The 72,089-nt window shown below is 36.8% G+C and overlaps 3 protein-coding genes, 1 long non-coding RNA gene and 1 other non-coding gene across 5 annotated transcripts in view; 4 read left to right on the forward strand and 1 right to left on the reverse strand.

Annotated features, from left to right (window-relative positions):
* The window catches only part of LOC131328895 (probable pectin methyltransferase QUA2), a 13,564-nt gene extending 4,789 nt beyond the window's left edge, over positions 1–8,775 (forward strand). The window contains exons 5-9 of the mRNA XM_058361859.1: positions 4,961–5,186; positions 5,337–5,512; positions 5,869–6,172; positions 7,271–7,409; positions 8,245–8,775. Of these exons, the coding sequence (XP_058217842.1) occupies positions 4,961–5,186; positions 5,337–5,512; positions 5,869–6,172; positions 7,271–7,409; positions 8,245–8,403 (1,004 nt within the window). The 3' untranslated portion in view covers positions 8,404–8,775. The remainder of the gene's footprint in view (positions 1–4,960; positions 5,187–5,336; positions 5,513–5,868; positions 6,173–7,270; positions 7,410–8,244) is intronic.
* Positions 8,776–19,294: 10,519 nt separating this feature from the next.
* Positions 19,295–19,388, forward strand: TRNAY-GUA (transfer RNA tyrosine (anticodon GUA)). The gene is made up of 2 exons: positions 19,295–19,331; positions 19,353–19,388. It is a non-coding gene; the product is annotated as a tRNA-Tyr (tRNA).
* Positions 19,381–25,704, forward strand: LOC131328896 (protein WHAT'S THIS FACTOR 1 homolog, chloroplastic). The gene is made up of 2 exons (XM_058361860.1): positions 19,381–19,920; positions 24,185–25,704. The coding sequence occupies exons 1-2, from the start codon at positions 19,546–19,548 to the stop codon at positions 25,031–25,033; spliced, it is 1,224 nt and encodes a 407-aa protein (XP_058217843.1). The 5' UTR covers positions 19,381–19,545; the 3' UTR covers positions 25,034–25,704.
* A 699-nt stretch (positions 25,705–26,403) lies between these two features.
* Positions 26,404–29,389, reverse strand: LOC131328897 (uncharacterized). Its single transcript, XM_058361861.1, has 4 exons — positions 29,250–29,389; positions 27,882–29,151; positions 27,644–27,790; positions 26,404–27,173 (listed from the first exon to the last, which is right to left on the reverse strand). The coding sequence occupies exons 1-4, from the start codon at positions 29,298–29,300 to the stop codon at positions 26,644–26,646; spliced, it is 1,998 nt and encodes a 665-aa protein (XP_058217844.1). The 5' UTR covers positions 29,301–29,389; the 3' UTR covers positions 26,404–26,643.
* A 104-nt stretch (positions 29,390–29,493) lies between these two features.
* On the forward strand, positions 29,494–30,140 carry LOC131328899 (uncharacterized). Its single transcript, XR_009200570.1, has 2 exons — positions 29,494–29,632; positions 29,964–30,140. It is a non-coding gene; the product is annotated as an uncharacterized LOC131328899 (long non-coding RNA).
* The last annotated feature ends 41,949 nt before the right edge of the window (positions 30,141–72,089 follow it).

Genomic DNA, 72,089 nt, shown 5'->3' on the forward strand with positions numbered 1-72,089 from the left:
GTCGGCACTGTTCACCGATACTGTTCATCGTCGGCACTGTTCACCGATACTGTTCACCGTCGTACTGTTCATCGCGCACTGTTCATCATTGTTGGGTATTATTCCGTTACTCTTATGCACTGATTGTTCTAGTAATTTTGGATTTTTTGGTCAATCTACAGTTTATCCTCTCCAATAGATGGTAGTTTGGGTATGTTGAAGTCTGATTTCAATTGTTAGATTGTGTTGAGTTATTTGGTCTATGTTGGCATATGAGCTCTTGGTTGTTGCTTGATATTGGGATTATGTTGTTCGGTGGCTACTTTGGTTTTGTTGGATGCATGCGGTGTCGTGCTCTTGGTCGTTAGCCGGTCAATCAGTTCCTTATTTCTTGTTTATTGGCCGTTTGTTAGTGGAGTATTTGGTTGGTTGATCTATCGGTAGTTGACTAGTTGCCTCTCATTGTACGGTGATATGTTTGCAATGAAATCTGGTTCTGATTTTACTTCCGCTGATTCTGGTGATTTTGGTTCTTCATTTAGCCGTGATTATGGGTACAGTGGTCGTTTTGACCGCGTTTCTGGTGGTCATGGTTTTGGTCGTTGTGGATTTAGTCGTACAGGTCACATGTCAAGGAGAGGTGGCCATAGTCGAGGCCATGGTTATAGACTTTGTACTTATTGTGGGGGAACTAATCATACGGTGGACCACTGCTATGACCTACATGGTTTTTCTCAGGCTCATCGGGTTACTTCTCCCAAGGATATTAGGCAAGCTGCACGCTCCACTGCTATGGTGACTATTTCTATGGAGGAGTACCAACGCCTTGTGTCACTTCAGACAAGTTCCTCCATTGCTACGCTATCTCAGACAGGTTCTTCTAGTGCTTGTATTGCAACTTCTCATTTTTCTGTTCCTTGGGTTATTGATTCTGGTGCATCTGATCATATGACTGGTAATTCTACTATTCTTTCTGGCCATCAGTCTATTGATAAACCATCTCGTGTTACCTTAGCAGATGGTTCTACCACTGATATTACTGGTTTGGGTTCGGTTTCTGTTACTTCTTCTTTGACTTTGGATTCAGTATTGCACGTTCCTCGTTTTCCATTAAATCTTATGTCTGTTAGTAAACTTACTAAATCTTTAAATTGCTCTGTCACATTTCTTCCTCATGGTTGTGTGTTTCAGGATCTCAAGACGGGGCGAAAAATTGGTGGTGGTACTGAGCGTGGTGGTTTATATTACTTTACTGACAATGTTCACCCTAGTTCTGTTGCCTTTCAGTCTTCTGTGTCACCCTATCAACATCATTGTCGACTTGGTCATCCATCCCTTCAGAATCTTAAACGGCTGGTACCTTCATGTAGCCGTGTTGATGCTTTGCCTTGTGAAGTCTGTGAGTTTAGTAAACATCATAGAGTGTCTTTTTATCCTAGGGTTGAGAGTCGCGTAACCCGTCCTTTTCACTTAGTTCATTCTGATATTTGGGGTCCAATGCGTGTTCCTAATGTTTTTGGCTTTCAGTATTATGCTATTTTTGTCGATGATTATTCTCGTGTTACGTATCTTTATCTCATGAAAGAGCGGTCAGAGTTGTCTTCTATCTTTAAGTCATTTTATATGGAAATCAAAACTCAATTTGATACTTGCATTCGTATATTTCGTTCTGACAATGCAGGTGAATATTTTCATAATTCTCTTTCTAAGTTTTTTGATGACCATGGTATAATTCACCAATCTTCTTGCGCTCGAACTCCACAACAAAATGGAGTTGCCGAACGCAAGATTAGGCATTTATCAGAGGTTATGCGTGCTCTATTATTTCAAATGCAAGTTCCTAAGTCTTACTGGAGTTATGCTATTCTTACAGCATGTTACTTGATCAATCGTATGCCATCTAGCGTTCTAGGTGGTCAGATACCCCATACCGTTTTATTTCCTGGTCGCCCTCTCCACTCATTACCCTTACGAGTGTTCGGGTGCACCTGTTATGTTCATGCTCTGGATCCTGACCGGAACAAACTTGATCCACGGTCAATTCGGTGTATTTTTCTGGGGTACTCACGCACTCAGAAAGGGTATAAATGTTACTCACCATCTCTTCGTCGTCATTTTGTTTGTGCTGATGTCACATTTAATGAGTCATTGCCCTTTTACTCGGGTCACAGTACTCCAGTTGACCTTCCTGAGTCTGAGTCTGTGTTTCCTATTTGTGTACCATCTGGTCCTCCCTTGCAGGTGTATGTTCGTCGGCAACAAGTATTAACAGCCCCACAAGTACCAGCCACCACGCCTCCTCCGTCCCAAGATCCGGTTGCACCTTCACCTCCACCTCCACCCTCACCTCCACCTCCACCTCCGCCATCACCTAGTCTTCCTATAGCTCTTCGCAAAGGTATTCGGTCTTGCACATCTCATCCTATTGTTCAGTTTGTTTCCTATGATCATCTGTCTCCGTCCCTTGGTGCTTTTACTACTTCTATTTCGTCCATTTTTGTTCCTAACACTGTTCAGGAGGCCTTATCTGTTTCTGAGTGGCGGACAGCTATGGAGACTGAGATGTCTGCTCTTCATGACAATGGCACTTGGGAGTTGGTTTCTCTTCCACCAGGAATGTCTACTATTGGATGTCGATGGGTATTTACCGTCAAGTATAATCCAGATGGCACAGTAGAACGGTACAAGGCCCGTCTTGTGGCCAAAGGCTATACCCAGACGTATGGCGTTGATTATGCTGAGACTTTCTCTCCGGTGGCCAAGATTAACTCTATTCGCATTCTTATTTCTATGGCTGCCAATCTTGGTTGGCCCTTGTTTCAGTTGGACGTTAAGAATGCATTTCTACATGGTGACCTGCTCGAGGAGGTTTATATGGAGCAACCTCCTGGGTTTGTTGCTCAGGGGGAGCGTTCTCAGGTGTGTCGCCTTCGCAAAGCCCTCTATGGTCTTAAGCAGTCCCCTCGAGCTTGGTTTGGCAGGTTTAGTGATGCTGTGTTGCAGTTTGGTATGCGTCGCTCTCATTCTGATCATTCTGTCTTCTCTATTCAGTCAGATCGGGGAAGAGTAGTGTTGATTGTGTATGTGGATGATATCATTATTACTGGGGATGATCAGAAAGGTATTGATGAGCTGAAACAGTTCTTACAGCGTCAGTTTCACACCAAAGATTTGGGTAAGCTACGATATTTCTTGGGTATTGAGGTAGCAAGATCCAAGGAAGGAATCAGTTTATCTCAAAGAAAGTATACGCTAGATATTCTAGAGGAGACTGGTTTATTAGGAGCAAAGCCTGCGGAGACTCCTATGGATCCAAACGTCAAATTGTGTATTGATCAGGGGGAGATATTTCCTCATCCAGACCGTTATCGTCGCTTGGTAGGCAAGCTGAATTATCTCACCAATACACGGCCTGATATCTCATTTGCTGTCAGTATGGTAAGTCAGTTCATGTCAGCTCCTCGTTTTCCACATTGGGACGCTTGTCTTCGTATTGTGAAGTATCTCAAGGCTCATCCTGGACGTGGCTTGTTTTATCGTTCAAATGGTCATTTGCGTGTCGAAGCCTTTACTGACGCTGATTGGGCAGGATCACCATCTGATAGACGGTCCACAACTGGGTACTGTACTTTTGTTGGTGGAAATTTAGTTACCTGGAAGAGCAAGAAACAAACTGTGGTTGCTCGTTCCAGTGCTGAAGCAGAGTATCGTGCCATGGCTCATACTACATGCGAGATTGTATGGTTGAGAGCTTTGCTCGAGGAGTTGGGGCTTGGTGTACAGTTACCTATTCCTATGTATTGTGATAATCAGGCAGCAATACATATCGCTTCGAATCCGGTATTTCATGAGAGAACCAAACACATCGAGGTAGATTGTCATATTGTTCGGGAGAAGATAGATAGTGGCCTGTTGGCTACCCCTTTCGTGTCTACAGGAGCTCAGTTGGCAGATATCTTCACCAAGTCTCTAGTTAAACCACGTTTAGAGTTGTTACGTAACAAGCTGGGATTTTGTGATATTTATTCTCCAGCTTGAGGGGGAGTGTTAGAATAGAGTTGGACTTAGTCCCACATTGGTTGCTTATGTTATGTAACTAGTCGCCACATAATATAAATAAAGCTCACATGTGTTAGGGTTAGTTAACACCCTATACACTTTTCCTTTCTTTCTCTCACAACAATTTTCTCTTGGTTGAACTTTGGTCCTGAGCTATGTAGCACCAAAGGGCGTCGTGTCCACGTATTGGACACGGGGACACGTATTGGACACGCCACGTGGCGTGTCAAATAATTTTTATTATTGTTTGATAGGGTACACTGCTGGGGACACGCCTGGGGGTCAAAATGTAATATTTTTTAAATTTTTGGGGTTAATATGAAATTATTCAAAACATTTGGGTTAAACTATAATTATGCCTTTGAAATTTTTTTATACAATTTGTGAAATTATTTTCATATACAATGATTCATAATTTTTTTTTATATATATGTACATATTTATTTATTTATTTATACACGTGGTGTGTCCCCCACTGTGTCCGTATCCCCATTTTTTTAGAATTGCCGTGTTCCGTGTTCCGTATCCGTGTCCGTGTCCGTGTTACATAGGTCTTGAGAAATTCATACGTTCACCGTCCTAGATGTTGTAGATATAGAGATTAAAGGCAAATACAATGGTATTTTGTCATCATTGTGCATGAGTAAGAGCTGCAAGTTCTCTGGGCTATAATTTCGTCAATAAGTCTAGAAATTTAAACATATTTTCTAAAGCTTATACCATCATTCTCGTTCTTATTTTATCGGGACCCCTCATTTAAGTGTTTCTTATTTATGCAACTATCATGGTTCATGTGTTGCTTTGGTTTGCTGTGAGCTTCATGTTTTAATTGTTCTGGAGTATTAAGTATAGAAGATTTAGTTGGTTTCTTGGCGCTTGGTCAGGAAGTTAAATTTTAGATACTTTTTTCCATGTTGTGCAGAGGGTAATCTTTTGATTGAAGCAGATCGAGTATTGAGGCCTGGTGGATACTTTGTGTGGACTTCACCACTTACCAATTTGCAGGGTTCCCTTCGCAAGAAAGAGAATCAGAAAAGATGGAATTTTGTGCGCACTTTTGCAGAAAGTCTCTGCTGGGATATGTTGCCACAGCAAGATGAGACTGTCGTGTGGAAGAAGACAAGTAAAAAGGCTTGTTATGGTTCCAGGTTAGGTGACTGATCAATTGTTCATTTATTTTCATTTTACATCTAAGGTAACAAATATTTTAAAAAATTGACATGTTTCTACTTATCTCGAAAATTTGGATCTAATCCCGTAAAGGCTTAAAATATACTGATGTGTTTCTATATTTCTAGGAATTCTGGATCAAAGCCCTCCCTCTGCAGTAAGGCACATGATGTTGAGACTCCGTATTATCGACCACTCCAATCCTGCATAGGAGGAACTCAAAGTCGTCGATGGATTCCTATTGAAAAAAGGCCGACCTGGCCTTCTAGGTCTAAATTGAACTCTGATGAACTTGCAATCTATGGTAATTTCTTTGTTGAGTATAACGTTTCCCCCCTGAGAATCCTATTTAAAACAGCATGGAGGACATAAAAGGAATTTTGTTACATCAGCAGTAAGTAGGGCCGGCTATCTAGCAAAGACGCAAAAGTTTTTGCTTCAGACCTCATTTTGGAAGGCCCTAATTGCGTAAAAAAACAAATTTCAGATAAGAGATACTATAAAAACTTTAGCAGAAGTGAAAAGCCCATTTTAGATAGTGTCAATGATTGCCCATTTTAGATAGTTTTTGCTTTTGATAAAAAATTTCACCCTCGTTAATGCTTAATATCTTCACCCTCATATTCTGCTTAATTGTGTCAATGATTTCCTCACTTATAGGTGTGTCTCCTGAAGACTTTGCTGAGGATACCCAGAACTGGAACTCAGCTGTTCGTAACTATTGGTCTCTTCTGTCTCCGCTTATATTCTCGGATCATCCAAAGAGACCAGGTGATGAGGATCCTTCTCCGCCTTATAACATGCTCAGAAATGTGCTGGACATGAATGCCCGCTTTGGTGGCTTCAATTCTGCGTTGTTGGAAGCTGGGAAATCTGTTTGGGTAATGAATGTGGTCCCTACAAGTGGGCCCAACTCTCTTCCGTTAATACTTGACAGGGGCTTCGTTGGAGTATTACATGATTGGTAAGTTCTACCTTTCTACATCCAAGAATTCTACGTTTTGTGACCTATGGAAACTGCTACTGCATCAAATTTATTGCTTGCCGAACAACAACTTATTTGTAGCAGTCGAAATATGAAATAACACCAGATGGCTACTTTAGACTAATTGATGGACTCTGCTGTTAGAGTTTTTTTTTCTAAAGGGACCAAGTTGTCTCCTGATCATCTTGATAGAACTCCTAAACTTTTTATCATTGAGAGGACTTTGGCCTGGTGTTCTTGTTCTTGAATTTACACCGCTGTAATTGGTAAATGTCTTAATAGAAAAGAGTGTGGAGTTCATCTACCTTGTCCTTGTGGTACATCATACATGCATTCCAATTCTTTAGTTTAGTGGAAATAACACCTTGCTGTGTTTCGTTTGGGTTTTGAGGGTAATGGGTGGAGAGGGTGAGAGAAATGAGAGTAATAATTTGAGAGAACTTATTGGGGACCGTGTGCAAAGAGAGGGGGTGGGTCTAGTCTAGAGACCCAAAGCAAACACATTCGTAGCTTTATGACATGGATAAAGTAAAACGGAAACCACGAACAGAGAAAGATTAGGGAAGGAATATGAAGGGGAAAAGAGAAACATATTATCAAGTTGAAGTAAGAATTTTCAGAACATTTGGTAGTCTTCTTGTGAGTCTTATTATTCACCAATGAAATATTTGTCTGTAACTGAAATTGTAGCGGTGGATCTCCTTTGTTTAATTAAAATTTCAATGGTATACATTTTTTCCTCGTATATTGTTCGATACATGTTACCTAGTCAAAGTGTTTGAATTATTCCAGTTAGTAATTGTTGTGTATTGAGATATTTGGCTGCATCTAAAAGTGTTTACAAAAATGTGTCACCCCTTCTTATTGGAAATGTCAGTGCTATACAACCGCGACTCATATATTGGTGGAACTGTGTTGGATTTGTTACCCACTGTGTATTAAAAACCTCAGGTCTGGCTAATTTATTAACTGTGCGTGTTTGGTATTCTGGATCTATTCGTTGTTCCATCTGATAAACCTGTATGGTCCTTTTATATTTCTGTTTCTTTTGCGTCATTCAAATTTCTTATCTTGTAGGTGTGAAGCATTTCCAACCTACCCTAGAACATACGATATGGTGCATGCTGAAGGGCTTTTATCACTTGTAACTGTTCAGCAGCGCCGGTGCACCTTGTTGGATCTATTCTCTGAGATAGATCGGTTACTTCGTCCAGAGGTACAGTAATCTTTTGTTCCTATTTCTTGTTACTCAGGTGATAGACATGCATTGGTCTCCTCATTTTTACAATCAGTCGAAAGTTGAAAACGATGGCATTAACTTACAAAGGATACGACATAAAAAGGACAACAAAAATCAGACCGTTCACTTGAATGCTTACTAAGGTGATAAGGTTAGTTGGATATATGACGGTGTCCAGTGGTTTCTTACCCCTCAATTTTCCTTCGGATGGCTGAGATTGACAAAGAGTGGTAGTACTCTTTAGCAGAGAAAATGATGTAGGACATTTTAGCTTGGTTGAACGCTGAACACATTTTTTTCCTGCACTTTTTAAATAAAGTGCAGAGCAACTAGTTTTGTGAGTTTGCTTTGTTAATATTCTTTAAGTTTTTTGCTTCAGATCCATCATAGAGGGTAAAAAGTTAAGCTTTTTCTTGTGGGACTTTTACAACGAATCCATCGTGGTTTGGTTGCATTAGCTATTTGAGATCACTACGAAACCATGTTTTCCATTTTAAGCCATGGGGATGTGAGTATTTTCAATCCTCAGTTATCGTTTGTTTTAAGGTCTTTAAAGTGTGAAAGGGCCAAATCATTTGGGATGGATTTCGTAGTTTTTGAACCTCAATTTGGTCCGAAGGCAAACTTGATAACCTCCAACAATAATTTCAACCTTACCTCTATTTTACAAGAACTTTTACGTGTCATTCTTTCTATTGTTTCTGCATTTGTTGCAAGGCTCTCCTGGTTTCCATTTCACTGAGTTGTTAAATTAACTCTACTTTTCACCTCATGCCCTTTCTTACATTTCGCTAATCTCGGTGCTGTGCAGGGTTGGGTGATATTCCGCGACTCAGCCTCTCTCATCGAAATAGCAAGAGCTCTAGCGACAAGATTGAAATGGGATGCACGAGTCGTAGAAATCGAGAGCAACAGCAATGAGAGACTACTCATATGCCAGAAACCTTTCTTCAAGAAACAACCGAACTAAATACGAACATTCTGTGAGGGAAGCCTCTGAATAGGTAGATCATTAAATTCATATATTCATTTTGTGGATCTAAATTAAGCGTCATAATGTTTGTCCACCATCGGAGATGGCGGAATGAGAAGTTTTGGACAAAAGAGGGAAAATGAAGAGAGAGCATAAGGAAACAAGTGGTCACAACTCCTGTGGAGCCGTAAGGCGTTCATAGGGCCCCTGTAATTAAACAATTTGAAAGGTGCAGAGAGGGGGAAAAAAAAGTATAGGGTTGTATTTAATTTACGTTGTTTTATGTCTTTTTTGAACTATACACCCACACAATGAGTTAGATGTGGTGAAGATGATTTTATACAATAAGGCTTATCCCATTTTATTTTATTTCGCACTCGTTGGCTATTTCATTTGATTTTAGTACTATGTGCTACATAAAATCCTTGGCTCCTGCGATCGTTTATCTTGTAACACTATGTTTGGGTCTTGTATCTGCAAAAGGAAAAAAAAAGAGAGAATTCGTAGGGAAAAAGAAGAGTGCAATTTTTCTCTTTTGGATGACTCAGGAAGTCCGCTTGTTATTCTATTGATGGTGTGACCAGAAAATGGAAATCAGAGTGAACAAGCGATTGAGCTTTTTAATTTTAGTTTCTTTTTTTATATAAAAAATTAGCCTAGGGTCCACTATAGCATGTTTTTAACTCACTAGGTCTACTGATCAAGTTTTTAACCCACTAAGTCCACTAATATGTATTTGGTAAGGCATAAAGTCTACTACATTTAAAAAGAGAATTATTGCCTGACAGAATTACCCTTCCATTCAAATCTCATCAATTTAGCCCATTATCCTCCCATTATCCCTTCTAGTTTTGCAAATCATGCCAATCACGGGTATATCTCTCTCTCGTCTCTCTCTATTTGGAATGTTGATCACGCCAATCACGGATCTACTGATCTTGATATAGTTTCGTATGTAACGTTGTTGTACTTATATAACGTTATATAACAGTCGAAGATTCTCCTTTTCTGATACACTATATATAACGTTATTGTACATATATAACGTTATATATTCTCCTTTTTAAGAGTTACATATATCTGTGTAACATTGTACAAATTTTGATATATGACCATGTATTTCGATTATTTGATTTTTTTATTACTGAATAAAAATATAAGGTTATAATTCTGCTTTTCATCAATCATTTATTGATTTGGTCCGCGTAGCGGCCTCTCTGACTTGCTTCTGATATATTTGGAATTTTCTGAATAAATATATAAGGTTATATAACCTGTATCATCATATAACCATATTAAAAAGCATACCACGTAGAACCATCTATTCACACACAGTTTAACCAACATTGATATATACTGTCAATCGACATTGATATAACCATATATACTATCAATCGAATTCCTAACTTAATTCAACCATACCATACACCAACCTATCAAATATATATAACCATATATACCCAGCGTTCACTTTTAGTTTTCTAAGAAACATATAGAATGGATCGAATCAAACGGAGGAGATTGACGGCAATGGGGATGAACCGAAGGGTTTCGACAGCGACGAGGATGCAGAATGACGGAGATGAATCGAACGAAATCGGAGATTGATCGACGGCGACGAGGATGTGAAACAAAGGTGAACAACTACGACGAGAATTTGACGACGATGGAGAAACAAAGCCGAACAACTGCGACGAGTGCGACGGCGTCCGACCGAAACGAAGGGCAACAACGGCGACTATTGGTGAACAAGATCGATTGTTGGTGGACGACAGAGATTGTCTGAAGACGACGACAAAGAACGCCGACAACAACAGACGATGGAACGGAGGAGCACACCGTCTCCATTTTTTTTCCTCTCAGCCTGGTTTATTTTGGAAACGGGGGGAGGGGGGGGAGGGGGGAGGGGTTTTATAATGGGAACTGAAATTTTCGGATAGAAATTTTTTGAAATGGCTAAAAAAATGGGGCAAAACGTTTTTGAAAGCAGGTGTATATTAGACTAACCAGGGTTATTATATCTTTACTAATATGTTAGTGGACTTAGGAGGTTATAGAATTTAGAAGTGGACTTATGGGGTTTGGAAAGTGGTATAGTGGACTTATGAAAAATTCTCCCTTATTTATATCCTCGGTAAATTTGATAACTGTAAGTACTACTACTACTACCTCTGTCCCAAGATAAATGCTTGGTCCGTAAAATGATGACTTAAAAATAATACGTTTTCTACAAGAAAAAATTCAATTTTTTTTTCATAAATTAAAAGAATTCATGAATATCTAAAAAATTATTGAAAAAAGTTTGAATTGTATTATTAATAGGCTACTGAATTTGCCACTCTTTTTTTTGTTAACGCCACTCCTCTGCAAGTGTATTTTTGGTGCAAAAATACACTTGTAGGGGAGTATAAAATAGGGAGTGACAAAATCATTTTCCTATTTTTAAGTTCTCATCTAGTCATTTTGCAAACTGGACGTTAATTTTGGGACAGAGCTGGGACCTAACCTTGGTTACTACTCCTACCTTTTAGAGCATCAGCAGTGGAATAAGCAAATGTGAATAATTAAAACATGCCACATCAGATTTTGATTATCCATTTAGAGGTTGCTAAAGTTAACAATATCAAATCTCACATTGGTTATTTTTTGCCCATAATCAAAACCAATGAGTTCTCCAAACTTTTTTCCTTTATTTTACGCATATTTAAAAAAATAGTTTTTGAAGGAAAAAAAACAGTTTATGTTAGAAATAGTTCAAAAAAAATAGTTTTTCAAAACAAAAAATATTTTTTCAAAAAACACACACTTTGTTCACTTAAAAACTGTAAATACAACACAAATAGTTTTGAAATTTTAAAAACAACAGTATAAATACAGTTTTTAAAAAACAGATTTTGTGTAAAAAAGCAATTTTCTATAAAAGAGTTTTGAAATTTCAAAAACAATTTTTTGAAAAATACACTTTATTTACTTACAGTTTTTAAAAATTTTGAAAAAATTGTTTTTTGTAAAAAAAAAGTTTCTAAAAAAAACAAAAAAAAAATTGAAAGTTGCAGTTTTTTTTTTAAAAAAATTGAAAATATTATTTTGAGAGAGAGAGAGAGAGAGAATGAAAGAGTAAAGGTTTTTGGGTAATATTGGTTTAGTTGATTGAGAGATGAAATTTGGTTATTGACAAAATATTGCTAACTTTGATTATTGAAGAGCCAAAATTTGATGAGTTGTTAAGAGGTTGTTAGGTTTGGTTATTCTAACGTCAGCATTTTTTGATCCAATATTGCTAACTTTAACAATTTTTTGTTTTGTTTATTCTACTGTAGATGCTCTTACTAGTTTGAGTTTTATATCTAAGAGCAAGTTTATCAGTAATTAGGTAAAAAAAACTTGTGAACAGTGCACATTTTTTATTTTATCTACTCATATTTCTTTCAACACTACACCAACACTATCTATTTAACCTATCATCTATTAAAACATACTTCTTTCTTTCTCAAACAGTGCAACAAAGTACAGTTTTAAAAAAAAGAGAGAGAGAGGGACGGAGAGAGGAGAGAGAAAATAATGTTACATATTACACACGTGATGAACAATTGCTAGGTAAAAGTGCTGAAGCACCGTTCACAAATTCATTTTAGTTCTTTGTTTACTTAATCTGGTGTAAAATTACTTTTCCTCTTTTGATGAATTAAAATGACTATAAAATTAATTTAACTTTACTGGTAAAGTTGCTCTAAAGGTGGTTGGGATTCTCCTTTAGTAATTTAAAAGCAAAGGACAAGAGCAACAGAGGTAAGAGGTAGGGCAGGGAAACCAGAAAGGACTGGGATTATTTGACTCCTCAGTAAACATGGCTTCTGAATTTCCCAGAATAGGAGAGCCATTAAAAATCACCTGCGGAAGGAAATGGGAGCTAGACTGGCTCAGGTCGTACATGGCCAAAGCCTCAGGGGCGGCAATTCGGGCCCACTGTAGTGCTGTTTTTTGTGTCCCTTGTTTAAACGAGGCTGAACTACCTTTCAGAAAAATTGAAAAATGAGGCTGAGAGCACCCTTTTGCCAAATAGTAGTACTCCGTATCTACTGGCCATTGCATCTTATTACTACTTGGTCCACAAAAATTATACGAAATTCAATCCATGAAAAAAAATGAATGGTCTCACTTTCATAAATTGAGTTTCATGTATTGTACCAATTCTCTTTGATTAATTTGTATGGAATCTTGATGTATATCACCTATGAAATGGCTTGAACACCATGAGTGATCACAAATAGAGACGGATCCACACTACGGCGTACGGGGACCACGGCCCCTGCGGGGTTTCGAATTTTTATAATTTTTTTTTGTTTAAATATCAAAATTATACATAGTGGCCTCCGAGTGAATAAAAATAGTGGATAGAAAGAATATTTTCAACTAGAAATATTGTTAGAACACATGCTTCGGATGGAGGATGGGTTTTTCTCACAAATGCTTTGGTTATATTGTGTTTTGTAATAGGTATTATTTTGTCATTCAGATATTTTATATCCTTGAACATTGAAATTTTAAAATTTTGTAGTTCATGTTGTGATTGGCTCTCTCATATAAAAAATCCTAATTCCGTTCCTGATCACAAATATAGTGGCAGTTAACCTCGAGTTTAGCTTTTCAACACGAGGACAACCATTTTCTGAATACAATTTTATATTAGTGGAGTTTTATGTTTCTCTTTGTGTCTTACATAGTGCGTCACTTATACTAATACTCCTTCCGTCTCAAAACGGATGACAATTTTTGAAACTCGTGTCATTTTTCGTCGCTTATATCTTTCAATCTATAATGTTTTTCATGAGTTTGAAAACTTTGTATAATAGAACTAATCGAGATCTATCAAACAAGATCCATATTGCATATTTTTTTAAACTATATTGAAAGATATAAGAAATTGAAATTGGCACGAATATCAAAAATTGACATCCAACTTGGGACGAAGGGAGTACTGTGAAGTACTGTAATGAACTAGCTACAATTTGATACATAGTAGTACAGTACTATATTGTTGGCTATTATTTGTACAGATAAACGAATAAGTTCGACACACATCTGCCCCGCTCAATCCAAATTTTAGGACCCTTACTTTTTGATAGCGTTAGTCACTTCACATTGGTTGGGTATTGACACAACATTGCCTATCGATAGATCCACCCAATTTAACCCCAAAAACTTATCCCCTCCTTCCTTATTTGTTTGTTAAATTTTGACATACGTGTCCTTCATTGAGGGTACATATGATACACCCAAATAAGAGGTATGTATTATAGAACTTCCCCTTGGAGAATTATATCAATGTACGCTTTTGAGAATCCATCAACGTTTTACGAATGAGATCCCTCTTTTTCTGTTTATGTTTTGTGGATCCCTCTTGTTCATGTTTAGTCCCCATGCTGCTTCTTTTTTTCCTTTTTTGGTTACAAAGCCCCCATGCTTTTCTTTTCGAAGGTCTTTCTATTTCAACTTCTCTCTACTTCTTTCTACTTCAATGGTATATATAGTGACATATGATGTGCCTTGTCCTATCCGTTGGCATGCCATGGCATGTCTAGACTCAATTTTAGGTGAATTACATTTACCCCCCTCAAAGATGCCTTCTTCTTTTTTAATTTTTAATTTTGCCTCCTTAATGTTTAAAACTCAACACTCAATCTCCTTCAACAATATGAAAAAACAATAAGGTCGACACCGTTAACAGAAATAATCAGATTACACTGTTGCCCTTCTTTGACTAGTATCTTCCTGAAATCAATTCAGTTCTTATTAGTGGAGGTGGGGGCAGGTGAAGACAAGTCCATTGCAGTGGCAATGGTTTTCAGCGTTGATGGCTAGTGGTAGAGACAGTAGGAGATGCATTGATAAATTTGTCCGCCATTTTACCGGGTATTAAGATTGTTTGAATAATGGAAACACTAAATTTAGGGCATTTTTATCCTTAAAGTTATACTATTAAACATGTCATATGCTTGTCAGGCGATTTGTTCATCCTAAATCCTAGTGGATGGTTCATGGAAGGTGTAAAGTTTCAAATCTCAGGTACTTTAAAGAGGTTAAGTGTCTGAGTAAATCATTAGGCGTGCAACTCATAAATAGTTCATAGTTTAGGGGGTTAAATATAACACTTCTTTTTTTTTTTATGCTTGTTTGTAGTAGGTTTTGGATAGCAGATTGTCTTGACAATATAGTAAGCGCAAGTCATCAGCTCAAATTAGCTACGTCCTTGCCCTTTTATACAACCACTTATCCGTTGCATCTAGTATTTGTTTAATGGTACGATGTATTGTTTTAGATCGCTGGCAAAGTGATACCATTAGATTTTTTTTTCTGTTGTTTAGCAAGAAGTGACGACATTTTGCCTAAATAGTAGGCATATATATAAGGGAATGCTAAAGATTGGTAACATAAGTTTTTTCAATCGGGATCAACTCCTCTCCATATTCCATCTCTCCATACTTCCAAACTTTTCTTCTGTTGGTCAATTTCGGGCCCACAACTATGATATGAATAATTCCCCTTGCAGAACATGTAAAATAGAATACTTTTGCGAAAAATTAGTTTAACTGATATCGATAAATATGTAAAGAAATTGGATCCTGTTCTACAAATTGTAAGCTTTAAGTGTAAAATACATTTGCCATTCATTTTAAGTTATAAAATGCAACATATTCACGTATCTATTCAAGGATGGAGCCACAGGGAACAAGTGGCGGCGGCCGCTACCACAACGATTTCAAAAAAGTACTATTACTTCATTGGAAAAAAATATTTTATTCCCAAACTATATAGACCCGCCCCCACCAGATTTTTTTTTTAATTTTTTGTTATATAAAAAGTCTTTAATCCTCTACTTTTTTTTTCTAGAAATTGAAGGAGGCCAACAAAAATAATCCAAAAACAAATTCAATGAGCCAAGTGAAATATTATGAAACATGAGGTCTAAATTAAGGAAAATCAAACTTCACACTGTGTTTTTATGCAAACTCTGTGGAAAAAGACAAACAAGAAAAACACCTAAGAGCAAACAGAAATAAAGGAAGCAATGTATCCAGGGCTATGATTGAACGGCGTCGAAATTCACAGAGAAACTTTCTTCAAAGTCAAGAAGGTCTCACACATTGAGGACATTGCTGAAAGTTTTGATGTCGATTCTATCAACGATACTTTTAATGACATGAAAGAGCATCACAATTCAAGATACCACACTGGAATAGATAGATTAAATTAAAATTACTCTTTCTTGGTACTGTACATGCATACGACTCGTTAATTGTAATGTTCGATATGCTATTTAAATATTTTCTGAAGTCTATGAATATGCATATTATGGTCCGTCTTTTTATTTTTTTTAGTGTAATGTTTGCCACCACTAAGGTAAAATCCTGACTTCGTCCCTATATCTATTGATCTTCGATTAAAACTAAATTTTCGCAGATATGTTCTTTTCCATGCATGTATTCTATAAGATGAACGATTTGGATCATAGTTGTAAACTCGAAATGGTCTCTCATTATAACAGCATAGAGAGGGGTATGAAGAGGAGCTCATCCCTTTGTAACCCAAACCGGCTGACCCCATGTGCCTATCAGGTTTAGTCCAACGAACTTCGGATCCTAGGGAAGATCTTGAATATAGTAGTTCTGTTAATTCCATGTTTTTTTAATTATTATTAATATAAAAGGAGTTTACCATTCCAGCCATGGTAATATGAGTTCAACTAATTTCATGAAGAAAATCTGGCCAATTAATTAACCAACTAACAACTCTACTTATTAGAAATAATCTCTTGTTATTGCATCGAAACATATAAATATTAATGATTAATCTAGCTAGCTAGAGTTGAATTTGGGAAAAGGAATGGTTGATTTGTTGAAACCTATAATCATTCAGGAATTTCCATTCAATGTTGAGCCTAGCTAGCTACGAATTGTATTTGTGATCGATAGTAGGAATTAACTAGAGGATATATACTAAAAATTCATTATTGAAAATGTAAGTGGTGACAGTAGTAGTACACTTGACTTGGTGCGCTCTCCATAATCGCAAAACGCACACACACATATATATATATATATAAGACTAATTTTGAATTGGATTTAAATACTTTACATGATACTAGTGCGGGAGCCACCACAATTATTGAAAATGTAAGTGGTGACAGTAGTAGTACACTTGACTTGGTGCGCTCTCCATAATCGCAAAACGCACACACATATATATATATAAGACTAATTTTGAATTGGATTTAAATACTTTACATGATACTAGTGCGGGAGCCACCACAATTCGCACCGAAAAAAAATAATGTAACCCATACAGATAAACCTAACAAAAAAAAAAAACCTACATGTGGTGGATTTTTTTTTACCAACGGACTCTTTTTGTTTTCAACAGAAGAAGTATATCCATTTAAAAAAGTCATATGGTATCTACATTTTTTATCATTGGAATACAGATCAGGCCATACGACATTTAAAGATTTCCATCAGAATACAGAGATATAGAGGCACAACCAAACCCTAATGATATACAGGAAAAGTAAAGAGACGAAGCAGATATCTAGCGCTTAAGCAAGTGCTATCGCTCATTCCACACCGTTATCAACAAGGATCGGCTTACGTGGAGCTAGTACCTAGACACCAGACGCCTCGGGATGGCGGAGCTCCATATCAAAGACAATATCAAAAATTGATGGAAATCAACAACCCACCAGACTAAATCTGAATTGAAACCGGCCTAAATCCAAACAAAAATCGGACTAAAACCGAACAAAAACCGGACTAAGTTCAGACAAAAACAAAATAAAACAAAACACACACTCTCCTCTGTCATTGAGTTGCCCTTCTCTTGCCTAGCTACTATCGATCAAAGCTCCCAAGCCGGTGACTCAAGAAGCCACTGGCGACCACTCAGTTGCAAACCTAAAAGTGGTGCGACGACGAATGGTAAGTGGTTTTTGGTGGAGAAGGGGAAAGGGAAACCAGATCTGAAGGCAAAGATTGATTCCTCCCCTCCCGCCACCCAAAGTTGGGTATAAACCCAAAGGAGAGGGAGGAAAAGGAGAACAAGAAGCGTGACGGTTGTTTTAGGGTTAGAGAGCGGTGCTCCTATTTTTTTTCTTTTTGGGATGGAGGCTCAGATACCCTTTTGAACTAGTTCCTGAGAAATATGATATCTACCCTTCAGAAATTCGAGGTTATTGGAGATTTTACCAACGGACTTGGGCTCCGTTCCAGAACACCTTCTTAAAAAATAAGTACTTATTTCACATTTTCAAATTAAAAAATAATGTAAATAAAAAATAATTTTTTAATTTTTTTTGCACCATATTAAAGATCTCAATGAGATCTATCAAACAATATCCATATTGATAGGAAAATAATTTGCGTAAGCAAATGATTTTTAAGTTTGAAATTGCCTTCTTAAAAAATAAGTACTTATTTTCCTTTCCGGAACAGCGCTTTGATGGATTCAAAAGCTTGCGAGGGACAATCTTAGTCCTTAGAGCATCCCTAGTAGACTAAGCCCGTTCCAGAAACGAAATAAGAACTTATTTTTTGTGTAATAAGAAGGCTTGTTCCTGAAAATAAGAAGGCTGCTACTTATTTTGAAAGAATTTATATAGGTACCGACTGGCCGGGGAGGAAAATCGTACCGGCAACCTTGCTCGGCCGTCTCTGGCCATCGGACGGCCGATCCGAGCCATCCAAAAATTCTATAAAAAAAAAATGAGGGGGCCAGTGTGGAAATCAACGGCATCCGAGGTGTGTAGTGTGCTTGATCCGAGCACCCCTTTTCCGTGTATATATGATCAAGCACCCTACACGGAAAAGGGGTACTCGGATCAAGCACCCTACACACCTCGGATGCCGTTGATTCCCGCAAAGGCCCCCTCGTTTTTTTTTTTTAGAATTTTTGGACGGCTCGGATCGGCCGTCCGGTGGCCGGATATGGCCCGGCGTGGCCGCCGGTACGATTTCCCTCTGCCGGCGCCCATTATCATAGCAACAGTCTTATTTTTTATATAAGGCAACTTCAAACTCAAAAATTATGTGTTTACGCAAATAATTTTCTTACCACTATGGATCTTATTTGATAGATCTCATTGAGATCTTTAATACGGTGCAAAAAAAATTGAACTTTTTTTTTCATTTGCATTATTTTTGAGTTTGAAAATGTGAAAGGAACTTTTTATTTGAATTTTGTGGAATGACCCTTCTTATTTTTGAATGAGAAGTGGCAAAATAAGTACTTATTTTTTAAGAAGATTTCCGGAACGGAAATCAAAATCCAAATGTTGCTAAGGTTAGAAATGTTTGCTCCAAAAAGTTTTCACATTAGAATAATCAAATTTAGCAATTTTTTAACAATTTATCAAATTTTGGTTCTTGAATAATCAAAATTAGCAACCTTTTGCTAATAACCAAATTTAGTGAATCTTGCATCTTTGCAATCAAGTACACTTATCATTACATAAAAATCTTATCTCTCCTCCATTTTCACTCTCTCTCTTTCTTTTTCTACCATATTGTCAAAAAAAATACTTTTAAAAGCAGTTTTTTTTAATTTTTTTTTTTTCAAAAACTGTTTTTTTTTTTGAGAACCTTTTTTTTTTTGGAAACAAGAATTTTCCTTAATAAAAGAAAACTTTTTTTTTTTTCCAAAAAATGGTTTTGTACCTCTAATAACAATTTTTATTAGTTTGAAAACTATTAAAAATACGTTTTCTATATTAATAGTTTTTAACTTTTGTAGTTTGAAAATTTAATGGGGCAAGTTTTTGGTTTTCCTTCTTTCCACTTCTTTCCCACAAGTTTCAAAGATAGAATAATTTTTTTATTTCCTTGACTGATAAACAAAACCGACCTTAGCTCAGTTGGTAGAGCGGAGGACTGTAGTTGGACAAAATCCAAATAGCCATCCTTAGGTCGCTGGTTCGAATCCGGCAGGTCGGATACGTTTTTCTCCCTTTTTTTCCTTTTTCCCCTCACTCCATTTCTCTGGATTTCAACCGCCCCATTTTTACCTCTCTTTAAGTTTCTCTCCTCTACAGCCCATTGATCGAACGATTCATTTCCCCATTAATAAAAAATTCGCCCACCCCCCCCCCCCATGGCTTCAGCTTGGCGACGACTCACCACCACCGCCATCACAACTCTCGCCCACATTCTAAACCCTAATAAATCCCAACCCCATTCCTCTCTCTCCTCCCTCCTCACCTCCACCAACTTCTCCACCTCTTTCCTCGTCACCAAAACCCCACAAAAGTACAAGAAGAAGAAACGCAAAAAGGACAGCCCCCGAACAAATCCCGTCCAGCACGACTCGCAGCGGCGCCCCCACTTGGAGGCCATCCTCCAGCGAGACGCCGCCTTTCGGTTCCTCACGAGAACCAAAGAGTACCTGTACAAGCAGCCGGATCACGTCCTCCGCCTCGACGACGCCGGCAAACTCCACCGCGAGCTAGGCTTCCCCCGCGGCCGCAAGGTCCTGTTGTTTACAAACATACTAGCCCTTATATATTCCTTTTTGCTATTGGTTATATTAGGCATTTTGGTATTCGACCATTGCATTGTTATTAATTTTTTTAACTGACCATTGCATTATTCATGTGCCATTTGTTGTACACAATTACTTTGTTCATTCAACGACTACGTATTTTAATTATTGCAGGGTGTCATTCAGCATAGTTTAGTGTGCTGAAAATAGAATTTGTTCTTACTTTTTAATTACTAGCAGTTGGGTACACACGTTGTGGGGTTCCGAAATGCCTGGTTCAGTCCCTCTGAGCTTCTGGTTAGGATGGATGGTTCACCTGACCTGCACAAGGAGGCACGACTAAAAGGCCGCACCGGAGGGACTCCGGAATGGTCCTCCGGCGTGAGAGTGAGAAAGTGCAGAGCAAGTAGGAATGGACTAGGGTTTAGTGGGGATTCGGGGAAGATCACTTGTCCCCCTTTAGGGCTTCATTCTTTGGTATTTATAGAGATCCCTTTGCTTGCTCTCCAAGTACGTCGGCTGACGTCACATGTAGGGTTTGATAACCGTTTTGAGCGTGAGTTGGCACCCCCACGTGCGCTCATCGTTATCCTTTGGCATAACTGCCTGGTCGTGACGTTAGACATGTCACCTCGGGCCAAGGCGGTTCTACTCGCACATGGTCATGCTGGCCCACCATGTATGACCGGAGCCTAAGAGCTCGGCTCTGGGCGAGCAACGTGGGTTCTGTAGTTTGTGGATCAAGGAGCACCCTTCGCCCGAGCTCGGCCATAGCCGAACCTAAGAGTTGAATGGGCATTCGAGTCCTACGGTGGTCTCGAGGAAACGACCCCTGAACGTCAGCACTTAACACGCTGGCCTAGGCGCGGGCTGAGCCTAAAAGCTTCGTCTGCAGCCAAACCGGTCTTGGTGGTCCGAGCTGTAATGTTCGGCCCACTACACACGTGTGTTCAGTTGAATAGGTGTGAGGCGTGGGTAGTTGGGTTAATAATTTAACACTTTGTCCTAACAATTAATTCATGTTACATTTAAGGAAGCTGTAAAAACAGTTTTTCGTTAGGGAAAGGGTGAAAATCATTTTTGTGATGCAGTTTGGGCTGTTTACGAGTTTACCCATAGCAGCCTCAGAGTCAATATTCAGATTCCCTAGTTCCTCTCGAAGTCAGGAAGGCGATAATGTGCCTGGGGAACGAATCTAGAAGAAGGGAGACTAATCAACAAAGAGAGATCGTTAACTAAACTGGTTCCAACATTCTATCATGATCCACAACATTCCAGCATCCAATGTCTATTTCGGATTCTATGCTCTTGACTTTGAGGCTGAAACGCTCAGGAGGAAAAGACCTAAGAATCTTTCTCATAATTCTCTCATAACTGACCCACTCACCCAGTCTAGTCATAGAGGACACAATAGTATTAAGCCTAAGATAGAACTTATATATCATTTCAGACTCTTCCATCATACATAGCTTCCAACATCTGCAGTTTCAAATATTTCACAGTAGGAGTGTCGTCGTAGGCATCTATGAGGATATCCAAAGCCTCCTTGGCTGTCTCACACTCTGACATCCTCCACCAGTCAGTGTCAGTGACACCCTTAGATATGGCATTCAATGCCAGAGAGTTGATGAGCATTTCACTAAGTTCAGTATGATCAAATTCTTCCTGGGGTTTCAATCTTGTTTCATTAGTCTCCACCTTAGTGACTGTGGGAGGTTCATATCCATCTTCTACAGACTTCCAAAGACGTATATCCATGAACCTTAGGAACTGTTTCATGCGAGCTTCCCAGTAGTTGAAATAAATGTCATCGAGTAGAAGACATCTTGGACTATCATTGTGTTCTGGCAAATCTGGCTTCATAGAGAATCCAAACAGACCTAATTGACCAATAGCGTATGCTCAACTGTATTCTATAAACACCTCAGATTTATTGAATCAGATTACTGTCAATGATACCTTATTGAGATCTGCCATGACACTTGAGGTATCACGGCTGCTGCGTTGTGACTCTGCTAAAGAAACATTCGCAGCGAGTGAGGCTTATCACAAACAATTAGGGTTTTATAACAATCAGTCAGCCCAATAGTGAAGCCCAGGCCCACCCTCTCCCGCATGTAGTACAGTGTCTCTCTTCTTCTTTTTTGGTGTATGCATAGAAATTTTTTTAGAATTAAATAAATTACAATTAAGTAAAATCAGTGGCAGAGTTATTGTGGTGCTAGCGGGGCCCGGTCCCACCCAGTTTATATTTTGGTACTGTTTGCATAATTTTGGATAGCTAAAAGAAATTATGATATGAAATTTCAACCATCTATATCTATATATAGAGATTAGAGGGGCTACCCTCTTTTGGTGTGAACACTTTTGTGAAGCTCCATCACAAAAATGATTTTCACCATTACCCTGATGAAAAACTATTTTTACATCTACCTTAAATGTAACATGAATTAATTGTTAGGACGAAGTGGTAAATTATTAATCCAACTACTCAAACCTATTCAACTGCACACGTGTGTGTGCCCAACTGTTAGTAATTAAAAAGTAAGAACAATTTTTATTTTGAGCACATTAAACTATGGTGAAATACCATGCGATAATTATATGTAGGGATGATAGGGAGAAATACTCAATATATATTTGTACATTTTCTCTATCTAGGATTTCAAGACAGTGAATGAATACAAGGCACAATCTCGCAAACTAGTTTTTACTGAAAGCTTCAGTTGCTATAAGACGTAGATTTGAGCAAAAACGTCATCAGTTGTATATTTGTTAATTTAGAAGACACGTAAGGCAGTCTTAAAAATTTTGATTAATGATTTGAACAAAAAGTTCGATGGAAACTCAAGTGATATGGGCAAAGAAGCACGGACGCCTAAAACAAGGTGACATCATCACTCGGACGCTCTCGGACACGCATACGATACTCTTTTTTTTTTTCGTGTCCGTAATTAGAAAATAAAAATCTTAATTCGGATAAGTGTGCAACAATCTTTCTGCCACATGTCCGACACTTCTTTGGCGTTTATGACAGAAATAATTATGCAATCGACACTTCTTGGACACTTGCTAACATGCGACTATTGAAGACATTGCAATTTTTATTTGGCATATCATTATGATACACAAAGTTGGGACCATAGTGTTTTTTCCAATTTATCATATTATATTCATTTGGAATCTTGTAAGGATTTCGATTCTTGAGTCCCATGTCAACTAGATTCTTCATAACTTATTGTATCTTGTGTGTTATATAATTTGGAAACCTATACTTATGGTGATATATGTGCATAACAATACATTTGCATAAATGTATAAATGAACATACCCTCAACGTGTCTGTGTTCTACATTTTAGAGAAATAACATATTCACGTGTCTATGTCTTAGTAGCATGGAGCTTCTAAAGTGGTGTCACTCCCACCTTAGGACCATGCTCCTGCACTCCTGACCAAGGACCTTGACAGGAGCATGCTCCTTACGAAGATGGGGGAGCTTTTGTATAATCCTTAAAATCGAAAAATAGAAATTTGTCACTTGGCTTTGTTAATTGGTCTTTGATGAACTCATACATCTAGTCCAAGTCATGACATCTTGAAAAGAAAATCTTTTTTTGTAACAGTAGCCCATTTCTTACACTTAATTTTACTCCCTAGAATGATTGTAGTATTAAAGTGTATATTATATGCTACATTTTTTTCATCATATATGTGCACGTTCCTTTCACGCTTCCAACCTTGGGAGCTTCTATATTCCCCCGCCCTTGCTTTGTGCAACTAAGGTCTATGTCTTGTGGTATCAGTGTCTTGTGTCCAATGTTCTAAAAGTCGCTAGGCGTTAGTCGGGCGGTCGGCCACCTTCGAGCGATTAATCGGCAATTAATTGGTGCATATTAATTAGTAATCGACAATTAATCGTTAGTCGGACCTAATTGGGTAGGCCCCGCCAGTGATTAATCAGCTATTAATTGCCAATTAATTCCTTGTTTTAGAACACTGCTTGTGTCCGTATCCGTGCTTCTTAAGATATGGGTATGAGAAGGGACGGAGGGAGTTTCAAGCACTTTCTCACTCAAATTTCAGTTTGACTGACGTTTGAGTATGGAATCCAGTTGCTCCTGCATATTATGGTTTGGTTTCTGATATTTGTAGGAATGCAGATTAGATGTTTGATCAGATTTTGAATGCAGATTAGATGTTTGATCAGATTTTGAATGCAGATTAGATGTTTGATCAGTTTTTTTCTAACAGGTCCTTCGCTCCATCCAGCGGCACCCCCTCCTGATAGAGACCTACCGCCATGATGACGGCAAGCTGTGGTTCGGATTCACCGACTTCATGGAGTCGTTACTCCAAGAAGAGAAAGAAATAATGAATGCTATGGAGGAAGACAGAGTCACAGTTATCCGGAAACTATTAATGATGTCATCAACGAAACGAATTCCTTTGAGCAAATTGTACCATAAACGGCTTTTATTTGGCATTCCCGAAGATTTCAGGGATCAGGTTGCAAAATACCCAAACTACTTCAAAGTTACGGTCGAAGAGGATGGGAAAAGAGTGCTTGAGCTCGTGAACTGGGATCCCTTACTGGCAGTGAGTGCATTGGAGAGAGAATTCATGGTAGACGAGGACAGGGTGAAGAAAGCATTCAAGTTTCCTTTAAAACACGGGAAATCCTTGGATTTGGAAGAAGATGATATGAGAAAGGTGAATCTGCTGAACACGCTTCCATTGGTTTCACCATATTCAAATGGTTCTAAGTTTGAGCTTTGGACTTTGGAAGCGGAGAAGTACAGAGTTGGAGTTTTGCACGAGTTCTTGAGCTTGACTTTGGAGAAGAGGGCTTCAATACACCACATTGTGGAGTTCAAGGAGGAGTTGTGTCTTACCAAGCATACTTATCAGATGCTTTTGAAGCAGCCTCGAACTTTTTATTTGGCGGGTACGGAGATGAATTGGGTTGTGTTTTTGAAAGATGCTTACGGTGAAGATGGGGTTTTGATTAATAAGGATCCACAAGTGTTTTTCAATGAGAAGTTGTATAGATACGCGCAGATGCTAGAGATGGAACCACGTTCTGATATCGTTGGGAAATAATCTTTGGAACTTGTTAATTTCTCATCTGTGCAATGTCTTAGTTTTTTAAATGATTAAGATAAAACATTGATTCCTTATCATAACTCAATCTTCAATTTGCTGGAACACTCAACTGAAGGAAAAATCCCTATCAAGATAGACTGAACCGACAACCTATACTTCAACTAAAGGCACAAAAAATCCGAGGGTTCAAGAGCTTTTGCAAACACGTCATAGGGCTGGCCCCCTAGATAAAGCCCAGAGGCACTAATGAAGGTTGTAGATGACAATGTAAAAAAGAGTGATTCCTTCCTCATAGATAGAGGACTTAGTTGGTGCGATGTAGCCTTGCCGAGGGGCTTCTTTCTTGCTCTTGTTCTGTGCAAAGGATTCAATGGGTACATCTTTCGCAGGTTGTTATAAATTGAGCAGAGCTCTAACTCTTGCACAACAGGGTCAATGCTGTATTCTGAAGGAATAAGGTATCTTACATTGATCCTAGACATTGTTTTTGCATTGATCAATTGAGTCATTTGTAGTCTATTCCAGTGGCCTTTTTTGGTAATGGCTCTTGAATTCATTTTCATGGTTTGGAAATGAGAAGAAATGTAAAGCTAGGTAACATCCATGTTCCTGAGAGTGTTGAGATATATCTGAACAAATGAGTTGATTATGAAGATATCTTTGTGTAATTTCTCTGTTGTCTTGTTGGTTTTTGAATGCCCTTGATTTGCTAATTGAAGCCCATGATTCTTACTTGGCTCTGAATGTCCTGTTGATAATTTTCTCAAGGTTCGGTTTGTTTATTGTGTCACAACTGGCAACACGTTGGTTGTCAAGCGAGTTGAATTGGAAGTAACCATTAGTAAAGACCTCTCCAGCTGGTGGCAGAATACTCTCTGATGTTAGATTCAACCAAAATGCTGTATGTAATTGGAACACCATTGTCTCGTTCTCATGTTAGATCAAGACTTGGTCGTTTAGGGTGTCGTTATGGTCGCATAACCGATGACTGATTAGGAAGCTAAATTGTAAAATAGACGAGGCAAGCATTGTCCTCTTGTGGTTCGGGTTATGCACATCTGTGTCCAAGATAATATCAAGACATATTCGTTTAGGGTGTCGTTACATCTAGCTATCTAATACTTTCCCTCGCCTGAAACTCCAGCTTGCATGTGAAGATTTAAATATTCATAAGTAGGCGAACTGAACGTGAAGGGAAAAATGATAATGCAAACAGTGAACACATGCAAACGAAGAGAATTGAACTCAAGACCTCTCCCAGGCTATGCTATGATACCATGTTAAGTTATCAACTACTCTCCTTAAGCAGTTAAAAAATAGCCCCAATTATCAAGCTATCTAATACCACAATCCAAAGAAATTATCAGTAAGCACAAGAATCCACTGAACACATTCTCATAATCACAGAGTTGTTATGTTTGTGAATTTAGAGAAAACCTAGACAAATCTGAACGGAAGTGCACTTTATCCAAATTCAAATTGAAACCACCAAAGCCAGCATATATCTAGCTTGTGGAGAAACCCAATTTGGAGAAAAAAAACAAAAGCAGAAGCAACACTAACCACTTGTAAAGCAAAAAGGAAAAAAACAGAAATTGAAATCCTATCTACCGGGAAGATGAAGCTAGCTCAGCAGACTTCATCTTCAGGTCCGAGTGATGGCGGCTTCGGCTTTTTGTTTTGTGCTTGGTTTTCTGCCCCAAATTCGCATTGGCCCCTCCCCTGTGCAAACTGGAGGAGACTGATCCTCCTTGGCTTACTCTCTTCACTGTTTTTCTATGGGTTCCCCTACTGCTATTCCCAAGGGCAGCTTTTGCAATGCTTTCTGTTGCCACCTCGCGTGCCTTCTGAGGATTAATCGGCTGTTTATTCAGGTAGGCCAGCTTTGGGAGAAGACTACAAGCCGCTTTCCGCAGTTGTTCGTCGCTGATATTGCTCTGGATTGGATTCCCCAACAGATTCAGAGCTAGAAGGGAGTTGTAGTTGGCCACGAGCTGGCCAAGTCCTTTTGCTGTGGTTATCTTGTTGAAGCTCAAGTCCAGAACAGTCAGCTTCAAGGGTCTGTGCAGCCCCTCAACTTCACTGATCTTGTTTCCAGCAAGGTAAAGCTCCTTAATCAGTGTACAGTTTGACAAACCTGATTTCATGTGAATACAGATTAAGTCATATGGTCAAACAGTTATATTAGATCAAAAAAATTTAAAAAATCTAGCACTTATATGTATGATGTTTGGCAGTGATATTTGGATGGATATGCATTTTGGATTAAGAAGCTTAGTTTGGACTGCTTTGCAAGTATTTACTGAGAGGTGTTCTCAAATTCTTTTTATATAGGCTACAATCCAAAAACTCTTCATTTCTGATTATAGATTGAACATCTTCTCATTTCGGAACAAGACCGCCTTTTCTCCTATGTTGTATAAGCTACTATTCAAATAGCTTCCCTGACATGTTTTAGTTTATGATTAAAATCCAAAATCTACAATCAATATTCTAATATGTTACTAAAAATCGCTCCCAAACACCCTCGCTTGATTAACAGGGAGTTGATTTTCAAGATCTTTTGTTTTAGGGAAGTCCCGTACGCAGGCTACTGAGGATACATACCTTGCCCAATCCGAGAGATCCGGTTGTAACTGAGATCCAGTACGCGCAATCGGGTTAACTCTCTGAAGCCTTCGATTGTGCTGATTTTATTTCTGGACAAGTTGAGAGTGTGGAGACCTTTTGGCAGAGACCCTGAAGTAATATGAACTGCGAAACCAAACCAAACCAAAATAGTTTGAGCAATCTATTTTCAAACATCTCAAATGATACTTTAACAGTTACTAATTCCGTCACTCACCAATCGAGTTGCCTGATAAGTTGACAGACCGAAGACTGGTGAACTGAGCAAGAGTTGGAATAACTTTTAATCCAATTCCCGTCATGTGAGCCACTGTTGAGGAGGAATTCAGAGACCGGATAACATTATTTGCATGTAAAATCTCCTCTGGAAGATTCAAATTCGGACGCCGAGTCAATTGAGATGTATTTCTTGCTAGCGATTTTCCATTTTCTGGAGATGGCGGGAAATCCACTCCACTTTCATTGTCTCTCTCTTCAGCATCGTTTACAGGGAGTACAGGTTGGGTTGCTTGTTCTTTCACCCACTCATCCACTCTAGTTAATGGCGACTCAGTGGAAAAAGCAACCCACTGGTTCTGTGGCATAAACCCAGAAACCCCTCCGTGAAAACCATTCCAGTTCTGGTTATCCTCATTCTTGGGTGATTCCATTGCGCCAACCTCCAAGGCCCTGTTTGGCTCCAGAGTATCTGAGCAGTACCCGCCTTGTTGGTTGTAAACAGACGCGACAGACACCGTCTGTGGTTTTAGACTCCAAACCGGTTGCAAATTCCTGTGGCTCCACAAAAACAACTTCCACCATAGCCTTCTGCTTCTAGAAGGCAGCACTTGGCTCGACGAATGCTTCTTCAGTATCACTTTATCAGCACTACAATGGGACATCACTGACCTAGGGCTGCCCGAGTTTTCGGGCCGAGCTTCCTCCAGAAACCGGTCGGCTAATTGCTGCAACTCTTCAAATGACTCGGATTTTGAAGGAGGTAACTGATCAGATATCCTTCTGAACACCTCCCTTGTTTCCAAGTCAGAACATGAGCGTTTAAGCTCTGGCGATGCCCAGAATTCCGCCTTCCGAACACCTGGATCACTAATATTCCCGTTTTGGATCAAACCATCACCCTCTTCAGAATCTTTATCAGGTTTTCTCTCGAATTGTGTCTCGAAAAATTCCTTCTTTTCCATTATTGCTTGATTGGTTTCTGAGTTCGAGTCCACGACATGGGATTGCAAATCGAAGTCTGAATTATCCCTCTTCATCGATAAGTCTTCATCTAGCTCATCTTCCCCTTCATAAGCCACTTCTGTAGCTTCTTCTTCGACAGGACTTTCGTGGTCCATTACCTTGACCTTGCATCTAGAATTTCCTGAAATACCAAAAGGAACTGGGACACTAAAAGAAGTCGATTTCGATTCATTTGTCTCAAGTCTCACTTGTAAGGTCTTAAGCTTTTTGTTGTAATCCGCAGTGGTTGAAGCTGACTTATCCCCCTACAATCAAACAAGAATTGAAGTAAAGAAAGTTTAGCAAATACAAGTCAATAACGTGAAGTTGAAAAATGAAAACAATTTAACTGATTGTTTCTGACCTTGTCTTTCTTCCTCCCAACAAGTGCAGAGAAGCAATTGAATTTCGACATTTCCGTTAATACGGTTGACTCAAAATACTCTATATAGTCTATACAGAAACAGAACAAGACAGTCTTCTTTTGGGCCTCTTTAATGTCTCCACTCAATTCTATAGGCAAAGTTCACATTGTATCAAACGTTAGCCATAATCAATGGGCAGGCGCCTGGCCAATGACGGAGCACAATCGAACGAAAACGACGACGCTGAAGGTTGACCGGAAATGGAAGAATCGACGCATGCCCGAACCCACCTCAAGAAACAATGAGGTTTCGCTAAAGGGTCGGCCAGAGTTAGATTTCTTCAGCTTCTCTCTAGAAGCTTCACCAAGAACAACTGCCCTGCGTTGACATATATGTATATACTTTCATTACATTCAAAGAACAAAATGTCAAATTCGCAAACCCATGTGGGGAAATTCTTCCAGAATCACATCGGAAACATACAAATGAAGATAAACGATTAAAACATAAAGGGGTTTATTCGTACGAGACGGATTCGAATGGGAAGCCCCTTTTTGAGTAATTTCATTTTATACCAAAAGCTGGAAAACAAAGACCCATGGTTTAAAGAACTTTGATCTGCAAATTCGATGACCAGAACATATATAAAGAGAAAAGTTAAAAACAGAAACCCAAAAAGAGGTGAAACTTTGGTTTACCTGTTGAAGCGGAAGCGAAAGTGTGCCAGATCGAGAGGGAAAAATGATATGCTCTGTCCAAGTTGTTCTTTTACGGCTATAAACTCGTTCAGATCTCACAGAATATGCCTGAATTCTGCGTGAGTATATAGATTGGTTGTGTATGTGTATGTGATATTGATGGAGAGAGTGAGAGAGAGAGAGAGAGAGAGAGAGAGAGACAGAGAGAGAGGTGGAAGAGGTGCTGGTGGATGGGAGAGACTTGGGAGGAAAATGATGAGAAGAGACTAGAAACAAGGTAAGATGTGGGGCGGGAGATACGCGCAGATTACACGGTCCAATGCCTGCTCATAATTCATATTTTAAACACCCATACAAGACAGTTTACCAACGCGCGCGCACATACACCAAATGTCGTACGGTGAATTAACGGATTGGGAAAAACAGCCTGTATAGTGTTGGCAACGGGCTGAATCGGGGCTGAATATTACTATTCTCTATTCTCGTTCCCAATCCCTGAACCTCTTCCCCCTCAGTTCCCTCTCTGATACCTGACGGGTATTTGCCTTTTTTTACCCTTTACCTCTGTCCCAAATGGGGAACATCGATCCCCCGTGGGATTTATGGGATCCGAATTAAAAAAGAAAAAGAAAAAAAGACAGAGATTTCAATTGTTTAATATTGTAATTGCAAACAGTCAATAAATGAAGCTGAGCTCCGTTCATAGTTTCCACAGTTCCAAAAAAAAAAGAAGTGATCACAACATAATCCAAGGTCCATAGTAGTGAATACAAAGTTTACGTAGTTCATAATACATAAATCACAATAGTACAGTATATTCTAAGGATTCGGGACAGGAAATCCTAAGTTCAAAAAGTCTTTTACCGTGACAAATGAAATTCTACCAAATCACCCCCCAAAATAATGGACAAAAGGAAAATTGGCCCCAGTCTTCTCTTTTTCATTCTTCACTCTGATAGTTGTCGTCATATTATTAGCCAGTTTGGTTCATCCATACCTCAACATTAAGAAAATCCTTTCAATTTTGTCTCATCCTCACATCACAGTTTGAATATTTTACTATTCAAAAAAAAATTTAAAAATATTATGATGGGTTGAATCTATAATAACTAGAACTAATCTCACTGGAGGTGCTCTCTATAAATTAATTAGGGAGATTCTCAAATCAGATCATGTAAACATCAAGTTGAATAGTCTTAAGATTCAGTAGGTTTAAATATTGATAGATTTTTTTTTTCCATGTCAAAAAGAAAAATATATTGATAGATTAAGAATGAATTATTAAAGAGATTAAGGTACAAATTAGTCTTGGAAATCAAATGTACCACAAAAAAATAGATGATATTTCCTCGGTCCCATATTGTTTGTCCTGTATATGGAATTTAACTTCCTCTTATAAAATTTGATGAGATTACCCATATTACCCCTCTACATACAAAACTACTTTTAATGATTTATGAGGGTAAATTTGTGCAATTTTACACATTTTTTTCATCGACTCTTTAAGGATGACAAACATTTTGGGATATTTCAATATAAAATAGTGGACTAGCAACCTGGGACGGTGGTGGATGATATCTAGGGACGATAGGACTTGTCATGTGTAACTTAGCTACCCACGTAAAGGATCCTTATGATAGATTATTTATGAAAATCAAATTACTCCTATAACCTTATAAAATATTAAGAAAAAATTCTAAAACCACAAGCTTTCAGACAAATATTTTACACACATTTACTTTTAATTGTGGGTCCCACACTGAAGGTATAGTGTGTATGTTCCCATGTGAATGTGAGTTTGTGTATAAAATTGTTCATGTAAACGTTTATGATTGTAACGCCCCGAATTTTGAGAATGTTAATTAGGAAATTTCATTGAAAATCTTAATAAAGTCTGGCTCATTATTACATCATAACTCCCATGGGAGTACTTTTATTACACAAGGGAAAGGAAACTAAGGTTCCTAATTACAGCTCCGCCTGCTATTCTATCCTAGCCAACTCTTCAGCTCCAAAAGCCTCCAAGGTGTGCAGTTCACCCTGTTCATCTACCAAGTTTGACACATTATACAAGCGTCGCCACCGATATAATATGTCAGGGTCATCAAAGGTAACACCGTGAGCTACAAAAGCTCAATAGAATAACCCATACCCACTAACCCTTAACTTACAAACAATCGATCACAAATTCGATGATTTCCACATAGTTCATACATATTCGACAAAACAGCTAACAATGACACATCCACATTCATTATCCAAACTAACGTTGGTGTCCATGATTTTTCGAGCTTCTCCTACGCGACTCCTCGTAGACCGTGTCACCATTTTTCACATTTCATAATCATATCAACATTTCCAAAATTGTCATTTTACACACCCAACCTTAGTCCCGCCGCGCCGATCTCCCGAGTATCCTCACAATGGTTCCGCCGCACCGGGTTCCCATTAGCACACAAAATTTGCATTGGCTCCTCTCCACAGATAACCAAGCTACTCACTCAACCTCGGTTCCGCCGCGCCGGTCTCCCGAGTATCCTCACAATGGTTCCGCCGCGTCGGGTTCCCATTGGCACACCCAAACACACACACCACACAATGGGCTACCATGTCCGGCTACATTGCGGTTTCCAAAACATTTCTCCTTTTCAAATCACTTCTTTCTATTAACCACACCCTAGGTGTCATGTTTCTACTTTCTCAATTTCCATGTCTCATTTTCATGCAACGACTTCGTGGTAGGACTTTTCACATACATAATCATACATTATTCAGTGTGATTTGAAACTAACTAGCAAGATCATCCAACTCTATGTTACTAATCATGCTCAAATCACTACTTAAAGCATAACGCCCCATGTACGGACGTCTTTGGAGTGAAAATTACTTATGCTTTACAACAAGACAAGTAATACAAGCAATTCATGCATACATGCTCATAACTGTCCTAAAGATCAAAATACTAATACTTCTATCAAACGATAAAGTCTTATCTTTCGAAAGTCGTTCTTTCTTTCTTTGTGGGAAGTTCAAAACAACATATGTTTATTAGCATAAAAGTCGATTATTCCAACATGCTCATACTTCCATTAGCGAAAATAAGTTGTTAACTATCATGCATTTCAGAACATTATAAGTGATAGATAACCTTATATACGAAGAATCTTCTTATACTTCCAACATACGATTATACGTTATATGTTGAGTTTAGTGGACAAGGGATTCTACCTTTCTTCTTAGCAGTAGTGACAACTACGGAAAGTAAGTTGACGATCGGGCGGAGTAACTTCCTACGTATGCTTCCAAAAGCTTCGAAAGCGAAAGGATTCTCTCGAAACTAGTTCGTGACTAAAACTTCTTGACTTTGTGGATTGAAAGGGTGGTTTGGAATGAATTTCTTGAAAAACTTCAAGAAGAACTTCAAGAACAAGGAAGAACTAAACAAGAACAAGTAAGAACACAAGCTTTCTTAGAGAGAAAAGTTGGAGGATGAAGGTGTGAGTTGAATGCTTGGGCAAAGGTCCTATTTATAGCAAAATTTAGCTCTCCCTCTCCTCCATTTGGCCGGCTCTCTCTCTCTCTTCTTTCCCATGGATTTTGCTCCATTGTATAGTCAAATCACATCTTTCAAGCTCATCCATGACTTGTCAAATCCAATCTTTAGGCATAAGGCTATAAAATCAAGTAGGATCTTAGGCTTTCTAGGTAAATCTAGGTGATCATAGTCTAGGTTGGCAAGTCTTACAAGTCTAAGGTAGGTTTTGATTAGGCTAAATAATAGCCTTCCATGTTTAGTCAATCCTAGGCTAGGTTTGTAAGTCAATTCCTAGGTTTGATTGAAGGCTAGGTTGGAAGCAATCTAGGGTGATTAGGGCTAGGATTTCATGCTTAAAGTTGACTAGAAATGAGTTGTCAAGTTGTCAAATAGGCTTAAGGCTAAAAAGGGTGGCTTGTGAGAGTGAACAAGGTCACATGCACACACCTCACTCCCTCCCTCTCTCTCTCTGTATCTCTCTCTCTCTCTCTCAGCCTCCTCTCTCTCTCTCTCTCTCTCTCTCTCTCTCTCGTACTAAGTATGTATATATATGCTTTATATACCTATATAAGTACACTAAGGTACTAAGTAGTCTAGCTCATTGAGTCAAGGGAAAGGGAAAGGGAAAGAGAAATGATTATGGCAAAGCTATCAAGTGCATTGCATTGCCCAATGGTCAATATTTTTCCTAGAAAGTGTACACATGTATATATAGGCTTGTTTCTAGTAAACTAGGATGTATACATACATTAAGCATATATATGTATCTAGGAAAGTAACTCTAGAATAGTTAGGTTTAAGGCTATAACCCTAGGTTTGCATGCATGACAAGGCTAGGTTAACTATTTTTGGAAGCAAAATGATGGCTATGATTTGTCTTGTCAAAGTTATATACACATTGACAAGTCAAATGTCCATTATCCAAGGGATAAGAATTTCTCTAGCAATTATGGACCAATGGTTAATAGTTTCCTAGAAAGTAAATCTAAGGTCAAGTAGTCATGATTAAAGTAGATTATGAGTGCTACTTTTGGTAGTATCATGATTACTATCTTTGTCCAAAGATTCTTAAATGCTAGGGAAAGATAACTAAGTTAATTGGTACTTAGATTGTCTAACTAAATAATTGGAAACAAAACCTATTACCCAAAGGGTAAGAATTTCCCTAACAACTATCGTTCAATAGATAAAAAGAAAAGATACACTAGGAAGATGTTATGATGAGGAATAAAGTCAAGAATTGACTAGTCATGAAAGTGCAATGATTACATCCTTTGGTCCAAAAGGTTAAATTAGGGTTTGGATGGGTTCACAAGGCTCAAAGACGGTCAAAAAGGTCCATTTGGGGTTAGGAGATTGTAACTAGGTTGAAACGGTAGTCAGGTTTCTTCAACTAATCGGTTGAAAACAAATTCTACTTGCCATGTAAGATTTCTAGTCAAGAAATAAAATTTAAAGGGCTTAAATCTAATTATGACGGATTATAGGGATTAAAAAGGAATTTTTAAAAGAAATTTCCAAGTAATTAAGAAAAATTCAAATATTTAACGAAATTTTTATTTACCAAAAATTAAGGTCGTTATAATGGTTGTTGAAAAATTAAAATGTTAAAAGCTTGCATTTAGAAGATTAATCTTTCTAAACCCCCTTATCATCTGATCACTTTTAAAAAATTTACTTGGTAGATCTGTCGTCGATTTTCTGCATTCGGAGTTTGCACCGCAAAACTACTTCAACCTTGTGGTGCACCGTGCACGTACGTACTTTTTTTTTTTTTTTTTTTTTTATCAGAGTGCACGTACATACTTGATCTAGAAGAATACTCTGTGATGAAATAAATCTACTCAAATATGCGGCTAAAAATTCATGAAGCATCGCATCACCGTGGTGATGCTCGGGAATGAATAACTGGCGTGTCGTTAATTCATTAATCTGATGTCTTTATCAGGAAATTAAAAGAGAAAAATCGTAAATCTGAGGTGGGGAAGAATATCAGAATGGGACCAAGCACCACATGGCTTTCCCTTTCCATGCGGGTATTCCCAGATGATAGTGACATATTACCTGGTCCCACGTACTCCGTATACTTCTTTGATCTGCTCTTTTGTTTGTTTTGGATCCGTACCGAGAGAGAGACAGAGAGAGATCTAACGGTGTTCGACAGAGGAAGACGTTCATCTCTGTTGTTTGTCGTTTGGGTTTCCCTAACCGCAAGGAAGATAGATCCAACGGTGCACGACACCAACTGGATCTACACATGAAGACAACCACGCCCATTGAAACGCACCAGCGTAGAGTTGAGTTTTGTTAACCTTTTATATTATTTAAGATGATGAACATTATTCTATTTTTTGAAATGGGGTGAATCATATCATAAAGTGATGTCATAATTAGTATAAAGTGTAAACTGATAAATGAGTTATTTTATACTTTTACAATTTTCAAAATTTTGAGTTATTTTATCCTTTCTGAATGATTTTCAAGTTTGATATTTGGGGTGAGGTGGGAGTATTCGCATAAAAAAAAAAAATTTTGATTATTGGGGTTTGAGTTTATTTTGGGTTGTTTTATCTATTTTTTTCCTTTGTATTATTTTGTTATTATTAACGAAATATTAATTTATTTTTCGTTCAAAAAAAAAAAGTTGGATCCATTGTTTTTACTTTTGTAATTTCTCTCATCGATACAAATAAACAATTTAATACAAATTAGCACAGTTATAACAAAAATTCACAAAAGATTAAAATACGTCAAAATAAATAAATTGGGTTAACCCCTCTCAGTATTCTTGCATGTGTTGAGATTTTACTCGCTAATCATTGCATGAGTTTTCAGTTTACACCTATATCATTTATAAGAAAATAATTATGATTCGATAATCACTGGATTTTCAAATCAGACTTCTTGTTCATGTTTAAGAAAATAAACATGATAAAATCATTACATGTTTGATCACCATATTTTTTCCATTTTACCCTTCAATTATTGCATATACCATTTGACCAATTGCCTTTCTTAATTTCTATTAGTACTAGTGTTTTAAAAGTAAAATAAAATTTTCATTAACTATTACCCTTTTGGTTTTGTAGTGGGACAATATTTTTGAAAAAGCAATAAGGCTTCGTTTGTTTGGGCATAAAATGTTTTACCTATTTTTCGGTGTTTAGTTGTCTAAAATATGAGAAAAATATTTTACATGTAAAACATTTTCCATTAATTGGATGAAAATGACTTACCCTTAAATCTTCTATAAGTTATTTTCCGAAATGAACTCACTTTCTTCTACTGCAATTCTCATTGCTCAGTTTCCTCGATCGTCAGTCTCGACCCACACTATTTTGTTGATTTTTGAAAATATTTTCAAGTGTCAATCAAACACCAAAAAATAAAAGTTCGAAGTTTATTTTCTGAAAAAATATTTTACATCAAAACAAAAGGAGCCTAGCCCCGTTCCGCTTTTGGTCCTTAAAAAATAAGTACTTATTTGTAATTTTCAAGCTTAAAAATAGTAGGCTTACTGAAATCAAAAAAAATGTAATATGATCTTGTTTGATAGATTTCGAAGAGATCTATCAAACCCTACAAAAAAATTAAAAAATTATTTTTGTAAGTCTATTATTTTTAAGCTTGAAAATAGGTCCTTATTTTTAAGTACTTATTTGAGAAAGCGGAACGGGTAAGTGCTAAGTGAGACTAAAAAGTGGCGATAGATGGAGTATTAATTTATTGACATTCACTTTTTTGGGTCAAAGCATCACTTGAATTTTTTTCTAAAAGTACTACTCCGTAACTCTTTCATTAAATCGAAAAAGAGATTACAGTACTGATCGATTCAAGCTTGCTATCAAATAAGATTACAATGATCCCGGGATGATGTCGTCAATTGACTTCTTTTCTGTTTTTTCGTCTGTTTTTGGGTTTCAACAGTATTGATATTTCTTGCTTTTGGGGAAGAAAAATCATTACAAAATATTGGACTTTATTGTATGAATAATCATTCTCTAGTTCATAACTTCTTCATAAAATAATGTTTCCTATCACTATAATTGGGGAACTATGGGGGGCTGATGTGCCCTCCGTTTGTGTCCCATCCCGAGCTAAAAAACATGATCCAAACCATCCATGTTGTCGATCTTGACGTGAGCAATAAATCTCTTCAGAATTATTAAGTCAATCGGATATCCGAAACTCAGTAAGATAATCACGTTATTGTTCAGCACATGAACAACTAAAATACTTTAAAAAGTTCACAACGAAATAAGATGATTTGATTAATAATTTACTAGTGTCCGCCCGACTTGATTTTTTACAAAGTTGTTGGTTGCTTTACAACATGAAAAATTCAAATCATGTTTTCGAGCTCGAGACGAAACACAAAAGGATGGCATGGCAGACCCCTTTTTTGTATAATATATAGCAAGATTTTCTTTTAACAAAACTGAATTTCAACGTGACATTCCCTCACGTCTCCTCATTCTCTTATCCTAGTTTGTTCTCTATATAGAAAAGTGAGCAAAAAAGGAAAACAAGTATCCATCCAGATATCCAAAAAAGAAAAAAAAAAAAAAAAAAACCTAAAGTTAGATTTTCATTAAAGAGATGTTTAATTTAAAAGGAGTAACCTGTAAATATCTAGGCAAATTTTTTTTATATGTGGGATGAATTATGTTGTTTCAATTTATAGTTAATTATTTGACATGCAACATTGAAATTTTATTTTGCAAGACCTAAGTTAAATTTGCCGATCAAAAAAAAGACCTAAGTTAAATTTATCTATTTCTATTCACTATTATAACGAATTACGTAGTCCTTTGGCGCATAGCACGGGATGCCCGGCCCTTATACGTTCTGATAACAAAATGATGTAAGCATGCATGTGTGTGAGTTTAAATAATCTATATACAATGCATATATAAGTGTATTTCAGAGTTTTAATTCCTCCATGGGTCTGTATCGAGAATCATCTTTCTATTTTCTTTTTCTTCTTTTTCTTTTATGTTTTTTAAGGGAAGTAAACGGTCTGATTCATTCTAATAAAATGAGTTTGGAAGATTGTCATCCAGATCCACATGTTAATGAGCATCGATCAATTCGATCGCCTAACATTCCTATGACTTCGATCAAGTGGGAAATTAAACTAACCATTTTCTAACGTAAAAATTACAGTATTGCTTAACAATTGTACCCAACTTTTTCTCAAAGGGTTCTGCCCGACGGTCGAAATTAAGCATCTTTAGAAGTCAACTCATTAAAAAAGAAAACAAAGATCTTTCTCCAAACCCTAACAAAATATATAGTAAGATTATTTGGCCATTTTAATTTGTTGAATTATTGATCAGAATGAGATAGGAATCAGCAGGGCCGGTCCAAAGTATTTGAGGGTCCTAGGTCATGAAATTGTGAGGTGGGACCTTACAATTAAACAACAATAATGAAAACATTTATGTATATATAACTATTTCAGTCCATGTTTAGAGTAAATGCTTTGGTTCTACCGGCTTAAGTAGTTGCCTCAAATAGTCAAATCCTCGTTAGCACAGTATACTTTGGACTTTTTTTTTGGCAAATTAAACATTTTTTAAAAAAGGCCCACTGAGAATCAAACTTAGGCAATTCATGTGGGAGGGAATTAGTTTACCGCATGTTACAATTTGGGCTTCTTCCAAGCCGGCTCAGTTTTGTATCCTTTTATCTGTCTAGATCCACCTCACGTCAAACTCTTTCCACATAAACTCCATTTTAAATAAAATACCCAAAATACCCCAATTTATCCGAACACAGATAATAACAAAGAAGCAACCCACCGCCACCAACACAACGCTAACCACTTGGCAAGAACAAGCCCTAAATCGTCTACAAGTCGGTTGCACCGTGACCGACGACAACGGAGGTGCCGTGTAAGGCTGCAGCAGCGGTAGCGGCGGCTGGTTAAGGCTCGAGTGGAGGTCGAGGCCGTGGTTAACGAATCTCAAAGGCCTTGTTGGCACTGGAATCCTTCGTCGGAGAAGAAGTAGTTGTGCCCATCGCAGCTCCTCGTCGTCGTTGTCGCTCTCCTCCCAGAACGATGTCGATCTTGACAGGTTCTCCGGTCGATCTAGAGGAAGATCATTGTCGAAGATTTCGTCGGGTTGTGGTAGCCGGCGGAAAGGGGGTGGAGCAAGCAGTTGGCGATGACGTGTTGTATAAGATCGGTGAATTTTGAGACTCTGGCTGATATTTTCTTAGCCTTGATCTCTCTATTTCTGTAATAGCGTTCGTGGTAAGTAAAGTAGTGAATGAATTAAATAGTAGACTGAAAAATCCTGTCAACATGTGACCCTATGACCTAATAATATTCTCTCCAGTGCTCTAGAAAAAAAATTAACACCCCCGAGAATTCACATCTCCAAGCATTCTGCAAAAGGGTAAAATAATAATTTAGGATGTGAATTCGGTAAAAGATGTATAAATTTTAGGGGTGTGAATAATGCAGATGGGATGTGAATTATGTATTGAGGGGTGTGAATTCACACAAAAAATTCACACCCCAAGAATTTACATCAAAAAATTTCAAAAGTCTTTTGTGTGAATTTTGGAGGTGTGAATTTTAAAAAGAGGTGAATTCTGAAAGGGGTGTGAATTTTGAAATATGTGTGAATTCTGCAAAAGGGTGTGAATTCTAAAAAAATATGTGAACTCTGGAGGTGTGAATTCTTGGAGATGTGAATTATTGGAGGTATGAATTCTCGGGGATGTGAATTTTGGGAGGTATGAATTCTTGAGGTATGAAAAGTGATAAAGGCAAAATAGTAAAAATATCTTTGAAAATGGTCTAGATGGGATTACACTTTAAAAAGGAGTTTGCATGGAACCCCATATAAAATATGGGACCGGCCAAAAATTTTCCCTTACAATTTGAACAGACTGTATATATCGTTATTGAGAGGGGTCCCTATTTTGGGCGTAAAATTTAGAGGCCGCCACTCTTGGGCGGGCCTGAGAATCAGATAGTTCCAACTAGCTAGTATGGTAATAATCGAATGTCATTTACACTCATTTTGAATAACAATAATCTTGAGTACGTACTTCGTAGGAATGAGAATGTAATGTCATTTTTATTTATGATTTTTACATTTGGTTCTACGTTTGACATTGTGTGAAATAAGAATGTCATCTAATGCCATATTCTATCAGAAATCACATTTCAAATTAAGTTTCGAGCTCAATTCATATATATATGGGGACGGTTCAAGGGACACCCAAAAAAATACCTAAAATTTTTGTACAAGTAACGAGTATAAGATAAAATTACTGAACTAATTCAAATATTGGGATAAAATTTCTTGAAATATTGAATTGATTAAATTATCATTCTTCTTGTCCATGATTACATGGACGTAAGGATATCCACACGTAGCCTTGTAGCCTCTTCCGAATGATAGAAGTATATATGGGATGGGAGATCGAATAGCAACAGAAGTCACTTTTTGTACCGGGTGGCCCGTACGTGCGTGTCTGTACGTGTGCACCGCCCAAAGCTATTACAGATACTATAATTGAAATGAAGTCACCCCTGACGTATTGAGGTGTTCTATAATAGGAGTAATTAACATCAAAATAATGGAGTAAAACTAAAACAAAAAAAAAAAAAAGAAAAAGAAGAAGAAGACAGCTGGAAGAGGTGAGGTGAGGTGGAAAACTTCTCCAGCCCTACTTGGCACCATCACGAGGTGTCTCTCCAACACCAAAAATATATAATTATACTACTGTAATATATATTAGGCATTCACATGTATAGAATGACAGAGGAGCTAGCCGATCGAAAACGTACACCAAGTGGCGGCATCTTAAGAACACTTGATAGTTATTCATCGGTGAGGTGGGGTGAGTATCATGATTGATGACTTCATATATTCTTAAATACTACTCCCTTCGTCCCAAATTATTTGTCTGATCCGCAAAACGATAACTTAAAAATAATACAATTTTTTAAAGAAAAAATTCAAACTTTTTTTACAAATTAATAGAACTCATTGATATCTAATAAGTTGTTAAAAAACTTTTGATTTTTTCTTGCAAAAATCGTATTATTTTTAAGATTCCGTTTTGCGGACCGGACAAACATTTTGGGACGGAAGGAGTAATGAAAAGTTTGGATTTTCAACTTATTTATATATGCTCTATAGTTTGGCAAGGTCAACATCCTAATGATAAACATAAGGGTCCGATTGATTAGAGAAAAAAAAACTCATGTTGAAAAATGAAAATGAGAAAAAAGGGAAGTAAAAGAAAAGAAAGTGAAAAGAAAACTTAATTTATTCTATGTGTTTGATTAATATGAAAGATTTTGTGATAATCTTGTACAAAAATTCCTATAGTTGCTAATTTACCCTTAATATACATTATGGATCCTAGTAGGAAAGGAAATAAATTAGGGAGAATTTTTCACAGCTCCACTATAGCACTTTTCAGATCCATCTAGTCTACTTCTATACTTCATAAACCCTTTAGTCCACTAGTTTAATAACACAATTCCTTTGACAAAAATATCCATATTATATAACCACTCATAAAGAGAGAATACCTAAAAATATTTCTAGTTGTGGAGCAGCACCACCCCCACCCCCCCCCCCCCCCCCCCCCCTCTCTAAATTGTTTGCCGGTGCACTCCTCCTCCTCGCCACCGTCCATGGCCACTACCACCATGGCCAAGTTCCCTTCCATTGCCGGCGGTTGTGGATCCAACAGTCACCGCAAGTCCACTTCCATTGCCGTTCACGCCGCCCTTCGTTGCCCTCCATTGCCGTCCTTTCCCACCATCACCAAACGAGATCTGTCCAAATCTCCACTAGATCGCCGTCCATTTCCACCGTTGGCTTCATTCCCACCATCGTCGTTGTATTAACACAAACAGGTAAGTCGAGTTTAGTTTAGGGTTGAACATATACGGTTATTTATTACTATTTGTGCAGATCTGGTTTGGTTAGGGTTTTGGATGAACTTATGTAATCATATAATGTTATATATGAGCTTCTGAAATCTTTTCATTATAGTGGAAGAACATATGATGATATATGTTTACATCTGATTCTTTAACATATAACCCAAATTACATACCGACTGCAATATAATTAGGTCAGGTTCTATAGCCGAAATTACACCCCAAGTCCTTGAAAATATCATTTTCACTGTGGGGCTCCGCCCCCACACCCCCAAGCTAAACTACTGTTGAAGGTTGTCTTAACCCCAAACAGTGGAACCATCATAATATTCGATGAAAATTGTGCGTTTGAGTGACATATATGATTATATGTGAGCATTTGTCCTATGGAATTAAAAAAAAAAAAAAAGACTATATATAACACTGACGTTATATGTACTCTTTTTTTGAAAGTTGCCGGTTAGCATAGCCACACCTTGTATGACGACGCTATTGCCGTCCAAAATGATTTTAAATGTGAAACTTTGACATATATGGTTATTTTGACAGATGTCATTTTGTTCGATTGTCATTTTGTTCTGTGCTTGAGTGACATATTTGGTTATATGTGAGTATATGTACTCATACATAATACATACACATATATATATATATGTGTGTGTGTGTGTGTATGTATGTGTGTGTGTATATATATATCGGGGCGGTTCCGGGGGCACCCAAAAAAATACCTAAAAAAATACCTCATAGGTCCCGATCAAATTTTGATGATCCGAGCCGCTTAATGTGATCAGAACGTGATTTTAAGGGTACCCGTGAGAAATCAACAAAAAAAAATGATCGGGAAGGGCTTGATCCGAACAGTTTCGAACAGTTTTTTATTGAATGGTTCAAATAAAAACTGCTCAAATGAAGCATTTCCCGGTCATTTTTTTTGCTAATTTTTCGCGGGCACCCTTAAAATCACATTCTGCACACATTGAACGGTTCGGATCATAAAAAATTGATCGGAAACTATGAAATTAAGATTTGAAGTATTTTTTTGGATGTCTCTTGAACCGTCCCGTGTATATATATATATATATATATATGAGTTTAGATATAAACATATAACATTTGGTTATAACATTCTCTTTTTGGTTGTTTATATATGTCATTTTATTCTGTGAATATGTATAGTATTTTATCATTTTGTTCGATGAATATATATGGTTATATATTCAGGTCTATAGGCCGCTGCGCGGACCAATTCAATAACGTAAATTTAGTAGTTTTATTAGTTTTCGTGTATAAATATATGTTAGTTTTATTTGTACATATAACCATATTATAAAAAAATATGGTATGTTCTCTATATATGAGACACATATGGTTATATATTCAATTTTGTACCTTGTATCATGTCATCATATGGTTATATGTGGATTGCTTTAATATGATTATATGGTTATATATTCAGGTCTATCAGGCCGCTATGCGGACCAATTCAATAACATAAAATTTAGTAGTTTTATTGGTTTTCATGTATAAATTTATTAGTTTTATTTGTATATATAACCATATTTTAAGAAAATATGGTATGTTTTCTGTATATGAAATACATATGGTTATATATCCAATTATGTATCATGTATCATGCCATCATTCCAAATATATATGGTTATATATGATTTTTTGTTATAGTATATCATGAGACTTATAACGTTTAGGTTTTCGTTTGACAGCTGATATCATGTAACATACGAATTCTTGAATCCGTTTTTTAACATATAAAGCTATATGTTTCTATCTGTTTAACTTTTTTCTTATATGTGCAGAATGACAAATTCAAAAGAAATAGAAGTATGATTTCATGAAGTGTCTAATCCAATTTATTGCAAATTGGAGTATCACCATAATGACACCATGGTGATGGAGTTTAGGATGAACTCAACCTCAGCAGAGCCCTCCACATAAAATCCTTCTACCAAAGGTACCCGATGAAGTTGAAGAGGCACATTAGAACCGTTGAGCCTGACAAAACAACTAAGAACATTAGATTTAGAATTTTAATTTGGTTAAAAACTTTTGGTGTAATTTATTTGTCTTATCTTCATATTGCTATTCAGATGACTCTGAATCCGTTTTGTAGATCTATTGATCAAATTTATAACTATGTAGTTAAACAATAGCAGACTCTAAATCTATTTTTTATTTATTTTGAACACAAATGTTTTGATTGGCGGATATAATGGTTTCAATGATTGTTCCTTGTTAAAACTTGAATATATATATATATGTATAAACATATAACCATAATCATATATAACCATATATGTTACCATAACCATATATAACCATAGACAACCTTTATATGAACTGGTCTGCGCAGCGGCCTAACAGACCTGAACATATAATGTTATCTGTGCAACGACAAAGTGGGTGAGATCTGTAATGTAGAGAGAGTTGTCAAAATTCCAAAATGGAAAAAAACAAAAAAAAAAGAGTAAAATTTATAACGTTATATGTGAGTTTCTGGCAGCTGTGGCGGCGGCGACGGTGGTGGTGGTTGTGATGGCGGTGGTGGTACGGTGGTGGTGGTGGGGGCGGCGGTGGTTGTGGTGGTGGTGGGGCGATGGTGGTAGTGGTAGCGGATGTGGTGGTGTGATGGTGATGGTGGCGGCGGGAGTGGCGGCGGAGGCAGCGGTGGTGGACGGAGAGGTTGGTAGAGAGAGAGAGAGAGTATGATTAAAACCCTAGAAGGGCATTTTTGTCTTGTAAAATTTTTTTTTAAAGTAAAATGGATCTAAGGCCTTACAAAACATTACTAGTGGACTAGAGGGGTTACAAACTTAAGAAGTGGATTTGATGGGTTACAAACATGCTGTAGTGGACCCTAGACAATTTTTTTAAATAAATTATAGCATAAATGGTATGTGTCATAAGATGTGGTAATTTTTGAATAAAATAAAATTTTCTTGTGAATTTAACAAGAAAGTGAAAGCCATATATACAAGCATGCTTAAATGAGTTGTACGAGAAAATTTACTTTCTCGTACATTAAATCATTTTCATGCTAATAAAACACCATTTTTTTTGCTTTTGGGTTTTGTGTTTTGAATTTTTTTTTGATATAACAAGTATAAAGAGATAGATAGAGAAACTTATTGAGAAACGTGGTGAGTAAAAAAGTTGAGTTTAGAAATTACAATTGAACAAAGTAGTCATTTTTTTCTCTTTTATGCATTTTCTATCAATTTTACTCTAATCAAACGGACCCAGTCTCTAACCATGATATCTTTTTCGTCTATATATTCGTTTATATATTCAAATACGTAAAGGGGGAGGAGCTTTTGGTGTGACCTATTTTGAAGCTGTGTCACAAAAGTGTTTTCCATTTTTGTCCCTATCAAAAAATGTTAATGCACCTATGGATGTTGTTAATGCCACGAGCAAAAAGTTTAATGCCACTCCAAAATATTCCAAATGTCATATTTGCCCTTTTGACTCTATTCGTCTCTCTTGCACATATTATCCCTTGCACGGCTTCTTAATCACTGCTCACTCTCCTCTGGGTATGAGGAGCAATGGCTTCTCCCGCTCTCTACCTCTCCCTCATTGTAACCAGATTGCAACTAATCAAGCTACATCATCAGCAAATGGCTCTAAATTACTCGTGGATTTTCTCATAACAACAGTAGATTACTCTTAAATTTTTTCGTCCTTTGTTTCTTTATCTTCATTTTTACAATCAAGTATTTAAGCACCCAATCCACTCAAATTTTTTTGTAGTTTCGCACACGTCCGTTTAGGAATGACCAATTCAAGCCCCCGTTTGTATACTCGTCGGCAAACTTGGCACTACTTTGTTGACCATAAATATCTTACCTTCAAAGGAGATAAAAATTGGAACCTGAAATTGGATCGATGGTGATTGCAATAGGTGACTACGAAATTGGTTTTTACTTCATCCGAATCTATTTATCGGATCCCAAAGCCTTTTTTCGAAAAAAAGCCTTATCACAAACTCGAGGAATTTGAGAAAGAAACACCACGGAGGACTTCGGTAGAGATTTGATCCAGTCATTAAAGGTGGGTTCAGAGATGCAAGTGCTTGTTCTGGGTTTGTAAAAGTAGAGAGAGAGAGAGAGAGAGAGAGAGAGAGAGAGAGAGAGAGAGAGAGAATTGGAAAATATAATGAATGGGGAAGAGGGACAAAGAGAGAGGCGTCAAGGCACTGGGTCTTCATCTTGGGATCTTGAGTCAAAAAGGGCAAATAAGGCACTTGAAATATTTTGTCGTGGCATTAAACTTTTTGCCCGTGGCATTAACAACATCCTTCAAATATACCACTAATAAACTGCTAGGTTAAAGTTGTAAAAGAATCATAAACACATTCCAAGCCCCTCTCTCTCACTCTCTCTTTCCATCAATCCTGTCGGATCGTTTTTTCACTATTTCTCCTAAAATCAATTGGTGTTAGGAAGGGTTTCAATTAATGCTTTGATTGGATTGCTTTTTGAAAAAAAATTCTCAACTCAAAAAAAAACACTCATTACCCCTATTTTCAATCATTACTCTCATTATTCTCATTTCTTTCTCTATCTCTTTTCAATCATTACATCTACTTTCAATTATTACTCTCATTTCTCTCTCTACTCATAAATCTTTTATGCCATTCGATATCGCACCTGCAAGTCTGTTTTTAGCGTGATCGCAGGGAGTGATATGTAACCAAATCTATGAGGCACTCCGGGCCCAATAATTCCTTCTCACGATGATGCTCCCGTGACTCGAACCCATGACTTTTTGACTCTGATACCACTTGTCAGACCGCTTTTCTACTATCTCTTTTAAAACTAATTGGTGTTAAAGAGGACTTCAATTAAGTCTTTTATGACATTCGACATCGCACCCGCAAGCCTATTTTAAGAGCGGTCGCAGGTAGTGACATTGCGTAACCAAATCCATGGGGGGCACTAGGCCCAACAATCCCTCCCTCACGATAACGCTCTTGCGAATCGAACCCATGACTTCCTAGCTCTCTGATACTACTTGTCGAACCATTTTTCCACCATCTCTCCTAAAATCAATTGGTGTTAGGAGTGGTATCAATTAAATCTTTTATGGCATTCGATATCACACCCACAAGTCCATTCTTAGAGCGATCGCAGGAAGTGAGATTGTGTAACCAAATCCATGGGGCACTTCAAGTCCAACAATCCCTCCCTCACGATGAAGCTCCCGCGACTCAAACCCATAACTTTCTGGCTTTGATACTGATGAACACCCAATATTGTAGATATTTGGTACGACTAGTCCCGCTTTATGTTGTTTTATCTTACTTTTATTTAGTCTTTATAGCGATATTGCACGTAAGGTGTGTTTTTAGTGTTTTTAGGTAAACCGTGCAAATAAGGCATGTTTTGACGCCAAGGAATGCTCCGGATGCTTCCAAGTACCCGAAGACCCGGTCGGCCCCTTAAAATCTGTCTAAGTATGGAAAAGTGACCTTTCTGGAAAAGTATCGATTTTCAAGATTAAAAACTGGCGGTAATTGATCCTTGAATTTTTCTAAAAGTAACTACAAAGTTGCAAGATTTTATTTGAAAAGCAATGTCATGTTTTGATCCATTTTCTCTTGAGAAAAATGTGCAGTTTTTCATTTTACACTAAAAGTGGGGGATTGACATTTTGATTTAATTGGAATCTTGAAATTCTAGTAATGCCATTGTTTCCAAATGAGGAGTACTTTCTTATTTTCATTAAATAAATTAAAGTAAAGAAAAGGTAAAAGAAAAGTTTAAAATGTAGTCTTTACTTAACTTTAGATAATGAAATAAGGAGCTGTGGAAGCTGCTGGAAGCTGTCTGCTGAAGCTGAAGGCAGGACTGGAGATAACCTCCCCGTATCGATACAGCCTTATTCTGTATCGATACGCATTAGCTTCGTGGAGTTCCAGTGATTGTTGTATCGATACAGATTAAGGCCGTATCGATACGGGAGCTTTACGGAAAAATGGTCATTTCAAGCTTAGCAGTGTGGTATCGATACTTTCTGTAACGACCCTGATTTTTGGTACATAAAAATTTCGTTAAATATTTAAATTTTATCTTAATTACTTGGATTTGCTACTAAAAATTTCTTTTTAATTTTTATAATCCGTCATAATTAGATTTAAAACTTATAAAATTATATCTTTCACGCCGAGCAATCTAGTCATTTTCTAAAGACAAGTATGCTTGTAGAAGCACTCGTATTTTTTTTTCTAGTGAGTTAAAATAAAATCTTTAAATTATATTTCTTGGCTAGAAATCCTACTTGGCAAGTAGAATTAGTTTCCAACCAATTCGTTAGAAAACCCTAATTACCGTTTCAATCTAGTTACAATTTCCTAACCCTAGATGGACCTTTTTGACCGTCTTTGAGCCTTATGAAACCCTCCGAACCCTATTGAACCATTAGACTATAGGAGTAATCATTTTATTCCTATGTTTAGTCATTTCACTTTACCTAGCATCATTACTTACCCTACCTATTGGATAATAAAGGCAAGGGAAAACTTTAACCTTTGGTCCATAAATGTTGGGGAAAATATTATCCCTTGGACAATAGATTCCCATGACTAGTCATATCAAATTATTACCAATATTCCTTTACCCATTGGTCCATAATTGTTAGGGGAATTTTTGTCCCTTGGTTATTAGACCTTTGACTTGCCTAAATGCATGACAAGACAAGTCATACAAGAATCCCATCATTTTGCTTCCAAAAGAAGCAACCTTAGACTTGCCATAATGAGAACCTAGATTTGACTAGTCATTCAAGCTCATACTTACCTTCTTTAACCAATGGTTAATAAATGCTAGGAGAATTTTTGACCATTGGTTAATAGCAATTAAGTTGCCAATGAAGCCTTGATTTGACAATACAAAATCATGGGCTAAGGAATCTCATCATTTTGCTTCCAAGGAAGCAAGGCTAGCTTTGCCATGCATGCACACCTATGTTCTAGTCTTAAAATCCTAGACTTACTTTCCTAGATTTTCTTGGATGTATATAGATACAAGAGAGAGAGAGAGAGAGAGAGAGAGAGAGAGAGAGAGAGAGAGAGAGAGAGAGAGAGAGAGAGAGAGAGAAAGGCCGGATGGAGAGAGTGGGGTGGAGTGTGTGCATGAGTATTGATTACTTACACAAGCAACATTTATAGCCTTAAGCCTATTTTTTTGACTACATGCCAACCCATTTCTAGTCTTTCAAAGTACAAAGTTAGCCAATGATTTCATTCTTTCTTGCAAGCAACCTCCCCATAGACTTGACAAGTCCAAAACCCTTCATGATGACCTAAGATTTGGCCTACAAATGGAAGTGACAAGTCATGGAAGACTTGGCATGCTTTCAAGCTTGATTGGACATGACAATGGAGCAAATCCATGGGAGGAAGGAGAGAAGGGGGGGCCGGCCATAGAGGAGGAAGGAGAAGCTCAAGTGTTGGCTATAAATAGCACCCCATGCCTTCCATTCAATTCACACCATCACTTCTTGCTCTCACTTCTCTCTAGAAACCATTTCTGTTTTTCCAGGCAGCTTACTGCCCTCCACGAATCTCTATTTTTCTCCTGCTTAAAGTAGTTTTTAGAACCAACTCCCTTCGAGAAAGTTGTAGAGCACTTCGAAACCTTCAAGTTAGACCCAAGAACCATCCAAATCGGTGAAGAAACGACAAAGATATTGGCATCCGAAGTTCAGTAAAAATCTCGGATTTCTATTTCCAGACAGCATACTGTCTCTGCCTTTATCACCATTTTTCTCCTACCTAAAATAGTTTCTAGGATCAACTTCCTTCACGAAAGTCGTAGAGCACTTCGAGAGCTTCAACTTCGACCCAAGAACGATCGTATTCGGCCAAATATTGACCAAGTTACTGCCATCCAAAGCTCGGTCCAGATTTGCAAGTTCACCGCCCGTAGAAAATCTTCCAACTAGCTTATTCGGCCCCGACTAAGTTTCGGATCAAGGTAGATAAATCTCTACTCATTTTCCCTAGTATAACTTTAGTTATTTTGCTTATGATAAGGCAAGTTAAAGTATTAGGAATAAATAGCAAGCTCGTTTTACAAAATCTTGAAATGACATTACGATCATGTAGATTTTCTCTACTCACTTCCCTAAGTATACGTAGAACCCTAGTCCAATAACTCTACGCATAGTATAGAATTTACGTTAGAAAGTAGCATGTTCTTGATTCAAAGTATCAATATCGTAGATAAGATTATCTATTGTTTGGTTTCAAGTAAATAAGCTTATCGTTTAAAATGCATGGTTGTCAATAAGTTTATCTCACTAATGGAGGTACGAACATGTTGGATAAATGACTTTGTCTTAAATAAACATATGTTGTATTGAATTTCTCAAAAAGTAAGATATAACGATTTTCGAAAGATAAGATTTTAACGCTTGATTTGAAGTATTCATATTTTGATCTTTTCAAGCATGCTTAGTAATATAGAATTGGATGATCTTGTTAGATTACAATGAATGATTTATGGTTGCGTATGCGAAAAGTCCTACCGCGGAGTCTATGCATGAAAACGAGACACGGAAATCGAGGAAATAGAAACATGACACCTAGGGTGTGGTTAACAAGAAAATGTGTTTTCGAAGGAGGAAATATTTTTGAAACTACATAATGACCGATTTTGATGGCATTATGTGAAATGTGTGTGTGGATGTGTGCCAATGGGAACCCGGGACGGCGGAACCATTGTGAGGATACTCGGGAACCCGGAACGGCGGAACCGAGGTTGGGTGTGTGGCTTGGTTATCCGCGGAGAGGAGCCAATGCAAATGTGTGCCAATGGGAACCCGGTGCGGCGGAACCATTGTGAGGATACTCGGGAACCCGGAGCGGCGGAACCGAGGTTGGGTGTGTTAAAAACGGATTTTGAAAATGTTGATTTGGTGATGAAAAGTGAAAATGGAGACACGGTCTACGATGAGTTGCGTAGGAGAAACACAGAAAAAACATGGACACCAACGATACTTGAATAGTGAATGTGGATGTGTGATTGTTACTATTCGTCGTATATGATTTACTGTTTGTAAGTTATGAGTTAGTGGGTAGGGTTTACTCTATTGAGCGTTGTAGCTCACGGTGTTGCCTTTTTGGTGACCCTGACATATTATATGGGTGGCGACGCCGGTATAATGTGTCAGATTTCTTAGATGAACAGGATAAGATGTACACCGTGGAAGCTTTTGGAGCAGAGGAGCTTGCTAGGATGGAAGAGCAAGCAGAGTAGTATTAGGAACCCTAGTTTCCTTCCTTGTTGAATAAATGTACCTTTTCCTTATGATGTATTTATGATGTAATAATGAGCCAGACTCTCTTTATTATATAATAAATGCCTCATTTAACGTACCCAAAATTGGGGGCGTTACACTTTCCATAATTAGTATTGATACCACGAGCCTTCGACCAGATATTTGCTGCTTTTTGGACTTTCCATTTATGGAATAGTTGTTACTTATAGTATATTTATAGGATATTTATTAGGAGAGAAGTTGAGTTGTATAAATACTCTTCTCCTTCATTTTAGTTAATAATCTACTTTAAGTTCTAGCTTTAGTCCTCTCTAGGAGGGACCTCTATTATTGTTCATGCTTTTCCCATTGTAATTTCCTTAGACCTCAAGTAAGTATTTGTCTTATGTTAATTTTTCGTTTATTAATGCTGTAGCTATGTTTTGGATCTTTGCATAAATCAAGTTTATTTTCATTTCTATCGGTTAATCATGTTTTCTTCCTTTAGCATGCTTTCTAGTCTTCTCCTTATGTGTGAGTAGTCGTTTAGGCTTGGGCATGGGGTGATTGACACCTTGTGATTTAGGTTAATTGTGCTCTTCTCAACTTAAGACTTGAGATTTGATTTGTAAATGTGAGTAGTTCGCCTTTTATGTAACAAAACTTGTCGATGTTAACCTCCGGTGATCATATGCTCGCTCATAAGGTTCCGTGAGCTATGTCTCGCCTCGTGTTTGCCAAAAGAACCAAAGAACTTACTCGTTTTCCAAACTATGCTTCTAGTTCATGACCTTGATATTTAGTTTGAATGCAAGTCTTGGCGTTGTTAATCTCCGATGATCATGAGCTCGCTCACATGGTTCCGAGAGCGATGTCACACCTTGTGTTTAGCATGTTATTCGAACTCTATTTCAAGTCTAACCATTTACATCACTAAACCTTCCGATTGATAACCTATGCCGTGTGATTCAACCGTATTTTCGTTGAGAAAAGTTGATTGGCTTAAGTTAAGGGTGTTATGAACTTCTACGCCTTGCTGCTTTTAATTCTTAGTAAGAGCATTTTTCACCATTCAAAGGAAAACCAAAAGTTCGTCATCTAAACGCCGGAAACCCTTACATCTACAATCCGAATAAGCTATATTCGAGCTCCCTGTGGATTGACTCGGACTTCCTCGTTATACTATGCAAATCTTTAGTTGTAGTCCGGTTAATAAATAATTGAATTTGACGGCCATTTGGTAAACTTCAACGACTATCGAATGAGACCATCAGATACTACAATTGAAAAATCAGTTTCCCTAATAATCTTTAAAAACCCTAGCAGTATGAACACGAAACACTAAGAAAAACTATCTACAAAAACTACGTAAGCAACCAATTGCACAACGCAGAGATATATGTGGAAAATTTCAGAATTGGTAAAAATCACGGAAAAGAATCAAGTCACTATAATTATTGTGCAGTTACAGATATATATATACCTATCGAAATGAAATAAATGCTCACAACATTTTAAGTATCACCTGCTGAGTCACACGTACACTGTACCCAGTGATCTTGATCGCCAATGACCTTGAGTCTTGAGTCCATAAACCTACCAAAAAACTCCCTTCGGAATCACGCTCAAAAAACCAGTCGCATGATTTGCATCTCCTTTTATATCTACTGCCGCACTTACTTTTTCTTTTTCTCCGTATATGATACAGTTCTGCTATGAGTAGAGACACTGGTAGGGATACTTATAGAGACAAATCTGAATAATTACACTTTTATCCCTTTTATTTATCTGCTATTACAGTTTAATCCTAATTTTGGAATGGCTTTGCTTTACTGTACTAAAATTGTGCTTCAACTAACTATTGTAGTTCTCTAAGCTTATCTTGTTCTTTTCCTATGAATCTAGTAAAAGTGTTATTAGATCTAGGTCTGTTTGTTTATAAAGCTGTATTTAAAAGCCTACTTATCAAAAGGTTCTGGGTAAATATTTCTTCTTCTAATCTACGTATTTAAATGAAGATGTGTTCTTCTTTGTTCATACATGCAAAGGATTAAAAACTTGTAATCAAAATATTTGTAAATCCTATTCGGTACCTACCACCACATGATCCAGATAAACTGTTTAAAATAAACTGAATATTGTAAATAAAATTATATATCTTATTACCCATTAATTAATCTTTTCTTTTCATTATCACCTACTTCCTATGAATCAAAATTTTATTCCAAAGTGATTTCTTACTTTCCTTCTTAACCTACCTCCGAATATTATATCCCCTCGACCCCACTCTTTGGCAAACGCGTTAAAAGGCTCAAGAAGGCTTTATGGTTTAAAGGCCTGAAGTCATCACTCCTTTTAAAATTTTGAATTTTTGGAGTCTAAGTGATATAGAAACTGGATTAAAATCTTTGGGTAATACAGACATAATTCACACAATATTCATCTTATTTATGATCATAGGGGTGTTCCCTTTCGGAAGTCCCTAAAGAACAATGAAGAGTTGAAGAAAACTTACTATATTATTTCTGAAAGCTACTAATTACAAAGACTCAATTGCTGAAGATTGACTCAACCAATTACAATTGCAACAAATGCTTACAAGTAGTAAGTGCTCAAATGTCAGGAGAGTCGTGTTTACAACTAAATGACTCAACTCTATTTATAGACTCAAAAAGATAAAATGACTGAAAACCTATTAGGAAAAGAAATCCGGTTTGTCAAAAGAAAAGTAGATGCCACGTGGTCACTAGCCCGCATCGTCACATCATTTAACTTTACTTTTACGAAGTAGGCTCTCTATTATTGTTACAAAGGGATATGTCCAGGAGTGGTTGAGATTATTATTTCTATGGCTGATAGAGAGTGGTTGGAATAGTTGGAGTGGTTAATTGCACTCTACTTTCGGCAGATGCCTCCAAATTAGTCCTCTTGCAGATAAAGTATCGACCCATGCGATGATAGTGATGCTGTCAATCATGGTGGGATACCTTTGTCCTTGATACTTATCCTTCCATTGCATTATTGATGTTCAGGATGGCTTCGATATCAAACTCATAATTTTCATCTTCATCATTTTGAGAGAAGTCAGATGAATCAGATGGATTTCTTCCTCCTAACATTGCTCTCTGCTAATTCTTATGTCCAATATAGTATCTGACTAAATTATCATATCCTATTTCAAACTGAAATTTTAATTCTGGGAGATGATCATTGGACCTAATTTTCTGAAATAGGTCTTCACATATTAGTGGTGCTTCCCCATAATCATATAGGCTATCATAATGAAATCCTTCAGCTATGGTGAAAGCAATGGCATGCCTGATCTGTTTTCTGATAGAATTTGTTTCGCAAATCCATGGTTCATCATTTTCACAATGATAAATTCTTCTGAAAATTGTATTTGCAGGATTTGTGTAAATGTGAATATTGTGGTAGGCAGGGATGAGTTGTCCTGTAGATGTTAATTCAGGAAGTTTTGATTCCACAACTACTTCAACTGCTATACCCTATTCTGCCATGGAATTAATAACACATGCTGCAATTTTTCTTCCAAATCTGTTAGTATGTTTTGGATCATGGAATATAATTTGTTGAATATACCCAAAATCCAGGAGAGTAACCTCTGTAATTTCCACATGTTTATCTTTGAAATTAAGATAAAAAGGTTGAAGTGCTTCATATCAATATTGGCAACTGAGATGCTGTATATGAGTTGACATGTGCAGGTCATCCGTTCCAATGGTATCTGGATGCAAGTTGGTTTATTGTTTGGACATGGAACAGTATCTTTATCTTGTAGATAAAGAGTTTTCCAAAAAATGGTGAGTCCTGGGATACTTCCTGTATTTTGGTTAATCTTGACTAATTCGGAAGAAAAGAATTCTTGAAAATGAACTCTATCCTGCCTGGCTAAATGCTGAATATGCTGGATAATTTTTGTGGGAAATCGAGAAAGAAAGGTAGTTGCTTTTGGTTGCAAAAGCTCTGTTGGACCATATTCCTACTCCACTCATCTTTTTCTTCATCTTCCAGTGGGGAAGACTGCTTTCTCACTTTTACCAGTGGGATAAAAGGGCTTCTAATATTCTTGAGTTCTCTCTCTGAACTTAACTTCTTTTTGAGAGTTGTTATTTCTTCTTGAAGCCTTTGTTGATTATTAATCAACTGCCTATTTGCTTGTTCCATATCTTGCTTTCTCATATTTAAGAGTCTAAAATTTCTAGTCATTGTTTCGCAATGACCACAAAATCTTATTGGCTGGGAAAATGCCTGGTTAAAAACTTGATTATTTTCAAACCCTGCAGTCTCAAGGGCTGCTTGAGTGTTTAATTTTCTAGAAGATTCAGAAATATAAAAATTATTTCCAATGGCACGGTTAGCCCATTGGTTTGCTTCTGCAAATGTATGAAAACCTTTCCATGTTGAGGAACGAATTCCATCAATTTGTTTTAAAACTTCTGGCCAATAGGAATAAATTCCTGGAACACAACCTATTGCAACATAGTAAAATGAAAATCTTTTTCTTGGGTTTGACCCATTTTGTTGATTAAAGAAAATGTTTAAAGCATTTAGGCAAGCTAAAAATCTAAGAACATCTTTGTGAGAGTCCCAAAGATGATCTAAAAGACACTTCTGTTCCTCACTGATGTTGTGAATGAGGTACCTAAATTTGGACCTGGATTGTTCAGAGAAAACTCTGAGAGTTACACTCCCAAAAGTTAAAAACTTGTGATCTGTCCTTGTAACGCCCCGACTTTTCGGAAGCAAAATAAAATAAAATTTTAAGAAAATTTGCTAAATAAATATAATTTTTCAAAATAAAATTTAACTATTACAGTCACAAGATAAATTTGTTGATTCAAAATACATTAATTTCAGAGCTGACTCTAGGCTTGATACAAATCCGAAACATACTCGATCTTCGTTCCTGATATTCTCTTCCGTGTTGAACTGCAACATCTTTGAATCATCTCCAATGAATCCTGCGCCCTCTAGCAAATTGATCGCCGAAGCAAACAATTTGCCAGGACACAGACGTATCCGTGAGTGATAAATCACCCAATAGAATAATCCAACCCAACCACCCTTCTTACTTTACAGTTAGCATGCAACAGGAAAATAATAGTGCGAAAAAGTAACACAGAGTTTGTTCCACATAATCAGTTTATTACTATCCATTAACTTGTCGTGTAATCTAAGATCTCCTCCGCGGGATCTTTCCTCCCCAACCGCTAGCTATGCCCTGTCCCATGAGCTCACTTTCTTTTGTTGTCGCGGATTGCACTTCAGTTATGTACCTAGCGTGTATCCCTCTCATTACAACAAAAGAAAGCTTATCATGCCCGAATCATAACTAGGGTTCGCTTATCTTATATACCACTTCACAATCATCACTGGGCTTACTTTGCCAGTATCAATACATCATTCATCATTGGGCTTACTTTGCCAATCATCATTCATCAATCAACACTGGGCTTACTTTGCCAGTTTCAAACCATCACATCCAACTCATCACATCTCAAAATCCCGCCTGCAGGCATTCTAAAGAAAACAAAACTTTCCAATTCATCCATTACCTAGCATCGTCTAAGTGAACTCTATTCGCATACCAACCCATGTCTCTAGGGTCCAATCTAGCATTCAATTAAACAGTAATGCAATATACAACAAATAAATAACAATTAAAACAATTAATAAATAATGTAATCACGTAACTTATTATGGACGGGCCGTTGCCCTTAATCTTGTATGGTCAAAATGTCAACAATAAAGTAAGAGTTTTAAAAGGAATTTAAAATGAAAATTTTCTAGGCTTTCATTAATTAATTCTAAGACAATAGATTAATTCAAAACTAATTAAATACATTAAATAGATAAAATATAGAAATATTTATCATGACCTTAATAAGAGTCCTACAGGTCCTATGCAATCAGTTGAGTGTCAAAAGTTGGGTTCGGAAGGTCACGGAATTTATTTAAATAAAAACGCTTAAATAAAGTGGCTGAAAGTGAAGTAAATAGATAATAAATAATTTATAAATTAAAAATATGTTACTGTTAACAAAATTTCATCTTCAGAATATAGAGAGTCTAAATAAAATTATTCGGGCATTTATAATAAGGTTTATAAGGTCGTAAAGAATTTTTGATTTGGAAACGCTATAAAAATAACAATAAATAGTAGATTAAATAAAAAAAATATTAATTAAATAAGATATCATCTTTAAGATGCAAGAAGTCTAAAAAAAATTAGTTTGGGTGTTAAAACATTGTTTGGAAGGTCGTAAAGATTTTTCGTTTGTAAACTTTGATAGATAACTAATAAATAATTTAATAAATATATAATAAAATAAAAAAATATGATCTTAACAAGTTATGATCTTTGAGGTGTGAAAAATTTAGAAAAAATAGTTCGGGGGTCAAAAATAGGGTTCGGGAGGTCGCAAAGTTGTTTCGAAACATTTAAAACCAACTCAATCTACCAGATAAATTAAACTGATATAATTAATACGTTTTATACTAAGATGATATTACTTTGTAAGAAAATAATATCAACTCAGTAGTTTTTTATAATATTAATATCAGACAGGTTGTAAAATAAATATCAGAAAGGTAATCTTCTTCATATATAATTACAAATAAAGTGTCGGACTCAAAAATAATATCATATTGGTGAATACGGCAGAAATCGCGCGGTAAACTATATTTTTTTTGTTCGGGACATAGAGTTGAGCATATAAACACTTAATATACTTAGAGAAGAGGTTGGAATAGATTATAATACCTTTAATCGGATCGAATTGATTTAAAAACGAATCTTGAATTTTGGGGAAGAAAACTTCGGGTTCTTTGATCGGAAGACTCTGGGATCGGATTGAGGCTTGTTTGGGGATGCTCGGGGTTGAGGAAAGTGATTGGAATGATCAATTCGGGTCTCGGTTGGTCGGGGCTACGAAACCCACTTTTCCCTCTCTTTCTTTCTCTCTCTAAAACTCCATGGATTGAAACTTGGTTTTCTCTGGTTTTTCTCTCTCTTTTGGACTGGTGGAGCGTGGGGAATATTGTGGTGTAAATTTCGTGGGTCAATGGGGTGGGGTATTTATAGGATAATTTCGGTGGAAGAGAATAAGAGTGAATTTAATGGGGTTGGGTTCATGGGATTTGGAATGGACGAATTTGGCTTGGTTTTAGGGTTAGGGAGGAAGTAGAGACTGAGTAGGAGACGGAGAGACGGAAAGAGTTTGAGGTGAGGGAGGAGAAGGAATGTGCATATACGCATGTATGTGTAGGAAAATTTAAAAAAAGAATGCATGTATATATTGTATGCATAATTGTATTTAAAAAAAAGGATTGCATTAAGGAAAATAATTCTAATAATATTATATTTAGAAAAAACAAATTGGGTCAAAAATCCGGGTCGTTACAGTCCTGGTTGTACTGGTTGCATTGCTTGGGGATGCCATCTGAAAAACTAGAAATATTAGTATTTATTTCTCTGGACAAGTAATCTGCTAAAGTATTTTCTTTTCCTGTAATATGTTCAAATTCTACTTATAACCATTACCTGTTATTGTATCAACAAAATTAAGCCATCTACGGTTACTGATCTTTTTCTCATTAAGAAGGTTATGAAACTTGATTATTGCTTCGCAGTCTATCCTAACTGTGAAAGGTTTGAATAACCATAACTTGAAGTTATTAATGTTGTTAATAACTCTTAGTATTTCACAATCTATACTGGCTAAATTTCCCTTTTCTCTATATTTTCCACTGGAATATCTATAAATTTTTTCTGTGGATTTCGCTGAGTATTTAGTGGGTTTGCTATGGAGTATCGCTCGCCATCCTTTTTCACTGGCATCTACTTTTATTACTATGTAATCAGATTCTAATGGTAATTCTAGTTTTGGTAGATTCTTACATATCTCTTTGATTTTTCTAACAAGATCGATATCTTGTTGATGGAATTCCTATTGGCCAGAGGTTTTAAAACAAATTGATGAAATTCCTTACTCAACATGGAACGGTTTTCATACATTTGCAGAAGCAAACCAATGGGCTAATCGTGCCATTGGAAATAATTTTTATATTTATGAATCTTCCAGAAAATTAAACACTCAAGTAGCCCTTAAGACTGTAGGGTTTGAAAATAAACAAGTCTTTAATCAGGCATTTTCCCAGCCAATAAGATTTTGTGGTCATTGCGAAACAATGACTAGAAATTTTAAACTCTTAAATATGAGAAATCAAGATATGGAACAAGCAAATAGGCAGTTGATCAATAATCAACGAAGGCTTGAAGAAGAAGAAATAACAACTCTCAAAAAGAAGTTGTTAAGTTCAGAGAGAGAACTCATGAATATTAGAAGCCTTTTTACCCCACTGGTTAAAGTGAGAAAGTAGTCTTCCCCACTAGAAGATGAAGAAAAAGATGAGTGGAGTAAGAAATATGGTCCGACAGAACTTTTGCAACCAAAAGCAACTACCTTTCTTTCCCGATTTCCCACAGAAATTGTCCAGCATATTCAACATTTAGCCAAGCAGGATAGAGTTCATTTTCAAGAATTCTTGTTTTTCGAATTAGTCAAAATTAACCAGAATACAAGAAGTATCCCAGGACTCACCATTTTTTGGAAAACTCTTTATCTACAAGATAAAGATGTTGTTCCATGTCCAAAGAATAAACCAACTTGGATCCAGATACCATTGGAACGGATGACCTGTACATGCCAACTCATATACAGCATCTCAGTGGCCAATATTGATATAAAGCACTTCAAACCTTTTTATCTTAATTTCAAAGATAAACAGGTGGAAATTACAGAGGTTACTCTCCTGGATTTTGGGTATATTCAACAAATTATATTCCATGATCCAGAACATACTAACAGATTTGGAAGAAAAATTGCAGCATGTGTTCTTAATTCCATGGCAGAATAGGGTACAACAATTGAAGCAGTTGTGGAATCAAAACTTTCAGAATGGACATCTACAGGATAACTCATTCCTGCCTACCACAATATTCACATTAACATAAATCCTACAAATACAATTCTCAGAAGAATTTATCATTATGAAAATGATGAACCATGGATTTGCGAAACAAATTCTATCAAAAAGCAGATCAGGCATGCCATTGCTTTCACCATAGCTGAAGGATTTCATTATGATAGCCTCTATGATTATGGGAAAGCACCACTAATATGTGAAGACCTATTTCAGAAAATTAGGTCCAATGATCATCTCCCAGAATTAAAATTTTAGTTTGAAACAGGATACGATAATTTAGTCAGATACTATATTGGACAGAAGAATCAACAGAGAGCAATGTTAAAAGGAAGAAATCCATCTGATTCATCTGACTTCTCTCAGAATGATGAAGATGAAAATTATGAGTTTGATGACGAAGCTAGCCAGAACATCAATAATGCAATGGAAGGATAAGTATCAAGGACAAAGGTATCCCACCATGATTGACAACATCACTGTCATCACATGGGTTGATACTTTATCTGCAAGAGGACTAATTTGGAGACATCTACTGAAAGTAGAGTGCAATTAACCACTCTAACTATTCCAATCACTCTCTACCAGCCAGAGAAATAATAACCTCAACCACTCCTGGACATATCCCTTTGTAACAATAATAGAGAGTCTACTTTGTAAAAGTTAAAGGATGTGACGATGCGGGCCAATGACCACGCGGCATCTACATTTCTTTTGACAAACCGGATTTTTTTTCCTAATAGGTTTTCAGTCATTTTATCGTTTTGAGTCTATAAATAGAGTTGAGTCATTTAGTTGTAAGCACGACTCTCTTGACATTTGAGCACTTGCTACTTGTAAGCATTTGTTGCAATTGTAACTAGTAACTAGTTGAGTCAGTCTTCAGCAATTAAGTCTTTGTAATCAGTAGCTTTCAGAAATAATATTGTAAGTTTTCTTCTACTCTTGATTGTTCTTTAGGGACTCCCGAAAGGGAACACTCCCATGATCATAAATAAGATGAATATTGTGTGAATTATATGTATGTATTACCTAAAGATTTTAATCCAGTTTTTATATCACTTAAACTCCAATTTTTCAAAATTTTAAAAGGAGTGATGACTTCAGGCCTTTAAACCATAAAGCCTTCTTGAGTCTTTTAACCCGTTTGCCAAAGAGTGGCGTTAAGGGGATATGGTATTCGGAGGTAGGTTAAGAAGGAAAGTAAGAAATCTCTTTGGAATAAAATTTTGACTCATAGGAAGTAGGTGATAGTGAAAAGAAAATATTAATTAATGGGTAATAAGATATATAATTTTATTTACAATATTCAGTTTATTTTAAATAGTTTATCTGGATCATGTGGTGGTAAGTACCGAGTAGGATTTATAAATATTTTGATTACAAGCTTTCAATCCTTTGCATGTATGAACAAAGAAGAATACATCTTAATTTACATACGTAGATTAGAAGAAAAAATATTTACCCAGAACCTTTTGATAAGTAGGCTTTTAAATACAGCTTTATATACAAACAGACCTAGATCTAGTAACACTCTTACGAGATTCATAGGAAAAGAACATGATATGCTTAAAGAACTACAACAGTTAGCTGAAGCACAACTTCAGTTAGTAGAGCAAAGCCATTCCAGAATTAGGATTAAACTGTAATAGCAGATAAATAAAAGGGATAAAAGGGTAATTATTCAGATTTGTAATGATCCCTACCAGTGTCTCTACTCATAGCAGAACTGAAATAACAAGTCCATATAGGTCTCTTTTTCACGTTGTTGTTGTTGTTGGCTTTTTTTTTTTTTGTTTTTGTTTATAAAAACAAAAGGTGCCGATAGATATGCAAATTAATTGATCCCTCCATCGATCCATCTTTGCCAAAATCTGTCTCGGTGTAGTCCATCTTCTTTTTCATCCAAAATGCTCACTCTCGAGTACAAATAATAATAACTTATTCCACTCTAATCCTATACAGACTCATTAGCCTATAAAAAATAATAAAATTACAACTCAATATAATTTTTTTGGTTTATCAAATTTTTAAAGCTCCTTCATCGGGTTGCAAATTCATTTTTGAAGGCCACCAAAGCTTTTAGATTCAGTATTAAGTATCATTTTTTTTATCGGAATCATTCATTCATTGAGAGGAAGGTTTCACATCACATGGGTACTCAATTTTGCTCCTTCAATCAAACAGAGTTGCTCCTTTTATTACATTATGCCATGTTTGATAAATGTGTTGGATTAGATAGGATTAGTAAGGAGATGAGATTGGTAAGGAGATGGAATTAGTAATACCGAGTGTAATCCCAAGTGGGTGTTTAATTGTGCAAGGATAAATCATGGGATCGTGATTACCAATCTCAATCCCTTGTTTAATTGGAATACCATGGGATAGGATTACAAATTGCATTTCCCAATATACCCATGGATGAAAACATGGTCTATTGAATTGCATGGAAAATGAAAAAAAAAACAAACGGTGCACTCTCTAATCATTTTCGGATAATTTGCACTTTTTTCATCCAATCAATTTCCAAATACTTATTTGGACAACTATCACTACATCATTGTGAATTTATTTGGAATAAAGCAAGCATATATTTTTTATTCATGTACCATAAAAGGAGGAAAACGGAAAAAAAAAAAAAAAACAGATAACATCTTATTATACTTTCAAATAAATATAATTATTTATTTGAGTTACACTACGTAGGCGACAAAAGTCCATAAGTAGCAATTTATTCTTCCAAACTTTTTTCTTCTTGACCTACTCATGCCCAAAGCAAAAGCGCCAGTCCTCGAAATATGAAAATTGCATGTGCCTCATGTTCCTTACTCGTGGAACAACCTAAATAAATGAGAAAAAAGAAGAGATATTTACGAAGATTAATTTTAAGTTTGCACAAAATTAATAACACATTAATTATGACTTACTTACATATATTCATTTCACATGTTAATATCATTTAGGCCAAATGACCAAACTACACACAGTTGTTAATGTATTCTAACTTCATGCACTTATTTTTTCTTCTCTTAGAAAATTGAATTTGATTTCGAAGACAGTAATAATGAACACTTTCCTTCTTTTTATTTTTTCCAAAAACGTATTCCTCTTTCAATCCCTCTCAAAACAACCCATTTTCTAATCGAAAAAATATATATATATGAAAGAAGAAAAAAAGATTTGTCTCGAATTGAATGATTCGAAAGGGCAAAAAATAAAACGCAAAAACAGAGGTAGGAATTGGTTATTGTGCTTCTCCTATTGTTAAAAAGCGGTAATGAACGAACATATCTTGTTGCCATGGAAAAGATCTATCTACTAAATTAACGGGAAAATCTGGACTTTTTGTAGGTTTTCAATTCCAAAAGCAGATTCCAAAATAATAAAGAACAGGAGAGAGAAAAAAGAAGAAGAGAGAGAACAGCAACACATAGAAACGAGGTCGAAGGTGTCGCCGTTAGCAGAAATGAGGTCGAACGTTGCCACTCGCAAGCAGCAGTGGATGTGTCCTCTCCTTTGTAGCTACAGAGATACAAAATAGAAGTAGGGTTTTGGTTGGCCGGGTGGGTAGGTGAGGTGTGTAATGGAGGGTATTATTGGTATTGAGTTAAAAACCATGGGCAAGGTGGTCATTTTGCAGGAGTGAGCATGGGACAGGATTGGCAATACCTAGTACCCCATGGTATTACTAATCCAGCAAAAGTGTGGGATTACTAATCCCATCATCTTCTCAATCCCATCCTTTGTTTGATAGCCAAACAAAGAGTTAAGAAGCCCATGAAATTAGCAATCCTATCCCAAAGCCTAATACACTTATCAAATATGGCCATACTACAGTACTTTCTATGAAATAGCTAGATTGCTCCTTGTGGCCTTATATACAAAGTTTATGAAATATGTTATATGGCATGATTTATGAGCTTTAATGGCCTTATATACAAGTTCTTTGTGGTCCACTACAATCCAAAATATCAATGTAGATTTGTGGTATGATTTATGAGTTCTTGTAGTTGTATATAAAAAAGAGGTAGTGGTTTAACACAACAAAATTGTAAAATATGTCATATGGCCTCATTTATGAATTTTTGTGGGTTTGTATACTATAGATTTCTGGTTCACTCCAAGAAAAGCTATCACATGAGTTTTTTTTTTTGCTACTTTTTATAACTTTTAGTAGTTCATTATAAGAACTTTTTTAGTACTCTCTCCGTCCCTTTTTAAGTGTCCTACTTCGTAACTCCAACTTATTAAAAAGACATTATCATTATACCTTTCACATCAACTTTTTCCTCCATTTTCCCAACTTACCCATCATCATTACACTTTTACTTACTAACTTTTCAAAATAGAATATACTTTTAGGGACAAAATGAAAAATTCACCAACTTTTACCTACTAACTTTACAAAATGGACACTTATTAAGGGACAGCCCAAAATAGAATACTGGACTATAAAATAGGGACGGAGAGAGTACCATTAATCCCCAAATGCTATAATAGTTTGTATAGTTAAGTATATGAATTATTATGGCTAGATAAATGACACTACAAGAAAATGCGGAATTGGCGACACAACAAAATACATTGGCAAAAGTGTGTATAGGCCGGCAAAGGTTTTCGCCGACGAAAAAATTTGTGTCGGCAAGTTGTCGGCATTGATATGTCGGGAAAGGGTTTCGTCGATGTAAACTTTCATGTATCGGCAAAAGTATAGTTTCAGCGACACAAGTTTGCATTGGCAATACTTGTCGGCAAATGGTAATGCGTCGGCAAATGGGGTTCTAAAATTGGAGAATGTAACACACTTTGGCAATGAGATTTTTGTGTAGGCAAAAGTCTAATTTAAAAAAAGACCAGATCTGACTATTGCTGTTGTTCCGCTTACCCTGTGTTTCGAACTCAGATCCTCAGATTTCCTCACAACACATCGACCCACCAGATCAGCTTACTCTTCGTGTACAATTTTTCAAAATTTTATATATAACCTATACCTGATTAAAAAAATGTATATATAACCTCTATATACACAGTACATATATTATTTATATCTACTATATATATAAAGTATCTTTTACTATACATTCTGCTAACACCAATTTTGATAGGAATCGACTGAATGAACTGATCAAGCCCTTACCGATATTCAAAATGAGTTGATTTTATTTATAGGAACTCTTGGAAACATGTTTTAAACAAATTGAACGGCTCCGATCGTTCGCATTGGACTCCCAAACTAGTTTTACACAATTTGAGTGTCAAAATTGGTGTTAGCGGATCCTCCCCTATATATATGTATATACACTCTCTTCCCGTTCACAAAATTTTACCTTTTTGCAAACTTAGAACTTAAAAGAATGCATTTTTTTTAAAAAAAAAATCAAACTTTCTTTTTCGCAAATTACACTTACATATAGTGCATTATATATATATGTACAACGAATTACCAATGCCTACGGACAAATTTTGTGGGACGGGAGAATAGATAACATATATATTATATGTATCTATTGTGCTATGCGGTCAAATAAATATACTCCCTCCGTCCCTAAATAAATGTCTGATGCGCAAATCTAGACCCTACAAAAGATGCATGTTTTTCGTTAAAAAATTAAATTTTTTTCATAATCTAATAGAACTCATTGCTATCTATTCATTTGTGAAAAAAATTTAATTTTTTTAACGAAACAAATGCATCTTTTGTAAGGTCGAAGTTTGCAAGCTGGACACTTATTTAGGGACGGAAGAAGTATTTTTTTTCTTCACCGTTCAAAAAAAAATGTATGTACACTATATATACAGATATACTCTATGTAATACATTTATCATATGTTATACATACAAAAATATACTATCTCAGCTCTCGAAGTGAGTGTCTACGATGATGTATTTTCATTTGTCCCTTGAAACTCCCATATATACACATATATAAAGTGTACATATAATTATACATTACATCTATACCGTATACAATACATATATGTTAAATGTAAATATGAACTATTGCCAACCCAAAGATTTCATCGCTGAAAGATTTGACTTTTGCCGATGCACATTATGTTGCCAAAGGTTCCCCTCAAGACTATTGCCGATGCAAAAATGCCGTTGCCGAAATATTCAATTTTTACCGATGCACAATGCATCGCTAAAAAAACTGTTTCGTTGGCAAATATTTCCCGGGGAAAATTTCCCGCCAATCTTACTTTTGCCGACAACATTTGCCGATGCGTTTATTTTTATCGCCAAAAACTTTACATTCACCAACAAATACTACTTTTTCATCGGCAAAAGCTTACTTTTGCCAACAAAAAATACATTGTGTCGGCAATTTGGTCGCCCTTGGTGTATTTTCTTGTAGTGTGATTTTTTATGATTCCCTTGAGTCCAAAATATATTTCACCTATTTTTGTGTGAAAAAATGGCTATATCAGTTTTGTGGTGAATATAATACTTGCACCTTTTATGAATGTTAGTAGCTATATTTATGACTTATTGTGCTTATATTTACATTTTTAATTTGTAATGGTCGAAAAATCCATATGAGTATATATGGACCCGATATGGTTTTTTATGGTTATGGATATACAAATAGTCCATATGAGAATTTTTTTATGAGATCAAGTGGTCTAAGTTTACTTATATTGGCTCTAAATATGAGAATTTGTGGTGTGAATTACAGATTTGTAAACTACCTAGAATTTACGAATTCTCTTTTACATTTGTGGCTAATTATATGAGTTTTTGTGGTTATATATTGTTTTAATAGGGTAACCTGTAACGCCCCAAAAATTCGGAGACATTAAAAATAATAATGAAAAGATTATTTCCACAAAAGAAATTCAAAGATTTACTGCGTCACCATTTCAAAAGCAATTGTCATTATATCACAACTGTTTTGAATAAATCAACATATTACAATTTTCAAATAAACTTAGAAGCTTCCAAAATAAAATCGACTTAAATTAATCAGAGCGACTATGCGCACGGAAACCAAGGTTTTCAGCTTCTTCCTCGATAGGATTGAACTCTTCCGAATCGTACGACACTTCTGTTCCATCTTTGGTACCTGGCGTTCGAGTTACCAGGGCAACATAGTACCGTGAGCGATGACGCTCAATAGCCAAAACCCACCCGAACCCATAACTTACAAGCAATAGGAATATAATTGGTACGCATTAAAAATAACATTAAAAGAGGGCAATCAACTTTTCTTTCATTACTATCCTTTAACCTATGTGAGATCTCGAATCTTATCCACAGATCCGTTCCTACCCATAACCTCCGGCGTAAGGCACTGATGTGATCCGACTCCCCTTTTCCAGATCCGGATGAAAAATACCTAAGTTATATACCCGGTATCCCATCCGCGACCATAAGTTCGGATAAAACTTCCCGGGTGCGCACGCGAGCACACTCTGTCCCGGTTTGTGACACAAGCACAATACCACCCTTATGTCCCGTCCTAAACATCCGAGAGCCGATCACCACCATGCCGTACCCAGGGTTCGTAAATCCATACTTTCAACAAATCACCACCAATCATTCATCAATAATACAACACCACGGGTTCCAAACCAGGATTACCTGGAATCCAAAATCACATCCTCTCACATTATCCATTAAACCTACTTTCACGTCTAATATGTTAAATCCGTACATCGCAACCAACCCCGGGAACCTATTTGTCCAATCTATCAGTACAATAAAATTTCACAAATTCAACATTATCATGATACAGGCTAACATGTTAATAATGTTCAATCGAGCGATAAAATTTATTTCGCTATAGAATTAATCATGCCACAGAAATAATCTAGCGATACAACTAACAATGCCAAAAAGAATAATCATGTGATGCCACAACAATGCCATAAAATAATCACGCGATACAACTAATATTGCCATAAAAATAATCATGCGATAAAATTTATCTTGCGAGAAAAATAATTTAAGCGGTTCCTCTATTTTCTCTTTTCTTTATCAAAACTAAAGTCTACATTTATTCTTAATCGTCGTGGAGTATTGTCGGTACTAAAATAATTCAGGATCACAATAAAAACTAGGATTTAACCAAAACTAGTTAACTTGGGGTTTATAGTATTAGTCTTTAAGACTCAAGGGTTGGATTTATAAGCTAATAAACTTGAGGGACCAAACTGTAATTAATCTAAAACAATTTTTATATAACAAAAACAGTAGCAATGGTCAACGGAGGCAGCGGCCAGGGATTTCGGAAAATACAGCGGTTTCGGCCGGGTTACGATCAGCGGCGTCGTGTTCGATTATTTTCATACCAAAACACGAAACAATCAATACGGAACATAGAATATATTTAGGGAGGTGAGGTCGGACTACCTCTCGTCCGGCAAAACGGGGTTCGGGAAGAGACAGCGGCGGGTTGGAGCTCGGAACGGCGAAGGAGCTCGTCGGATTGAACGCACGACAACGGGGCTGTGTTTGAGCTGATTTCAGTGGGGAATCATGGCTGTATTTCAGTCGATTCCGGAGCTGTGATATGGGACTGGAAAGGGGGTTGGTCTCACGGCCATTTGGGACAGAAATGGAGATGATTTTGGTGGCAAGCTTGGCGGTAGTGGAGGAGTTCGGTGGTGGTGGGTGGTTATGGTGTATACGGCTGAAGATGGTGGATGTGCCCCGGTGGTGATGAACCGGTTGATGGAGGAGTTCGGGCTACCTTCTCTTTCTTCCGAAATGGAAGAAGGCTGGGAAAAAGAAATGGAAAGTGGGATATAAAATGGGTTTGGATTTTTGGAGGGAGGTTAATACCCAATGGGTAAAAATGTGCTGTCTACAATAGAGGAAAATAGGGAGGGAAAAGGGGATTTGGTCTCTCCTCTCTCAGCCGAATATTTTGAAGGAAAAGGTGAGGGTTTGTTCCGGAACAACACACGCACACACTACTAAAATTACTCGCTGGACACACGCGCACACAATCAATTACAAAATAAAATTTGGTGTGACGACATAAATAATTTTTCGCATTAAATAAACTAACGGGCAAAATAATATTTTTGTTTTGGAAATTATTATTATTTATTAAAAAATACCGGGTCTTTACATAACCTGTTAAGTGACCGGTTGAACCGGTCACTTTTTTCCTATGTGGTGCGATCTCAGCCACCCATTCAATCAATGAAAGGGTGTGTAACGGTACGATACACACTTCCATACCTCTAGCAACAAAAACTAATAAGAGGAGTCGCAAAGTCTCATATATGAGGCTGGATCCCATCCATTTGGTACCGACCAGTTTGGTCCATTTGGTGCATCTGAGCCGTCCAAAAGTGTTTTGAACGGCTCGGATTTAAAGGAGTGTTTTAAAAAAAAGAAAGAAACACTCACTTTAAATCCGAGCCGTCCAAAACACTTTTGGACAGCTTGGATACACCCAAATCGACCAAACTGGTCAGGGGCAAATGGACTAGATCCAACCCCCTCATATATAGGAGGACAAATTTAATATATGATGGTGTGTACCCTAGATATGGCCAATCATATTTAAAGAATTAATATTCGCAATTAACTTCATTGGCTGTTGGTTTCAGGCCTTAAAATTTCCATAGACAATAATACAAGTACTTTAATAGCTAGCAAGATAGTAATGTCTAGACAGAAAACGGCCACTCATGCATCTAATGCAAATCCCAATTAGGCCCCACTACGAACCATGCATATCTCAGGTACGTACGGCAGCCCTTACATAAAACTTGTCGGAATTTATTTAATTTTTTCTCTTTTCAAAACTTACCATCTCATGAAAAAGTTCCTGATAAACTACCCATCCAATATTAAGGGAACTCTACATATTTCTAAGATTTGTTTTTTCGGAGTAATTTAATTTTTTTGACGGATTGTGTTGTAAGCCCTTAATGGATACGAGATTCACTTTTGTCATTGAATGACAGAGTTATGTAGACAAATTACTGGATTCATATATTACTATAACCACATGATCGAATCACAATTGGATGATTTTGAAAGGAGATCGATTGTCCATCGATTAAGGACGAATGCGTAACGACATATGGCTTCTTTAATTGTATTTCACCTTAGTTTTTACAAGAGTACTGCCACTTAGCAAATTGCAAGATGAAGAATATGAATCTCGATCAGAAGAATTAGATAATTTCCAAACTCGTATGCGGTGACCCTACGGATGCCAAAGAAGACGCTTTAGCATGTAGAAACCAATTAGTGATCACCGTCCAACTCCTGTAAAGTAATAGCTTCATTTAACATGTTCTTTTTACCCAAAAAATTAAATTAAAAAATAAGGAGGAAAAAGTGACTTTCTCCAAACATGTGATGACAGCCAAACTATAAGAAGCAACACTTTAAAGCCAATGGTCGGACCGTGTTTCCCGAAACACCCGACAGACCACTTTCCTATTCTTCTACATCAAACGTACGTTTTATGTGGTGGAAAATGAGTTACATGAGCCCAGCATTTTTTTAGTTTAGAAACTTTAGACTGTGTGAAAACTATATTCAAGCTTAGCTTATTTGTTAAGTGAGTTAATCTCAAATGAATTTTAATCGAGTTATTCACGATCGTCAATCCCGTCTAGCTAGCTTACGTGTTTTGTACACGTATCGTAAGCTGTAAGATCCAAGTAATAACTTGTTTAAGTTTGACTTGATCAAATAGCTCAACAAGCTTTAAAAAAAAAAAAGTTGATAAAACTTAATTAGTTTACATAAAAAATCCATTTAAGACAAACTTTTAAAAAACAAACACACACACACACGCACATATATATATATATATATATATATATATATATATATATATATTAACATTTGAAAACATAGGAGGTATCCCAATACCGAAACAAGATGAGACTAATCCACTTAGGGCCGGCCGCAAAGAATCAACACTCACGAAAAGCAGTTAAAAACAGCCAAGTGGAGGACTACTAGACACGCCCATGAAGCTTCTACCTAGCTCCCAACTGGTTGGTCTACCCTTGAGAGTCGAACTCGCATCTTCTTCGGAGTGGGAGCTAGCAAACCCCTGGGCTAGTGGAGAGCTTCATTTGTTTATCAGCCCACGTGTGATCAATTAAGTAGAATATTCGGAAAGTTAGCAAATAAAGAAAACGTAAATGGTAAGGTTTGTCCTACTAGCTAGAAATTGGGCAAGATTAATATATACTGGCCAAATATCGATCAGTTCAGAATTAAAGTTAGGCGCCATGCATGAATACCAACTTAAGGTTAATTGTCATGAGACATGTGCTTTCCATTAGGGGGTCAAACCAAGTTGGTTCCTGGAGAAACCTAAATATTGCAATAAAACTAACGTACGGTTGCAAATATCTATCCGATCGTACGTATGAGATGTCCACATTTTATCCCTTCATTTATCTAGTAGTATAATTTT

This window comes from Rhododendron vialii, chromosome 6a (genome assembly GCF_030253575.1).
Source record: "Rhododendron vialii isolate Sample 1 chromosome 6a, ASM3025357v1".
Taxonomy (NCBI): domain Eukaryota; kingdom Viridiplantae; phylum Streptophyta; class Magnoliopsida; order Ericales; family Ericaceae; genus Rhododendron; species Rhododendron vialii.

What these genes read in the sequence shown, in the direction of transcription:
- LOC131328896 (XM_058361860.1), top strand. Translation starts at nt 19,546, where the DNA reads ATGGCTTCAGCTTGGCGACGACTCACCACCACCGCCATCACAACTCTC. An exon ending in GCTTCCCCCGCGGCCGCAAG is followed by an intron (nt 19,921 to 24,184) that starts GTCCTGTTGTTT and finishes TTTTTCTAACAG; the next exon opens with GTCCTTCGCTCCATCCAGCG.
- LOC131328897 (XM_058361861.1), bottom strand. Translation starts at nt 29,300, where the DNA reads ATGTCGAAATTCAATTGCTTCTCTGCACTTGTTGGGAGGAAGAAAGAC. An exon ending in TTGGGAGGAAGAAAGACAAG is followed by an intron (nt 29,152 to 29,249) that starts GTCAGAAACAAT and finishes GTTTGATTGTAG; the next exon opens with GGGGATAAGTCAGCTTCAAC. An exon ending in GATCTCTCGGATTGGGCAAG is followed by an intron (nt 27,174 to 27,643) that starts GTATGTATCCTC and finishes ACATGAAATCAG; the next exon opens with GTTTGTCAAACTGTACACTG.